Below are 69,169 nucleotides of genomic sequence, written 5' to 3' on the forward strand. Positions count from 1 at the left end.
ATCACCTGAGGTCAGGAGTTTGAGATTGGCCTGACCAACATGGAGAAACCCCATCTCTACTAAAAATATAAAATTAGCTGGGCATGGTGGCACATGCCTATAATCCCAGCTACTCAGGAGGCTGAGGCAGGAGAATTGCTTGAATCTGGGAAGCGGAGGTTGTGGTGAGCTGAGATTGCACCATTGCACTTCAGCCCAGGCAACAGGAGCAAAACTCTGTCTCAAAAAAAAAAAAAAATCGTAGTCAGGGTCTCACTATTTTGCCTCGGCAGACCTTGAACTGTTGGCCCAAGCCATTCTTTCAGCTCAGCCTCCCAAAGTGCTGAGATTACAAGCATGAGCCACCGTGCCTGGCCTCAAAGACTTTCAAATTTATGTTTGAAGAAGAAATTGACAGAGTCATGGTTTTATTATACATTCATATATAGAGAGAAAAGGGAACTGCCATTTTTTTATCCTCTGGGTTTATATATACATACATACATACATATAAATCTATATATGAAATACACAGATTTTTTAAACTTTAAAAATAATTTTATTTATTCATTTTTGGGGGGAATGTAGTCTCACTCTGTCTCCCAGGCTGGAGTGCCATGGCATGATCTGAGCTCAATGCAATCTCCACCTCCTGGGTTCAAGTGATTCTCCTGTCTCGGCTTCCTGAGTAGCTGAGACTATAGGCACGTGCCACCACGCCCAGCTAATTTTTTGTATTTTTAGTAGAGACAGGGTTTTACTGTGATGGTCAGGCTGGTCTCAAACTCCTGACCTTGTAATCCACCTGCGTCTGCTTCCCAAAGTGCTGGGATTATAGGCGTGAGCCACCTCGCCTGGCCCATATATATAAATACAAGTGTTTATATCTGTATCTACAGAGATGTCACTTGCTTTTTTAATTGCTACTTTAATATTTTAATATCAATACCATGACAACAATTATCAAGCACAACAACTAATTAGAATAACAGGCATTTCTGATTCTCCTGCCTCAGCCTCCCTCCTAGGTGGCTTTTGAGGTTAAAGGTTTTTTGCTTTTTGGCAAGACCTAAAAAATCTCTGATTTCTGAGTATCTTCAAAGACTCCCTCTTCTTTGTATAAAGACGTCCATGGACAGTTGTTTTATTATTTTAAAATAAACTTTATTGAGTATAGTTTACATACAGTAAGATGCACTCATTATAAGTGTACAGGTTTTTTTGAGACAGGGTCTCACTTTAACTATACAGTCTGATGAGGCTTAGCAAATGGATATATCTGAGTACCCACTCCCACTATCAAGACAGAACTTTCTGCTGGGTACAGTGGCTCATGCCCAACTTTCAGAGGCTGAACAGGAAAAATTGCTTGAGGCTGAACAGGAAAAATTGCTTGAGGCCAGGAGTTCCAGGAAAACCTGGCAACATAGGAGTTACCTGGCTACAAAATTTTTTAAAAATTAGCCGGACATGATAACATGCACCTGTGGTCCCAGCTTCTCAGCAGGCTGACACAGGAGGATCACTTGAGCCAGGAGTTAGAGGCAGCAGTGAGCTGTAACCGCAATACTGCACTCCAGCCTGGGTGACAGAGCAAGACACTGTCTAAATAAATAAATAAATAAAATCAAAGGCAGGTGGGATGGCTCATACCTGTACTCCCAACACTTTGAGAAGCCAAGGTGGAAGCATTGCTTGACCCCAGGAGTTCCAGACCAGCCTGGGCAATATAGTGATATATCATATCTATAAAGAATATTTAAAATTTAGCCAATCATGTTGGCAAAGGCCTGTAGACCCAGCTACCTGGGAGGCTGAGGTGGAAGGATCACCTAGGCCCAGGTCAGGAAGGCTGTAGTGGGTTGAGGCAGCGTCACTGCACTCCAGCCTGAGCAACACAGTGAGACTCTGTCTTAAAACAAAAACAAAGTCTGGGCACAGTGGCTCACGCCTGTAATCCCAGCACTTTGGGACGTCGAGGCCGGTGGCTAATCTGACGTCAGGAGTTCAAGACTAGCCTGATAAACATGGACAAACCCCATGTCTACTAAAAACACAAAATTAGCTGGACATGGTGGTGCATGCCTGTAATCCCAGTTATTCGGGAGGCTGAGGCAGGAGAATTGCTTGAGCCTGGGAGGTTGAGGTTGCAGTGAGCCAAGATTGCGCCACTGCACCCCAGCCTGGGCAATAAAGCGAGCCCCTGTCTCAAAGGAAAAAAAAAAAAAGGAACTTTTCCATTATTCCAGGGAGCTCCCTCTGACCCCTCCCAGTCAATCTGCCTTCTACCCCTGACCCAAGCAACCACTGATGTGCTTGCTCTGTGTCACTATGGATTGGATTTCGTGTTTCCAGAATTTGACATCAATAGAATTATAGGGGATGCTCTTTCTTTCTTTTTTTTTTTTTTTTTTTTGAGACTGAGTTTCACTCTTGTTACCCAGGTTGGAGTGCAATGGCGCTATCTCGGCTCACCGCAACCTCCGCCTCCTGGGTTCAGGCAATTCTCCTGCCTCAGCCTCCTGAGTAGCTGGGATTACAGGCACGAGCCACCATGCCCAGCTAACGTTTTGTATTTTTAGTAGAGATGGGGTTTCACCATGTTGACCAGGATGGTCTCGATCTCTTGACCTTGTGATCCACCCGCCTCGGCCTCCCAAAGTGCTGGGATTACAGGCTTGAGCCACTACGCCCAGCCCTGGGATGCTCTTTCACACCTGGCTTCTTCCACACAGCATGTTTTTGAAATTCATCCACTTCCCGCATGTTTCAGTATCTCGTTCCCAAGGACATTTTTTAGTAACAGAATACAGAACAAGTTTCATGAGTACTTCAATCACACACTTCATTCAGGTAACAGTCTTTGAACCAATTTTATAACATGGAATGGTGGAATAGTATCTACCACTTTGCAGCTGCTGAAAAGAAGAAACACATCCTCTTTCTTTTCTTTCTTTTGAGACAAAGTTTCACTCTTGTCGCCCAGGCTGGATTGCAGTGGTGCAATCTCCGCTCACTGCAACCTCCACCTCCCGGGTTCAAGCGCTTCTCCTGCCTCGGCCTCCTGAGTAGCTGAGATTATAGGCATGTACCACCGCACCCAGCTAATTTTGTATTTTTAGTACAGATGGGGTTTTACTGTGTTGGCCAGGCTGTTCTAGAACTCCAGATCTCAGGTGATCCACACGCTTTGGCGTCCCAAAGTGCTGAGATTACAGGCGTGAGCCACTGCGCCCGGCCTCTCTTTCTGTCTCCGTGAAATTCCCTTTCTCCCATAACATTCTCAAGCTTAATATCAGTTTTCCATAAGCTGCAAAAAAAAAAAAAAATCAGGCCAAGGAGCTCAAAACCTAACATATGAAAAGGGAAAAGGCAGAGGGAATTTTGAACAGGACGAATGAGGGGCACATATGTGTTTCTTGGTTCCACCTGATGTAAATTCCTATCTGTAGCCTGGGCAGCGTAGCAAGATCCTATCTCTACAAAAAATACAAAAACTAGCCAGGAGTGCTGGTGCACACCTGTGGTCCCAACTACTTAAAAGGCTGAGGCACAAAAATCTTGAGCCCAGATTGAGGCTGCAGTGAGCCGAGGTCACACCACTGTACTCCAGCCTGGGTGACAGAATGAGACCCTATCTCTAAATAAATAAATTAGTATATGTTCTACTCACCTTCTCACATCTCCCTGATTAATCTTTGAAATTTAGCATAATCTGAAATTATCACTGAGCAGGTGTGGTGCCTCACACCTGTAATCCCAGCACTTTGGGAGGACGAGGATGGAGGATCCCTTGAGCCCAGGAGTTTGAGACAAGCCTGGGCAACAGAGTGGGGGCCCCATCTCTACTAAAAATGCTGTTAAAATCAGCCGGGTGGCATGCGCCTGTAATCCCAGCTACCTGGGAGGCTGAGGTGGGAGGACTGTTTGACCCCAGGTGTTTGAGGCTACAAAGAGCTATGATGGCACCACTGCACTCCAACCTGGGCACCAGAGTGAGACTCTGTCTCAAAAATAAAGAAAAAGAAAAAAGAAAGCAAGACATTACTTTCTCTGGATGCCCTCGGTCTGCAATTCTCTTACCTCCGCCTCCCAAGTAGCTGGGACTACAGGCGAGCAGCACCATGCCTGGCTAATTTGTATTTTTAGTGGAGATGGAGTTTCGCCATATTGGCCAGCCTGGTCTTGAACTCCTGGGCTCAAGTGATCCTCCCACCTCAGCCTCCCAAAGTGCTGAGATTACGGGTATGAGCCACCAGCGCCCAGCCGATACCTGAAGTTCTAGTTCATCCATATTAACTGCTGGAATATGTTGCTTGATGTGGATACACCACTCTCCTTTTCCTGTTGAGCATTTAGGCTGCTTTCGTTTTTCACTTGTACAATCAGTGCTGCCATGTACACTCCAGCAGGACACTCTGGTAGTGGCTCATGTGAGAGATTTCTCCAGGTGTATCCTAGGATTGGAGCTGCCAGGTTGCAGGCTCAGTTCATCTCCAAGGAGGTTGTCCAGCTTTTACTTCCAGCTGCCTCACAATAGAGAAGCATCCAGTCACCAGGGCCTCCCTTGGCCCCATGCAGGTCCGGATACTCACCCAATCAACAGTTTCGCTTATTTCTGGCCCATAAAAAGGTTTCAGTTATTCTGATCTTGGCTAGACATTTTGGGGGTCTTTTTTTCCCCCTTGAGAAGGAGTTTTACTCTTGTTGCCCAGGCTGGAGTACAATGGTGCGATCTCAGCTCACTGCAACCTCTGCCTCCTGGGTTCAAGTGATTCTCCTGCCTCAGCCTCCCAAGTAGGTGGGATTACAGGTGCCCGCCACCACGCCCAGGTAACTTCTGTATTTTTAGTAAAGATGGGGGTTTCACCATGTTGGTCAGGCTGGTTTCAAACTCTTGACCTCAGGTGTTCCTCCCACCTTGGCCTCCCAAAGTGCTGGGATTACAGGCATGAGCCACCCCACCTGGCCACAAGTGTGTCTTAAACTATTTTTCTGTACTTCTCCTCATCCCTCACTACACTTCTACTTAGACACCTGCTGCTGGGTCCCAGAAACACCTTCCCTGGAGAGGGAGAGCAGAAAGAGCCTCTCCCTTCTGCCCACTGTGACAGAAGTTATCACTGCATTTGCATGCAAGGGCAAACTGCAACTATCTGGAAACCAATCCCCCTCGTAGTTCTGTAAGCACAGTGTTGTGGGCCTCGGCCCCAGAACATGTAGAGTAATAATTGGGTAAACGTGACCTGCAGGAGTGGCTGGGCGAGGTGGCTCACACCTGTCATCTCAGCATTCTGGGAGGCCAAGGCAGGCGGATTGCTTGAGCCCAGGAGTTCAAGACCAGCCTCGGCATCATAGTGAGACCCCATCTCTACATAAGAAAAAAAAAAAAAAAATGCTGGGTGTGGACAGGTAGATTACAAGGTTAAGAGTTCAAGACCAGCCTGGCCAAGATGGTGAAACCTCGTCTCTACTAAAAATACAAAAATTAGCTGGGCATGGTGACCAGTACCTGTAATCCCAGCTACACGGGAGGCCGAGGCAGGATAAGTGCTTGAATCTGGGAGGTGGAGGCTGCAGTGAGCCGAGAGATGTCTCCAGCCTGGGCGACAGAGCAAGACTCCATCTCCAAAAAATAAAATAAAATAAAATTGTTTTAATTATTCTGGCATGGTGGTGCATACCTGTAGTCTCAGCTACTTGAGAGGCTGAGGTGGGAGGATTGCCTGAGCCCAGGAGGTTGAGGCTGCAGTGGGAAGTGGTCACCATTATACTCTTGCCTGGGTGTCAGAGTGAGACCCTTGTCTCAAAAAAGAAAAAAAAGTCTTTGGCCGGGCGTGGTGGCTCACGCCTGTAATCCCAGCACTTTGGGAGGCCGAGGCGGGTGGATCACGAGGTCAAGAGATCGAGACTATCCTGGACAATGTGGTGAAACCCCGTCTCTACTAAAAACACAAAAAATTAGCTGGGCATGGTGGCGCGTGCCTGTAATCCCAGCTACTGAGGAGGCTGAGGCAGGAGAATTGCCTCAACCTGGGAGGTGGAGGTTGCGGTGAGCCAAAATCGCGCCATTGCACTCCAGCCTGGGTAACAAGAGCGAAACTCCGTCTCAAAAAAAAAAAAAAACCCTTACAGCTCCAGAGGACTGGAAAGTGGAGTTATTCTCTTTCTGTATCAGGTGAAGAAGTTGAGGCTCAAAGAGGTAAAATTACAAGTTTGGGACTTCTTATTAATGTTTTTTTCCTAAGAGATACATTTTTTTTTATTCTAGTGAACATAATTGTATATGTTTATGGGGCACAGTGTGATGTTTTGATCTATGTATACATTTCGGAATAATAATATCAAGCTAATTAACATATCCATCATCTCACAAATGAATCATTTTTCTGTAATGAGAACATTTAAAATCTACTTTTTGCCGGATGCAGTGGCTTACGCCTGTAATCCCAGCACCTTAGGAGGCTGAGGCAGGCGAATCACCTGAGGTCAGGAGTTCGAGACCAGCCGGGCCAATATGGTGAAACTCCATTTCTACTCAAAATATAAAAATTAGCCAGGTGTGGTGGCACACACCTGTAATCCCAGCTACTCGAGAGGCTGAGGTAGGGAAATTGCTTGAACCTGAGAGGCAGAGGTTTCAGTGAGCCGAGATCGTGCCATTGCACTCCAGCCTGGGAGACAGAGGGAGGTGCTGTTTCAAGAAACAAATAAATAATTAGAAAAGAAGCAAAAAAAGAAAAAATATATTTTAAAAAAGAAAAAAAAACTTTAAAAAATTTTGTTAAAGACAGGGTATCCCAACTGGGTGCAGTGGCTCACGCCTGTAATCCCAGCACTTTGGAAGGCTGAGGCAGGTGGATCACCTAAGGTCAGAAATTTGAGACCAGCCTGGCCAACATGGTGAAACCCTGTCTCCACTAAAAATACAAAAATTAGCTGATCGTGGTGGCACACCTGTAATCCCAACTATTTGGGAGGCTGAGGCAGGAGAATTGCTTGAATCCAGGAGGCAGAGGCTGCAGTGAGCTGAGATTGCACCACTGCACTGCAGCCTGGTCAACGGATCAAGACTCCATCTTAAATAAATAAGTAAATAAACAAATAAAGGGGAAAAGAGTGGGCAGTAGGGGAAGGCAGAAGAAAAAACAAGTGGGGAGGGAGAGCAAATCGAAGAGCCGAGCAATTGTGTTCCTTTGAGTCTTTGATCAGCGTTCACGAAATCCACATTTTACATAGGGAAAGAAAAGGCTAGAGGAATACTCACTTATGCATTCATCTTACACTCAGTGAATCTGCATTTTTACATAAGATAAATAAACACAGAGTACAGGAAGCAATCAGATATGCTTCTGTCTCTGGTGCGCAGAGGGATGACTTTTAGTTTTGTCCATTGTCCTTATCTGTGAAAACAAGTTTTTCATTTATGTTGTCAGGGTGAGATTCAACATAACTGTTTTGGCTGGGCATGGTGGCTCATGCCTATAATCCCAGCACTTTAGGAGGCTGAGGTAGGAGGATTACATACGGTTAGGAGTTGGAGACCAGCCTGGCCAACACGGTAAAACCCCATCTCAACTGCAAATACAAGTTAGCCAGGTGCGTGCTGCACACCTGTAATCCTAGCGACTCAGGAGGCTGAGGCAGGAGAATCCTTGAACCAGGAGTTAGAGGTTGCAAGTGAGCCAGAATCACACCCTGCACTCAACAGAGCAAGATTCTGTCTCAAAAAATAAAATTTAAAAAAGAACCATTTTAGATGAAATTCAAGAAATTCAACATCATTTTTTGTTTACCTTTCACATATCCAATGTCAGTAACTCATCTTTCTGGGTTTGAGATACTGAATGAGGACTTTCTGGCCTCATCCAAACCCTGTGAGGAAGGAGACCCCTTCCTCTTAAGCTTCTGAGATCACTTCCCCTTAGCCTTGCGTTTCAAAAGGAGAAGTAAATGTTGAGACATAGCAGCTGTGAGGTCAGTGGCAAGGTCGGCTAGCACCACTGACCAAGCCTGGAGGTTAAAGATTAAACCCCCTACCTTTAATCGCATTCCTATCTATAATCGCAGCCATAATACGGAGAAATGCCTTCTGGAAAGCATTGTCCTCACTCAGTCTTGCTCAAACCCCCACCTAGTCACGTATCCCACACCTACTTCATCTATCCCTGGCCGAATAAAAAGCCACTTCCTTCCCAGTTTGGTGTTCAAGAGGTTTGTTCGAGCCGCTCCTGCTTCACCTGTAGGTAGATTTCTCACCCAAGAAATTTTGAATATCAAGACCATACCCTCTTCCCTGAATAATGACTGTGAAAGGAAAAGAAATCTCAGAACCACCAACTCACTAAGCCAAAGGCAAAAGTCAAGCTGGAAAGTGGATCATAAAAACGTGCCTCTCCCATTTTGTTCCTAAATAGATGGCTACAGTGATTTTTTTTTTTTTTAAGCTACAAACCTGCGGGGAGCAGTGGCTCACACCTGTAATCCCAGCACTTTGGGTGGCCGAGGTGGCTGGACCACCTGAGGTCAGGAGTTTGAGACCAGCCTTACCAACATGGTGAAACCCCATCTCTACTAAAAATTCAAAAAATGGCCGGGCGCGGTGGCTCAATCCTGTAATCCCAGCACTTTGGGAGGCCGAGGCGGGTGGATCACGAGGTCGAGAGATCGAGACCATCCTGGTCAACATGGTGAAACCCCGTCTCTACTAAAAATATAGCTGGGCATGGTGGCACGTGCCTGTAATTCCAGCTACTCAGGAGGCTGAGGCAGGAGAATTGCCTGAACCCAGGAGGCGGAGGCTGCGGTGAGCCGAGATTGCGCCATTGCACTCCAGCCTGGGTAACAAGAGCGAAACTCCGTCTCAAAAAAAAAAAAAAAAAAAAAAAAAAATTCAAAAAATTAGCTGGCCATGGTGGTCCACGCCTGTAATCCCAGCTACTCAGGAGGCTGAGGCAGGAGAATTGCTTGTACCTAGGAGGTGGAGGTTGCAGTAAGCATACCTCCCTCACAATTTGCCCATGAGGAAACTCCTTATGGGCCTCAAGATTTTGACCTTAGAACAGTTCTGCCAAATTTCACCCTGACAATGTAAATTGATAGCATATCTTTGCAGGACAAAGGATAGAACTCAAGGTCATCCCTCTGCTCACCGGAGACGAATGCATATCTGACTGCTTCCTCCGCCCCATGTTTACTTTACCTTTTTTTTTTTTTTTTTAAATTAAAAACATAGAGATAGGGTCTTGCTATGTTGCCCAGGCTGGTCTTGAACTCCTGACCTCAAGTGATCCGCCTGCCTTAGCCCTCCAAAATGCTAGGATTACAGGCATGAGCCACCATGCCTGGCTGCTGTCCTGAGTTTCATGGAGACTTCATGACATAAGCATGATTTGTTTTTTATTTATTTACTTTTTTTTTTTTTGAGAGAGAGTCTCGCTCTGTCACCCAGGCTGGAGTATAGTGGCGTGATCTGAGCTCACTGCAACCTCTGCCTCCCACGTTCAAGCCATTCTTCTGCATCAGTCTCCCAAGTAGGGGGGATTACAGGTGTGCACCACCATGCCCAGCTAATTTTTTTTATTTTTAGTAGAGAGGGAGTTTCACCATGCTGGCCAGGCTGGTCTTGAACTCCTGACCTTGTGATCCATCCGCCTCAGCCTCCCAGTGTGCTGGAATTGCAGGTTTGGGCCAACTCGCCTGCAATCTAAAAAACTAAAAAACTATGGTTTTTAGTTCTGTTTTGTTTTTGAGACAGGGGTCTAGCTCTGTCACCCAGGCTGGCATGCAGTGGTGCAATCATAGCTTACTGCAGCCTTGATCTCCTGGACTCAAGTGATCCTCCCACCTCTGCTTCCTGAGTAGCTGGATCACAGGCATGCATTACCATGCCTGGCTAACTTTCTTATTTGTAGAGATGAATTCTGACTATATTGTCCAGGCTGGTCTCAAACTCCTGGCCTAAGCAATCTTCCTGCCTTGGCCTCCCAAAGTGTTGGGATTTCAAGCATGAGCCACCGAGATGGCCACATACGCATGATTGATTAAATCATTGGCCACTGGTGATCAACTCAACCTGCAGCTCCTCCCCATCCCTGGAAATCCGGGGGCAGGGGACTGAAAGTTCCAACCCTCTAATCACGAGGTTGGTTCCCCTGGCAACCAGTCCTCATTGTGAGGCTATTCAGGAGTCCCCAGAGATCAGTCGTCTCATCAGCATCCATAAAGACACTTTTATCACCTTGGAGACTCCAAGGGTTTCTGGATCTGTGCACCAAAAACATAGGCAGAAACCATGTATATATGTTTGGGTATATATGTATATACATACGTGCGTGTGTGTGTTTTCATTGTGTGTGTTTTTTTCTTTTACACTGTAGCTCTCACATCTTACAAATATATATATTTTTATTATTTCATGTTTATATTATAAAAGGAAAATAAAATTTTGGGACCTCAGACTCACTATGCTACAGGGAAAAGTCAAGCAGGGAACCGAGTCACACAAACCTGTCTCCCATTTTTTTTTCTTAAATAGATAATTACAAAGATAAAAGGTGGCCAGGTGAGATGGATCATACCTGTAATCCAGAACGGAAGGAAGGGAGGGAGGGAGGGAGACAGAGAGAAAGAAGGAAGAAGGAAGGAAAGACAGAGAGGGAAAGGAAGAGAGGGAGGGAGGGAGGAAGGTAGCCAAGCCCTGTGGCTCATACCTGTAATCCCAGCACTTTGGGAGACCTCCCAGGTTCAAGCGATTCTCCTGCCTCAGCCTCCTGAATAGCTGGGATTACAGGCGCGTGCCACCACGCCTGGCTAATTTTTGTATTTTTAGTAGGGACAGGGTTTCACCATGTTGACTAGGCTGGTCTCAAACTCCTGACCTCGTGATACGCCCACCTCAGCCTCCCAAAGTCCTGGGATCATAGGTGTGAGCCACCCTGGCTGGCCAATGTTCCCTGGTTCACTGTACACATGGTGACTAAGAAAAGGGAAGATGGGAGATGGAGGCTCTATGTTGAACATACCTTTCTTTCTTTTTTGAGACAGAGTATAGCTCTGTCACCCAGACTGGAGTGCAATGGCACGATCTCAGCTCACTGCAACCTCCGCTTACCAGGTTCAAGTGATTCTCAGGAGTTTCACCATATTGGCCAGGCTTGTCTCCAACTTCTGATCTCAAGTGATCCACCCACCTGGGCCTCTCAAAATGCTGGGATTACAGGCTGTGAGCCACTGTGTCCGGCCTCTTTACTGAAACTTTTTTTTTTTTTTTTTTTTTTTTGAGACGGAGTTTCGCTCTTGTTACCCAGGCTGGAGTGCAATGGCACGATCTCGGCTCACCGCAACCTCCGCCTCCTGGGTTCAAGCAATTCTCCTGCCTCAGCCTCCTGAGTAGCTGGGATTACAGGCACGTGCCACCATGCCCAGCTAATGTTTTGTATTTTTAGTAGAGACGGGGTTTCACCATGTTGACCAGGATGGTCTCGATCTCTCGACCTCGTGATCCACCCGCCTCGGCCTCCCAAAGTGCTGGGATTACAGGCTTGAGCCACCGCGCCCGGCTACCGAAACTTTTTATAAGAAATTTGGGGCTTGACTTTTAAAAACCTCTTGAGGAGAGGAGGGCAAGCCAATAACTTGCCACCAGACTTTGCCTCCTGTACCTACAGATTTGGATAAATTCCTGTCATCTTAAGGTGCCCCAAATGTCCCAAGGTCCCTGGGACTTCCAGGAAGTGATCCTCCTCACTCACATGTAAGGCCAGGAAACCTGCAAGCTGGGTACCAGTACGATCATTCCCAGAAGGCTTTGTAAGCAGTGGCTCCATAAAGTCAGCCTTAGTTCCTTAAATCAGATTTTATGAGGCCAGGTGCAGTGGCTCATGCCTGCAACCCCAGCACTTTGGGAGGCCGAGATGGGCAGATCAACTGAGGTCAGGAGTTCCAGACCAGCATGACCAACATGGTGAAACCCTGTCTCTACTACAAAAACAAAAAGTAGCTGGATATGGTGGCTCATGTCTGTCATCTCAGCTACTCTGGAGTTTGAGGCACGAGAATCATCAGGAGGCAGAGGCTGCAGTGGGCCGAGATTGTGCCACTGCACTCCTGCCTGGGCGACAGAGCGAGACTCTGTCTCAAAAAAAAAAAAAAAAAAAAAAAAATGCACAATGTTTTCAAATATGACATTCCAGTAAAAGACTTGGTAATATAAACAATGTTTCCAATTGTGTTCTGTTATAAGGAGAATAAATTCATATGGAACTAATACAAATGTATTAGTTTGTATACAACTGTCTTCCATGAAAGTAAGAACACTCCATTAAGAGTTTCTGAATGGCCGGGCACGGTGGCTCAAGCCTGTAATCCCAGCACTTTGGGAGGCCGAGGCGGGTGGATCACGAGGTCGAGAGATCGAGACCATCCTGGTCAACGAGGTGAAACACCGTCTCTACTAAAAATACAAAAAATTAGCTGGGCATGGTGGCGCGTGCCTGTAATCCCAGCTACTCAGGAGGCTGAGGCAGGAGAATTGCCTGAATCCAGGAGGCGGAGGTTGCGGTGAGCCGAGATCGCGCCATTGCACTCCAGCCTGGGTAACGAGCGAAACTCCACCTCAAAAAAAAAAAAAAAAAAAAAAAAAAGAGTTTCTGAATTAATTCTGGAGGGATCAAGTAGGAAAATAAATATTTCATTTATCTTTTCTTTTCTTTCTTTTTTGAGATGGAGTCTCACTCTTTCACCAGAGTGTAGTGGCACAATCTTGGGTCTCACTGCAACCTCCACCTCCTGGGTTCAAGAGATTCTCCTGCCTCAGCCTCCCAAGTAGCTTCGACTACAGGCCCACACCACCATGCCCAACTAATTTTTTGTATTTTTAGTAGAGATGGGGTTTCACCATGTTGGCTAGGACGGTGAAAAAAACTAGAAGAGAGCTGGGTGTGCCGCTCAGAGTAGGGCTCCACACAGGGGTCTGGCTGGTTCCTGCAAATTGGACCTGGCACTGAGAGTAGGTAGGTCAGCCAGCCTTAGGGAGGAGAAAATCCAGATTGCTGGGCCAGTTTTCTCATGGAGCCATTGAGAAAGCCCTTAAATAGCTGGGAAGACACAGTCTGACAGCCACAGAAGGGGCTATACTGCCCATTGGGCTTTTAAGAGGTTCTTTTGAGGAATGTTCAATTGGGACACAAATAACCTTATGTTCTGAAGCCATTCTGGAAAATCCTTCCACATCCTCTTCCTCAAAACTTCCCGTCACTAAGCCTGGAGTCTTTTTTTTCCCTCAAGTCTCTCAACAGGAGACTAAATCATGATCCAATGGCCAGGAAATTGACGTGTCTTTATTTCAGAGTCTTTGCACGGATTTCCCTTTTCTATGCCCTTAGGCCCTCTCTGAGGAAGACTAGAACATCCTAGCAATTTGCTTCTGGCCGGAACCAGCACACCATGCAGAGCCATCTGCAAACCGGGCTTTGAATTTTTCTTCCTTAGTCAACTCGTCATTACACTGTTCATGAAACCATTGATCCAGGTTGAGGAAGGAACGGAGAGGAGAGTGGCAGGAGAGGAATGTGAGTAATTTGCTCAGGCTACTACTTGTCCTTTAGGACTTGCTTGGACCCAACCCACATATGTCACTTCCTCTTGAAGACAGGGTGTTGCTGAGATCAGATAACACTCAGTTCAGGTCACATAGTCACCTGGTAGGCCAGGATCAGGCATCCAATTTCACTGGACCCCTGAAGCAAGCCAGGAGCTATTCCTAAAATGGAGAATAACTATTTGTTGAAGGAAAGCGTAACTTTGCTCCAAAAGCCAATGCTTGAGTATTAAGGCCAAAGTCAGAACTATTTATTCTGCAGCTTGGTCCAGTAAGAAAAACTTTCTCCTTTTATATGATCCTGCCTTAAAGTTGGCAGCTTTCAAGTGACCCAGTAACTGGTCAAAATAACGTACCTAAATACGTCTATGTTACCTACCAAGTCTAAACAAGCCCAAGCCCAAGTATTATTTCACCTCTTCCTTAGCAGGGAGTGTGGTCTGCAGCAGCTCTTCCTTCTCTTTGTAGGAAATATCTTGACATACCAAAGACTCCTAGGTGGCTTACCGAGTAGAGGGACCCCTATATATTTGTGAGGTTTATTATCCATCCTCTTGCACATACATCATGCCTTACCAAGTCATCCAGGATATCTGTAATTCCCTTTTCTTTCTTTTTTGAGATGGAGTTTTGCTCTTGTTGCCCAGGCTGGAGTGCAATGGCATGATCTCGGCTCACCACAACCTCTGTCTCCTGGGTTCAAGCAATTCTCCTGTCTCAGCCTCCCGAGTAGCTGGGATTACAGGCATGCACCACCATGCCTAACTTTTGTATTCTTAGTAGAGACGTGGTTTCACCATGTTGACCAGGCTAGTCTCGAACTACTGACCTCAGGTGATCCACCTGCCTTGGCCTCCTAAAGTGCTGGGATTACAGGCATGAGCCACTGCATCTGGCCTGTAATCCCTGTAAACTGGCAGGGTGCAGTGGCTCACACTTGTAATCCTAGCACTTTGGGAGGCTGAGGTAGGCGGATCACCTGAGGTCAGGAATTCAAAACCAGCCTGAGCAACGTGGCAAAACCCTGTCTTTACTAAAAATACAAAATATTAGGGGCGTGGCAGCATGCGCCTCTAATCCTAGCTACTGTGGAGGCTGAGGCATGAGAATTCCTTGAACCCAGGAGGTGGAGGTTGCAGTGAGCTGAGACTGTGTCACTGCACTCCAGCCTGGGTAAAAGAGGGAGACTCTGTCTCAAAAAAAAAAAATCCCTGTAAACTAAGTGGCTGTGTCCAGAGAGTGACATACCCTGAAGCAAGACAGTGAAGGCTTACTGCTGCCCCTGCCAGATCAATGCAAATGACTCCTGGTATTTGGTACAGAAGAGTAAGCATTGACCAGCTCTCATTGCCTATTAGAGCCCAACAACTGTGCTGATCTGTCCCAAGAAGTACCACATCTGGAACTGTGCCTGCAGCTGGGGCTCTTACCAGAATAAGTAAGTTTATCATGATGCTCTGTTGTTCTTCAAGGCCATCTCTCTTCTATTCTGGCCAAACTGAAGAGGTAATGGTGCTGTGATGGGACTCACCCTACATCTTTCAAATCTTTGATAGTGGCATTAATCCCTGGGTGAGATAAGGTACTATTTTTTTTTTTTTAGACAGTTTTGTTCTTGTTGCCCAGGCTGGAGTGCAACGGTGCCCTCCCAGCTCACCACAACCTCCGTCTCCTGGGTTCAAGCGATTCTCCTGCCTCAGCCTCCTAAGTAGCTGGGATTACACGCATGTGTCACCACGCCGGAGTAATTTTGTATATTTAGAGAGGGGGTTTCTCCATGTTAGTCAGGCTTGTCTCAAACTCTGGAGCTCAGGCGAACCACCCGCCTCAGCCTCCCAAAGTGCTGGGATTACGGGCGTGAGCCACTGCGCCTTGCAAGGTACTACTTTTGATTTATTTTCTTGGTAGTTAAGGAGTGCTCCAGGGCCTTCCAGAGAGCTCTTCCTTTCCAAATGCCCTGGCCCCATGGGTGAGGAAGCCGATGTCAGGATTCTGCCGCGGCTGATACCAACAGCAACTCTCCACCTAACCACAGTTTCAAAATCCATAGCACAGGAATGAGGCAGACTTCATGCAAAACTTTTACTTTTTTTTTCTAAAAGACTACTCAAGGGCAGTAGTGAGAAGGGAGGAAAGAGTAGAACAGGGAGTTCGATCTGTAACTGACTGTGAACAATCAAGATAACTCACTACCTTCGGACCAGCCGAAACTTTTACTTTTTAAAATCTGTGCCACGTGCATGTATTATGCAGTATATTCACAAAAAGAAAGGAGGGGGGAAATCCCATTTTTAACGCTTAAATACATAATATTAAGTTTTTAAAAATTCTCCTTTGTTTCCCACGCCAAAATCCTCTCCTGCACATACTACTTTTTTGGAAACACCTAGTCATCTCATCTTTATCACACTGGTTGTACTATGTACCTACAAGTCCACCTTCCCCATCAGACTCAGGAACAAGGAGTCGGGTCCGAGTGCCGCTGTCCCAAGCACAGAACGCTGGACTCCCGGTAGACCATATGTTGTGAATAAAGACCTTCGTCCCTTTCAACTCAGGCCGTCCACGAGCCCAGGAGTTCTGACTCGATGACGTACAGCAACCTTTTGCAGGCCTTTATGGTGCCTCAATAGATCTCCCCTGCAAAATGGGAATGATCCGTACCTGCGTCGCGGTGCTGTTGGAAGGAGTCAGACGACGGGTGTGAAAGTACCATGACACTAAATTCACTCATGCGTTAATTCACTCATGCGTTAATTCACTCATGCATTAATTCACTCATCCATTAATTCACTCATCCAGTAATTCACTCATCCAGTAATTCACTCATCCATTTAACAGGCAATTATTAAGTGCTAGGGTGGTGCAGCGCTGTGACCACCGCGTTACACGTGTTCCTCCGGCGGGTTGCATCGTCCCATCCAGCACAGCGGGAAAGGGCGTCTCCCCACCGGGCTTTTCTCCCACAGAACTCCGGGTGGTGACCTTATTCAAAATGGCGCTGGCGGCCTCGGGGCCTAGTGCGGCGGCGCGGACTCCGCGTACCCTCTGACCTGTTGGCAGCAGGCGGAGGGGGAGCTGGGCGCCGCCATATTGGCTGTTGTCCTGCGAGGGGAGCGGCGGCGGCGGCGGCGGCGCGGCGAGTGCAGCGAGGGAGCGGCGCGAGCGGCAGCATGACTCGGAGGCGGAGCAGGCCGAGCGGCGGCGCGGGCAGGCGCGAGCGGGCTCGGGCCGCGGGGCCGCAGAAGCCCCAGGCGCCCGAGCCTCCGCCGCCGCCGAGCCTGGAGGCGGGAGCGGGCGCAGGCCCCCCGGAGGCGCCGGCGGAGCCCGACCGCGACGGCCCCAGAGAGGACGGCGAACCCGGCCTGGTGCCCGGCCCGCAGGTAGGAGCGAGCGAGGCGACTTCGGCGGCTCGGGCGCTTTCACCTCCCCGGAGCGAGAGCGGGAGCGGGGCGGGGTTGGGCATGGGCCATCCTGCCGCGGCTGGGGCAGCAGGCTTCCCCCGGGTCCGGCGCCGAGGCTTGCTCCTCGGGGGCGGGAATGGAGGCTGGACCCCCGTGCAGAGCCGAGGCTCGGTCCGCGCTCCTGCGGCGAGGCTGAAGCTGCTCCCCGTCCCCGCCGCCTCCGGGCCGGAGCGGAGACAACCTTCTGGCCGTGCCCCCGCGCTGGGACCAGGCTGTGGTCCCGAGGCCGCAGCTCCGCTCTCGGCCGCCACCTCCCCCCGGGCCCCCCTGCTCCCTCCGCCGCAGGCACTCGGGGCGCTGGGGCCGGAAGGCTGCACCTCGTCCCTCTCCCCGGAGCGGCCCCGCTCGTCCCCCTGCGCCGCCTGCAGCCGCGGCCCCCTCAGCAGCTGTGTCTCCTGGCGCCTCCTCGCCATGCCCGGCAGAGCAGTGGGAGCAGAAGGCGGGCTGCCCGGAAGATTTCCGGTGGGGCTTCTGCCCTGCGGTGGAAACCCAGCAGAACCTGCCCTTGCTCCCCGCCCCGGCCCCGCATCCCGGGTTTGGAGAATCCTGCCGAGCGTGTGCAGGAGGAGGATTCTCCAAAGCTTCCAGCTTGCCACCTGGAAGAAGGTCACTTTCTTTTGAGCAGAGGCGATCATGGGAGGTACCCTGCCAGTGTTCACTAAGAGGCGGGGGTGACACGGGCTGTGGTTGCTCTGGGAGGGTTGTGGCACTCGGGGCTGGGTGGCTCTCCCTAAGCTTGCTCTGACAAAAGAGTTTTGAGTTGGTCTTTTGGCTGAGCCTGCCCAGGAAGGCAGGCGCCTGCAGGAGTCTTGGAGGGTCGGATGCGGCGCCGGATGAGGATGAGGCGTGGCGGAAGATGCGTTTGGCTCTGCAGACACTGCATCGGGCAGCAGGGGACTCTGGGAGGCTGGTGCAGCCAGAAGGCATGGCTCTTGACAGCCTTCTAGTAGAATCTCTGGAATTGTGCATGTGAGTGGGGTTGCCGTTCGGGGTACCTTCCCACAAAGCCTCCCCTGACCTCCCCCGTTGCGTCAGGTGCCCCCTCTGTGCCCATAGCCCTCTGTGCCTCCCTCTGGTATCGGTCCCTTTTCTGTGATGAAACGTTCTGTTGATATGTCTGTTACTTACCCTGGACTGTGAACTCCATGGGGGCACAGGCTATGCCATCTATCTCTGATCCTCCACGCCTCGTTCAGGACCTTGCTAACACAGAATAGAAATAACTAGGTGAATGAAAGAGAAAACGAATCAGTCCACAGCCTGTACTTATTGTAACCCAGTTTTCATGATGATTTCCTTGGTGTCTCGGATCACAGTAAGGTTTTTAATTAATGAAAATATCACCACTTACTGAGTGTCAGAAGCTCCACCTTCACCCCCAGCCCCATCTCCTATCCTAGGCTGACACTGGTTCCACAGGAGACTCCCCAGTTTGGAACCCGGACCCCTGCTGGGTCTAGCTTCCAACCCTGAGGCCACTTCCCCCACCAGCCTACCCTGGGCCCTTCTGGGAGTGCTGTTGTCCTGAAAGGGAGAGTGGGAGAAGGGAGAGCGGGGAGCTGTTGTCTATGGCTCAGCAAGTCAGTTTTTATTGAGGACACAACTTTGCCAGGAGCTCTAAGCTTCATTAATTTCTTTGACATCTAGGTTCCTACCATTATTCTTACCTACTCCACTGCTTGACCTGCTTCATTCATTTGTGCTGGGCACTTAACATACCTTACTTCTAATCTTCCCACCTCCCCTGTATCTCTCCTCAGCTTTTAGCACAAATATAATGAATTAACTATTAATGTGATATTTGTTCTTATTTGTGCGAGTTCAGGTGCCATATCAGTCACCATTGTACCCCTGTGCCTGGTGGTTAACCAATGTTGATCAACAGACTGGAGGATATAAATATTATGACCCCATTTTTCAGATGAAGAAACAGAAACTCAGAGCAACTAAACATTTGCCCAAATGACTCCCACTCTAGGTGTCAGACAAAAGAAAGGACTCTTATGTACTTTAGGGGATTTTTAACCAAGGCTTTTTTTTTTTTTTTTTTTTTTTTTAAACTACAGCCACAAAGAAGGGAAACAAATTGGTAAATTCGATTCTGATTCTGCCCCACTTTTACTGGGGGTGGGGTCTGGAAGCAAGCTTTTGTGCCGTGATGCAGAGCCCCTAGTGTAAGATTAGCGTTCAGTGGGAGCCACTCAGAATCCTGTCTTACGTATACAGAGTGGCTGAGGAAGGTGAAACTCAGTGTCATATACCAAACTGAATCCAAAGGTGACACACAAGACCACTTCCAGCCCACAGGCTTGTCAGGCTCACACATTGTTTTGTTTCTGTTTTTGTTTTCATTTGAGCCAATATTTTACAGCTCAAAAGGTTTCCTACACATATTTGGGGCTCTTTTTTAAGCTAAAGATATGGTGATGCTGGGCCCACTTTTCCACAAGGCGCTAAACAGTCATCTCTGAGTAGCATTTGTCCCCTTTAGATAGTATATGCTCCTTAGGCCTCTTCTGGTTCGCTCCAGGCCCTTTCACTCATTTGCATAACCTGTATACATTTAAAGCAAGACCTTGAGTTTAATTGGGATCCCAAATGACTTAACTTGCCATTTTTTCAGGCCACTAAACCACATTGATCTGTTCCCTAACAATCCAAATCCTTGTTTACATCACAAGAATACTGAAACAGTTACCACCTTATTAGCAAAGGAAAAACAGCAACAACTACAACAAAAAACAACTGAAAAAGCAACTGAAGGAGGCAGTGGGGAATAGTGTTTAGAGACTTGGATTGAATTCCCAGCTCAGCCTCCTAGCTTTGTGACTCTGGGCACATTGCTTCTCTTGACTCCATCAAGAACTTCACAAGAGACCTTGGTGGCTCACACCTGTAATCTCAGCACTTTGGGAGACTGAGACAGGAGGATCCCTTGAAGCCAGAAGTTTGAGACCAGCCTTGGTGACAGTGAGATCTCTGGCTCTATAAAAAAATAAAATCAAAACTTAACTGGGTATGGGTGCACACCTGTAGTCTCAGCTACTTGGGATGCTGAGGCGGGAGGATTGCTTGAACCCAGGAGTTCAAGTTACCCAGGACTTCAGGGAACATGCCACTGCACCCCAGCCTGGGGGACAGAGTGAAACCCTATCTCCTTCCTTAAAAAAAAAAAAAAAAATAGCCGATCGCGGTGGCTCATGCCTGTAATCCAAGCACTTTGGAGGCCAAGATGGGCGGATCACCTGAGGTTGGGCGTTCAAGACCAGCCTGACCAACGTGGTGAAATCTCATCTTAAAAACAAAAAAGAAAAAATAAATAATAGGCTGGGCGTGTGGCTCATGTCTGTAATCCCAGCACTTTGGGAGGCGGGGCAGGTGGATCACCTGAGGTTGAGAATTAGAGCCGACATGGAAAAACCCTGTCTCTACTAAAAATACAAAATTAGCCAATATGATAATGCAGGCCTGTAATCCCAGCTACTTGGGAGGCTGAGGCAGGAGAATCGCTTGAGCTTGGGAGGCAGAGGTTGTGATGAGACAAGATCTAGCCATTGCATTCCAGCCTGGGCAACAAGAGAGAAGCTTCGTCTCAAAAATAAAAATAAAAATATAATACTTCACAAGAGAAGCAACCTATGTAGCAGCTAGTACATAGATAGGCGCCTCACCTAAGAGTTAGAGGTGGCAGGAGCTGTGCCAGGTGGCCATACAAAGCCCGAGTGTTCTGGCCTACTAGCTCTGCTCCTGTCTTTCTTCTCTCTTGGCCCACTCAGTTTGTAATCCAGGTAAACACTCAGTAAGTCCCCAGGAGACTTGCTACGATGTAAACCAGCAGTTGGTGAGGAGAGGTGAGCTCATCCTACCCTTCCCCACCTTTTGTTCCTCTCCACATCATTCTCTGGAACTTTGCCCAGTCTAGTTTAAAGGGACTCGAGAGATCCAATTCTCCCACTGCTCCCTCAAGAAATTGGAGCAAATGATCAGTCAGTATCTTTAATAAAACGACCTCATTATGTTTAATTCACCCAGCAGTTACTAAAACAGCTTCTGTGTCAGGACCTTTATTTGGGGTGAACAGATGGATAAGATAGTCCCTGTCTTTGGGGACCTCCCCCTTAGAATCACTGCCTGCCCAGTCTGTACCTCTTCCATTGCCAGAGGGAGGAAATGATACTGAGTGGATCCCTGCCACCTCTGGTTCTTTGCAAGCCAGTAGAGATTTGTTATGTAAAAATGTCAAAAGACCTTTGAAAATGAAGAGTTACCTCCTTGGGATTTTATTTTATTTTATTTTTTAAATTTAGAGATAGGGTCTTGCTATGTTGCCCAGGCTGTCCTCAAACTCCTGGACTCAAGTGGTACTTCTCCTTCAGCCTCCCAAATATCTGGGACTACATGTGCATGCCACTGCACCCGGCTGAGTTTTAAATTTTTAATTTTCTGATACCAGACCCTAACACCTTTACTTACCTCATCTGGAATTTTTTAGAGCAGGGTCTGTATTTTAATTCATTTCGGGGGTCATGTATTGTGTGTGGTCCGTATGTACTCAATACATGGCTGTTAAACTAAATTATAATAATAAGTAGGGATTCTACCAGTTTGTTCTTATCTGCCCCGCACAACTGGGCCAGGCTGGCAGTTATTCATTCATTTAGGCCAGCCATTCTTATGCTGTGATGCCCAGTCTTACTCTCACATGGCATTTATTGTGCAAATACTAACCACTCCCAGCTCTGCCAGGCCTGGGCTCGCTGCACTTGCGGAAGTGAATCAGACACAGTCCCTTACCACACGGGGCTCATAGTCTAGAGAATATGTGTGTAGTCATTGCAGTAATGCTAGAAGGAGGTAGAGCGTCGGCTCCCTCTGAATAAAGGTTCAAATCCCGGACCCCGTTTAAGTAGCCTTTGGAAGTGTTTCAGCCTCTTGGTTTGTTTTTTCATGTATAAAATGACAATCCAGTCTTACAAGGTTAACGTTAGGGTCTAACAAGTGCGGTATAGTTAACACAAGTGGTAGCTACGAGTATTGTAGATATTTGGTGTTGGGGTTACCCAAGACATAACCTAGAGGAAGATGGGTCAGAGAACGCTTCTCAGAGCTGAGTCTGCAAGGTTGTATAGAAGTTCTCCAGAGGACAAGGTGGGAGAAAGGAGTCTAAACAAAGGAAGGAACTTATACGAAGACCCAGGGCAAGCACCACTCCTTTGGAAAGCGGGGAGAGATCAGGCTGAAGGGGCTAGCAGCGTTCTTGAAAACCACGCCACAAGAGGTTTGGGCCTTATCCTGTAGGTGGTTAGGAGTCAATGAAAGGTTTTAAGCAGGAAAGAGAACATGATGTGCTTCAGTACATTCTCTGACAGCATGTGAGGAAGTAATTCTCAGTGGGAGAGACAGCTGTGATTGCTTGATTCCACCTCTCCCTTACCCCAGCCTAATAATCATCAGATCTCCTGTGCTTTGCTGGACCCTAGCCCAGACTTACAGAATCAGTCTCCAGGTCTGGATCCCAGGTATCTATTGTTGAATTGCCCCAAGTGACTCTGATATTTGGCTGGATCTGAGAGCTGCTGAATTGAGGGTGTCAGGGGGATCTTTGAGGAGACCTAGGGACAACAGGCTTCCCAGAGAGGAGGTTTCCCGTAAGCAAGAATAGAAACAACCTTAGTTGAAAACAGAACAAAAACCCTCCCCCAGTTCTGATCTATTAATGATATTCACCAACTGCTAATCCAAACGCTAACCTGTGCCTACTTCGTGCTACAGCCTCTGCTGAATGACTGCAATATAGTGACTTGTGGGACACAGGCTCTACCCTTGAAAAGCTCACAGTATTGTGGAGAGGACAGATTTTACCCACTAGGATATATTTGATCAGCTGTATTCTAGAGATACGTTTTTAAACAAAAAAGTGTTAGGATATCCCAGAGCAAAGCCAAGTTCATTCTTCCTATGGACTTAAGAGGATGTAACACCCAAATCAGCCTGAAAAAAAAAAAGAGGAAAAAGGCAGAAGAAAGGATATGTGGAGGTGTGACTACTTTATGTATTTGGTCGTTCTTGGCAGGATGTGCAGAAGCAAAGAAGGACTCAGGAGAGGCATGCTACATCTTGGGAAGGGCCCTGTTTGTGCCTTTGGTTCTGTGCCTATGCACCTGCCTTCATCCTTCAAACTCTGGGCGGCTCCCAGCGCAGTAGCTGCACGGTTGTGCAGCCTGTGGGTCACCATGATGCTGTCCGTCTCCCCTTCATTCTCCAAAGCCCAGTAGCTCTCTTTGTTATTTCCCCCTCCATTCTTAGCATGCTTAGCACAAGTGGGAGCTGTAAGTAGATCTATCTACCCTGAAAAGTGATGTCGGGAATCCAAGGCAGAAAGAAGGGGCTGGTCGAACTGCAAACACGGAAGGTTTTATTAGGAAGTTCTAGTCAGAAAACATGGGAGCTGGGGATTCAAAGAGGCCCTGAAGTCACTTGCCTAGTCCTCTGTCCTTTGCTTCAAGAAATAAATTTGGTTTGGGCAAGTCTCACTTAGTAAGTTTCCCTGTCATTTCTTCCAGGGCAGAAGAGGAAAGAAACTAACGGGTATTGAGCACCTACTTTGTGCCAGGCCCAGGCCAGGTACTTTACATAATTTATTTCCTTCTTTCCTCACAACTCTGTAAAATGTAGTTTTATTCCCATTTCACAAATGAGGAAATTGAGGCTCAAAGAAATGTGATATTCCAGATCATATGGAAATGACAGCTGGGATTTGAACTCAACTGTGTGTCTCGTCCCCAAAGTTCATGCTCTTCTCCTCTTCATGAGTAGCCTGTGCTGGGGTGAGAGTAGCAGAGTGGCAGTTTGACCTGAAGATTCTGGTAAATCAGCGGCTTGGGCCCTCCTTGTGGCTGATTGCACCCAGGAGGAAGTTCAGTGGATGAGCCCGTTCAGTCTCAGTGGATTAAAGCTGAGAAAGTTTTAGGTTTAAGGTCACTAGGGTCAGAGAGACTCACTCCCAACTGAGCTTGTACGACCCGAAAGGATCCTGCACTGACACAGTGTGAAACAGCTGTTCTGCCTCCTGGAAGGGCCTGAGCCTACAGCCTGCGTGGAATTTTGGATAAAAGCTCCTGGGCACTGAGGTGGGGTTGTGTCAGCTCTCTTAGCTCTTGGTAGCGTTAGAATGGTCTGAGATTGTTCTCATTGACTGCCCTCTCATCAGTGGCTCAGAGTGACTCACAGCATGTTGGGAAAGGGACTGATTTGGCACTGTTTTAAATTCTGCCTTTGCGTTGAACAGCTGAGACATGAGCCGTATGGGCTTTAAGCATTCATTTGTTTATTCAGTGAATGCCTGCAATGTGCCAGGCCCAAGCCAAGCCCAGGTTCCTGGGCATATTTAAATGACCAGGGTCCATACCCTGCCCCCAGAAAGCTCACATTCTATCAGGGATTTAGGGACAGATAGAATACATCTATGGCACAATTCAATGATGCTATACTAAATAGAATCAATTCTGCTTAGCTTCATCAGCAAAAGCTTCATTGACTTTTAACCAGAATCTTAGGGAATGAATAGGAATTTACAAGGAGTAGATGTTTCCCAGCACTTAGTGCAATTGGCAGGAGGTAGGGGCTCTGAGAATGTTGAATGAGGGAATTAATGGGTGAATGGAAGAATAAGTGATGATAACTATGCCAGTGAGTTTTTCTAGGCTGGAGATTAATCATTTTCTCTGTTTCTGAAAGGGAATTTTAGCTGCTGGTGTTGTCCTCTGCCTGCCTTGGTGACAGAGAGGCTCTTGGAGTTGGGTGCCTTGAGAGTAGAGTGCTCTAATGGGCCATTTCAGAATAGAATTTGGGACCTGTTGCCGGGTGGCTGGTTAGATACAGCATGTGCCTTGGGGAAATCCTGTATAAACATATACAGACTCTGGAGGTGAAAAGAATCCATGGGGTGAATGAGGGCAGGTTTAGTGCTGGAAATTCAATCCAGCTTCAGAGTAGTCCTTGACAGCTGTTTGGTCTGGCAATGGGTTATTCCAGAATTGCAGACAGAAAGGCCAGGCTAGAAAACAGTCATGCCCCAAATAGCTATCTTTTTTTTCTTTCTTGAGACAGGCTCTCACTGTCACTGAGGTTGGAGTACAGTGGTGCAATCTTGGCTCACTACAACCTCTGCCGCTTGGGCTTGAGCAATCAATCCTCCAACCTCAGGAGACCTTTGTATATTCCTAAAAATTATTGAGGAACCCAAAGAGCTTTTGTTTATGTTGTTTATATCTATTGATATTTACCAAATTAAATATTAAAGCTGAGAAGGTTTAAAAATATTTTATCACTAATTCATTTAAGAGAGACAATATTAAATCTGTTTTGTTAACATAAATAACAATTTTTAATGAAAACTGTATTTTCCAAAACAAAATTAGAAGAATGGCCATGTGTGGTGGCTCATGCCTCTAATGGTAGCACTTTGAGAGGCTGAGGCAGGCGGATCACTTGAGGTCAGGAGTTTGAGACCAGCATGGCCAACATGGTGAAACCCCGTCACTGCACTCTAGCCTGGGTAACAGAGCAAGATTTCATCTAAAAAAAAAAATTAGAAGAATGGTCTTGTTGGCCGGGCGCGGTGGCTCAAGCTTGTAATCCCAGCACTTTGGGAGGCCGAGGCGGGTGGATCACGAGGTCGAGAGATCGAGACCATCCTGGTCAACATGGTGAAACCCCATCTCTACTAAAAATACAAAAAAATTAGCTGGGCATGGTGGCACGTGCCTGTAATCCCAGCTACTCAGGAGGCTGAGGCAGGAGAATTGCCTGAGCCCAGGAGGCGGAGGTTGCGGTGAGCCGAGATCGCGCCATTGCACTCCAGCCTGGGTAACAAGAGCGAAACTCCGTCTCAAAAAAAAAAAAAAAAAGAATGGTCTCGTTTACATTTTTGCAAATGTCTTTTCATCTGGCTTAATAGACTAAGGCTGACTTCTCATACGTGCTTCTGTATTCAGTCTGTTGCAATACATTGTTTTTATTGAAGTATATGAAAAAAATCCAGTCTCACACAAATATATAGGTAAAAAAGGGAGGGGTGTTTCCGTATCCTTTCCAGATAATTTCCAGTGTTGCATTTGAGCCCATTATCAGTGAAGTCTTCATACTCATTTAAAGTCTATTGGTCAATCCAGTGCTTTGAATCCATCATGCTTTGGTCATTTGGAAAATAGGCCCACTGAATTTTGTAGATCTTCCAAATGTTTTCCATACCAAAAGATAACTTTTTTTTTGGAGATGGACTCTCACTCTGTTGCCAGGCTGGAGTACAGTGGCACAATCTCGGCTCACTGCAACCTCCACCTCCCGGGTTCAAGCGATTCTCCTGAGTAGCTGAGACTACAGGCACACGCCACCATGCCCGGCTAATTTTTGTATTCTTAGTAGGGACGGGGTTTCACCATGTTGGTCAGGATGGTCTCGATCTCTTGACCTTGTGATCCGCCCGCCTCAGCCTCCCAAAGTGCAGGGATTACAGGCGTGAGCCACCATGCCTGGCCTTTTATTGATCGATTTTTTTGAGATGGAGTCTAGCTCTGTCACCCAGGCTGGAGTGCAGTGACATGATCTTGGCTCACTGCAACCTCTGCCACCCAGGTTCAAGAGATTCTCCTGCCTCAGCCTCCTGAGTAGCTGGGATTACAGGAGGCTGTCACCACACCCAGCTAATTTTTACATTTTTAGTAGAGACAGGGTTTCACTGTGTTGGCCAGGCTGGTCTTGAACTCCTGACCTCATGATCTGCCCACCTCAGCCTCCCAAAATGCTGGGATTACAAGTGTGAGCCACCGCGCCCAGTCTAAGATAACATTTGTTAATATCACCACCAATGTCATCAGAAAAGTCTTTGGAAGCTGTCAAGCTTGTGACAGATACAAGTTTCAAAATTCTAATGTTTACTTGAAAGCTTGCATTTTATATCACTGACCACAAATGCTATCAGTTGTTTTTCTTGAAGTGACAGGCTCATTTTATTAGTTGTTCATTTTTTTGAGAAAATGTCTGCCAATACCCAAGTCTAAATAATAAGTCATTCTTTCATTTAAAAAATGTTGTCCCATAGTCACTTCCTCTTCCTTTGATTTTGTCTCTTTTATCTAGGAAACATGAGAATGTCCTAACTTAATGCTTCTCACGCTAAGACAGAAAAGTCTTGGGCTTGATTTGGTAAGGGAACAGATAGTGGTTTTAATGGCTACAGATGCTGGTCCCCTAGGCCCTGGAGTGGACCTAGAGCTCACTTGGCCCCTTCATTGCTCTGGGGATGTGCGTGCTACAGCATGGATCCCCTGTGAATAATCTCACACTCTCTAGAGGTTCTGGTTTTGCTTCGAGAGTGAAGAAAAATTATCTTGGAGCTTTTTTGAGGAGATCCAAAATCAGTAGAACTCCAGAACTTTTCTTCCCTCATCTTTTGCCTAAGGCTAGACCTGTATCCTCAGAGGCTCTGAAATTTAAACTGAGGGGAGCAGGAATAAGTACCTGCTGCCCAGGGCTGCTGGATTCAAGAATCAGTTCCATCAGCCTTTGTGATGAAGAAAAATGGTTGGACTTTTCGTTCATTCGATCAACATTTACTGATTATGTTCTTTGTGTATGAATACTGTACCAGGTGTTAAAAATACAGCTTGGGGCCAGGCGCTGTGGCTCACACCTGTGGTCCCAGCACTTTGGGAGTCTGAGGCGGGTGGATCACGAGGTCATCAGGAGTTCCAGAGCATCCGGGCCAACATGGTGAAACCCTATCTCTACTAAAAATACAAAAATTAGTTGGGCGCTGTGGTGCATGTCTGTAATCCCAGCTACTCGGGAGGCTGAAGTAGGAGAATTGCTTGAACCAGGGAGGCAGAGGTTGCAGTGAGCTGAGATCGTACCATTGCACTCCAGTCTGGCGACAGAGCAAGACACTGTTTCAAAAAAAAAAAAAAATACAGGTTGGGCCGGGGACGGTGGCTCAAGCCTGTAATCCCAGCACTTTGGGAGGCCGAGGCGGGTGGATCACAAGGTCGAGAGATCGAGACCATCCTGGTCAACATGGTGAAACCCCGTCTCTACTAAAAAAAATACAAAAAATTAGCTGGGCATGGTGGCACGTGCCTGTAATCCCAGCTACTCAGGAGGCTGAGGCAGGAGAATTGCTTGAACCCAGGAGGCGGAGGTTGCGGTGAGCCGAGATCATGCCATTGCACTCCAGCCTGGGTAAAAAGAGCGAAACTCCATCTCAAAAAAAAACATACAGGTTGGGAGCCCCTGGTTGAAAGTCTGGGTTGACTGACTCTTCAGGGCATAAGGAGTCATGAATGCCAGAATTTGGAAAACGGCAGCAGATCACAGTCAACGGGAACTCTGAACCAAGAGCTGTTCTCGCCAAAGCAAAAACTTGAAGGAACCTGTGATAATACTGACTAAATATAACATCTCTAGGGCTTGTGGTTCTCGTCACCCTTTGGGAATTAAAGTGAAGAGGAAAATGACAGAGAAAAGTTCTCCGTTCCACAAGGCATTGGTACCCGAGGGCAGGCACCAGGGCCTAGAGTTAAGACATCAGCTTTAGTGTGGCCCTCTCAAACTGCCTGGGCCTGAAAGAAGGACTCAAGTGTACCAAACTCAAAGAGGACAGTGGATAAGCTAGTCTTCAGTGTTGACTTAGAACAGAATGGCCAAGGGGCTTAGATAATAAACTGAACGCCTACTGCCTGGATCCCTTGAGCTAAGTGCTTTGTCTCTCTAATGTGACTTAATCCTGTGAGCAGCTTTATGCAACATAGGTGGCATCACCCAATCCTGTGGGCAGCTTCAGTTAGAAGTTAATTAGCGTTTCAGGCCATGTGTGTCTTCCTTTAAGTAGGAAGACAACCTGTCTTGTAAAGTCACTTCCAATGATGGCTGATCTCATTTACTTTGTGTACCACTTTGGCTCTAGGGAGAGCCATGTTCTTTCCATTACCTGGGGGCATCTCATCGTAATCCCTAAAGAATGCAGTCTTTTACGCTAATGCGGTAGAGATTGGAACCATTCTGGAGGTCAGGTGGACAGATGGGCCTTTCTCTGTAGGAAGCAGTCGTTCCAAGCCGTGTCTTATTGAGCTGCCTGCCAACTGCATTGCCATGGGGACACCAAACAAGTCTGAGTTTGCTACCACATGCCCAGCTGAGCCCATGCCCCAAGCCAGGCACTGTGCTGCGCTGTGAGGGATCCAGACAGGAATTAGACCTGGTACCAGCCTCTTGTAGAAACGACAGAAGTAACAGGTGAATAAATTAAACAGAAGGCACAATGACTGTAACCAAGGTACAGTGTACTAGAAGGAGATGGGAAAGGAGAGGTGAATTACAAGAGGGATTCTGCAGGAGAAAGTCTGGAGGAGGCTGGCCTTAAATTGGGCCTTTCGTTTCAGCTACTCAGTGGTAAACAGGACAGGAAAGTGGGTTTTAAGCAAGGGATCCCCATTAGCAAAAGGATGAAATAAAAACAGGCAGAGATTATTTTGGGAATTTAGGGAATGACTTCATAGGGTAGATATTAAGATTTCTGACAAGTCAGCTTAGATTCATCATGTAGACTCACGTTCGTGTAAAATGCAGTGACCATTTATTGTCTCCTATTGTTTCTATTGCGTTAATGATTAATACCATGTGTTAGGCAACATATATGTGCCTAGCACTGGACTAGATGCTTTATCGCATTTATTTCTCACAGCTGACCCTATAGATTAGGACTTAATCCCATTTTACAGATGAGCAAACAGAGAGGGTAAGTAGAACTAGCCCAGCATCATACACCTGGTAAGTGACAGAAACCAGGATTAATGCCAAAGTCAGTGTTGTTTCCACAAGTACTTCGGCACTAAGTGCAGTCACATTTGTTACACATTTAATTTATAAGAATTGTGTATTTGCTTTTAAAAACAGAAAACACACATACATTGTATTATACATATGAATTAATTGGTTATAACTACAAAACCATGTACAGTCATCCCTCCACATCTGTGGATTCAACCAATTGTGAACAGAAAATATTCAAGGAAAAAAAAGGATGGTGGTGTCTATACTGAACATTTATAGACTTTTTGCCTTGTCATTATTTCCTAAAGAATACAGTATAGCAGCTAGTTACATAGCATTTACATTGTATTAAGTATTATAAGTAGGCTGGGTGTGGTGGCTCACTCCTGGCCGGCATGATGAAACCCCATCTCTACTAAAAATACAACAATTAGCAGAGCATGGTGGTGAGTACCCGTAATCCCAGCTATTTAGGAGGCCTGAGGCAGGAGAATCACTTGAACCCAGGAAGCAGAGGTTGCAGTGAGCTGAGCTCATGCTATTGCACTCCAGCCTGGGCAATAAGAGCGAAATTCCATCTCAAAAAAAAAAAGGAAAGAAAGAAAAGAAAAGTATTATATGTAAACTGGAGATTATGGGAGGGTGTGCATTGGTTATACGCAAATACAACACCATTTTATCTCAGAGGTTTGAGCATCTGCAGATTTTGGTATCTGTGGGGTGTCCTGGAACCGATCCCCCATGGGTACTAAGGGATGGCTGTATACTGTGCTTTATATAAGCCACATGAAGAATTTCAAGAATAACTATACAAGATTTTAATCTTATGTCATGACTTTTGAACCTAGCATGCAAATGAAATGAAATGAAACTTGTAATGAAATCACACATCCTGGTGCTTGCCTTGTAGTCCTCACCACGGCAGGAAAAGGAACTCTATCTAGAGCTACTGTGGCACTGCGTAGCTGTGGGACGTTTCCTCTTTGCCTTAATTTCTCTGAATACCATCCTTCTTACCAACCTTCCAGTCCTGCAGTTCCCACTACACAACCGTCTTGCTCATTGAAATTTTCCCTTGGCAGAGGCTTTAGAATGTACCTTTTGTGAGTTCCACATGTAAAATTTCTGTCTCTCTCGTGTTCTTTTGTACTTCCTGAAGTGTTTCATTATGCTCCTGGTACCACTGTTTGGTTCCTTTCTTTTTTGAGAAACTTAAGGACCCAAGTTAGTGTAATGGTAACATTACAGATTTGAGGATAACCTGATGCTAACTCATTATGAGAAAGTAACTTCATGGGAGAAAAATGATGGCATTCTCTTGTTGGTAGGATGAGGGTGATATTATTCCTGTAGGCCTCTACAGACACGTTACCCCGTGTTGGGTAAGTTTGGAAAGGTATGTCAGTTAACTACCATTGTATAACAAACCACCTCTAAAACCTAGTGGTTTAAAACAATACCACCTTCTTTTTCTTTCTTTTTTACTGAGATGGAGTCTCACTCTGTCGTCAGGCTACAGTGCAGTGGCGCATTCTCGGCTTACTGCAGCCTTCACCTCCTGGGTCAAGTGATTCTCTTTCCTCAGCCTCCCAAGTAGCTGGGACTACAGGCATGCACCACCACACCCAGCTTATTTTTGTATTTTTAGTAGAGACGAGGTTTCACTATGTTGGCTAGGATGGTCTCCATCTCCTGACCTTGTGATCCACCTGCCTCGGCCTCCCAAAGTGCTGAGATTACAGGCGTGAGCCACTGTGCCCGGCCAACAGTACCGTTTTCTATCTCTCATGTGTCTGTTTTCGTCTGGGCTCACTCATGTATCTCTGATCAGCCGGCCGATCAGCTGGGAAGACTTCGCTTTCTCCACAAGTCTCTCATATCCCTCCAGCAGCTAGCCTGGTCTTGCTCTCAGGCCATGGCAGAGGGTACAGGAACGAGCAAGCCCAGCCATGCATGGAAACAAGTGGAAATGTATACACACTTTTCAAGTTTATGGCTGGCAGCCTGTTTGCTAACATCCCATTGGCCCAAGAAAGCGACACAGCCAAGCTCAGTGTCAAAGTGGGGGCAGATACAAAGTTGCAGGATAAGGAAGCTGTTAATTGGAGACATTAAATGCAATCAGTGTGCCAGTCAGGACCCCTCAATGTGAAAGCAAACCTATAGACTTATATTTTTAAGTCAAGTTTGTCACAGTAGGAAAAATAAAAGTCCAGATAATGACTGTATTGGGCCTGTGCTATCGGCATACACAGGGTAGACACTTTACCTGCTATGCAGTAATGATCCTCACGACAACTCTGCAAGGTAGGTAGGAATTGGAGCCCAGAGAAGTTAAATAACTTGCTCAAGGTCACACAGCCAATATGTGGTCAGGCAGGGATAAGGATGCATGTCTGTTTGATTGCAAAGCCCAGACTGTTTTCACCATACGCACTACCTTTCCGGAGCACCAACCAGAGCCTTACTTTCCCTCTGACACAATTTCCCATTGAGTTGATGCTTTCTAACTAGCTGTACAAAAACCCTCCTCCAAAATGGTGCTGCGATCCTAAGGGAATTGTGCGATTCTTCAGAAAACTCACACTTTCTCCTAAATTGTCCATTAACTAAAAGCATTCTTTCCTTCCAGATGGGGATTGGTCCCTAAGCTACACAAGGCAGCCCAAGAATTGTGGCCACTCCCAGTCATGCCAGAGAAGGAAGGGCCATCTTCTCTTTATCCTTTAAGATTTGGGGATGTCAGGGAATTAGGACATTTGAGCATGAGCTTTGGAGTCAGGCTCACTAGGGTTGAACCACTCACTAGCTTTATCACCTTGGGCAACTCATTTAACTTCTTGAAATCTGTTTCTTCATCTAAAAAATGGGAATAAGAACACCTCATTTGCAGAGCTGTTACAAGGACTAAATTTAAATTATGTCTATAAAGTGCCTAGCCCAGTGCCCAGCACGTAATAAGTGGCATTACTAATATTGTTACCATTATTTTGAAGGAGAGCCTTTCCCCTCCTGGGAAACCCTGTTTCTGTCTGTTGGACAGGTTCCCCCTGCCTCCAGCCAGCCTGTGCAGACTTGCTGCCTGCTGTGTCACCGGGAACGCAAAGGCTGGGAAGAAGGCCCTTCTCAAAATGGACTGGTGTTGCAGGGTGAGAAGCTGCCCCCTGACTTCATGCCAAAGCTCGTCAAGAATCTCCTAGGCGAGATGCCTCTGTGGGTCTGCCAGAGTTGCCGAAAGAGCATGGAGGAAGATGAAAGGCAGACAGGTCGAGAACATGCAGTGGCGGTAGGTAACCGCTGAGAAGGGGTGCCTGAATGCAGGAGGGCTGCCTCCCCCAGGAAGTCAGGCTGTTCCCTGTCCTCAGGTGGCTCTTCTTGGGCAGTCCCCATGCCCAGGCACTGAGAAACGGCTGAGCTGCACTGACACAGCATTGGCAGCTCAAGTTCAGATTTGGGGGAAGAAGAGAAACTTCTGGCAGCCCGCCGGTCAGTCCCTCAGGGTAGTCGGCGCACAGGATGAGGATCCACCCGTAAATACTGGTAGATCACGAGCCTGCTGCCTTGGGCTCTGCGGCAGCTTGAAAACCAACCAGTACGATATAAAGGACGGAGATCAGTTTGAGGGTCTGAAATGTGCTCTAGTTAGAAGGACAGACGCTTGGGAGCCATCTAAGTCTGCTGTCTCATGACTCGCAATGGCCAGACTTCCCTCGTTTCTCATGTCTCTGCAGATCTTCCCTTTTACCCAGGATCAGTTTAGCTTCAGGACTCCTGGCCAAATTGGCAACTCTCTACTCCCCAAAGGCCTGCAGTTCACAGGCAGTCTCTGCCCCTACCAGAATCTCTCTCCCGAGTCTCCACATACTTCATGTAAGTGGGACCACCACAGCCCTTTCCCAGCGAAGTCCTGGCCCTCGTTTGTTCTCGTAGCTGGAGTTGTGTTCATTGTGTTTTTGCTGTGGCACAGTGGCCTGGAGGAGGAGGGGCTCCCTCAGGAAAAGCCGAGGCAGTAGAGGGTCAGCTCCGATGTCTGCTGTCTGACCATGAGCCTTTTTCCTCCCCCTTCTCCAGATCTCCTTGTCACACACATCCTGCAAATCGCAGTCTTGTGGAGATGACTCTCATTCCTCCTCATCTTCCTCTTCATCATCCTCATCCTCGTCCTCCTCTTCCTGCCATGGGAACTCAGGAGACTGGGATCCTAGCTCGTTCCTATCGGCACATAAGCTCTCAGGCCTCTGGAATTCCCCACACTCCAGTGGGGCCATGCCAGGCAGCTCTCTTGGGAGTCCTCCTACCATCCCCGGTAAGTCTCCAGGCTTGGGAGAGAGCCAGGCCCTATAAATGTGGACAGCTGTGTTTTCCTATCCACTTTGTTCAAACAAATCATAAGACTGGTTACTAAAATAAGCAAAAGTGGAACTGTTCTGGTTGAAGCAGGGGCAGCTTAGACCTTGACTATCTCTGGAACTCTTTTCCCCACAACTCTGAACTTGAAAAATACTGCTAATAGAAAAACTGCCTCTCAGTGTTGTCACTGGCTCTGATCGTTCACATTGGATCAAGAGGGCACCCGTTAAGACTTAGATCACCCGACCCCTGCAGCACCACAGAGGACCTGGGTAACCTTGTCTTCCTAGGCCTCGATTTCCCCACCTAAGGGTTAGATGTAAAAGTGCTGCACTTAAATGCCCAAGAGGTTGGCAGTGTATGCCAAAATGATTGTTAGCCAATGTAGCAGCTGTGTAAGTGTTCTTTAGACTCCGAAATAACTCTTAGAGACCCAGAGACAAAACTCTTGAGTTACTGGTTTATATATAAATATGACTTACTGTCATACTTCTAAATGAAGGGGCTGAGAACTTCAAATTGGTGCCGCCCCCAGAATTATGAGTGTTGAGCAGTACATAATTCCATTTATTTTGGTACATGCTAGAGAGTCATCAGAACCTTTTTCCCACTTCTCTGACATCTAGGGCCCTCAAGGGTCCGGCGTGCTCTGCTGCTTTGGTACACATGGCACAGGGGCAGAGCCTGGGCCTGCTGCTTCCCTGGCTTCTGCAGGCCATCCTCCAGGCCTGAGGAGCACCTGTGTACAAACAGATCCTAGACAGACCCTGAGAGACAGAATACATATACCCTGCTCATGCTGCAGGAAAGGCATGGGGCCTTCTGTGGAATCAGCATTCCTAGTATCTTCTTGCTTGGGCTGGGGCTCCTTGAGCCTGCTTAGCTGTGTTGCTGCCCACACAGAATCCTCTCCAGCTCCAGGGTCACCTGTGCTGGGAGGCTCTGCCCTCTGGTCACAGAAGCAGGATGCTGTGGCAGTGAGCCTGTGGGCTTTCCTTCCCAGGTATGGGCTCTCATTCTGACCCCTTTCTCCTCCCTCTGCCCACAGGTGAGGCTTTCCCCATGTCGGAGCACCACCAGCACTCAGACCTCACTGCTCCCCCTAACAGCCCCACCGGCCACCACCCCCAGCCAGCATCTCTAATCCCGTCTCTCCCCAGCTCCTTTGCCTCCCCACCCCACCCACACCTGCTGCCCACCACCCCGGCAGCACCTTTCCCTGCCCAGGCTTCAGAGTGCCCTGTTGCTGCTGCCTCTACCCCCCACACTCCAGGACCATGTCAGAGCTCCCATCTGCCCTCCACCAGCATGCCGCTCCTGAAGATGCCCCCGCCATTCTCGGGGTGCAGCCACCCCTGCAGTGGGCACTGTGGTGGGCACTGCAGTGGGCCTCTCCTCCCTCCCCCGAGCTCTCAGCCACTCCCTAGCACTCACAGGTAAGTGTGCTGCATGAAGGGCAAACACTCTGCCCACTTGAACTCAGAATTTTGGAAAATTTTTAGGTAACTTTGAAGTGGAAATTAAAGAGTAGACTATATATTTTCTTTCATTATTTTTCCAATTGTAAAGAAGTATGTGTTTTGGCCAGGCACAGTGGCTCACACCTATACTCTCAGCGCTTTGGGAGGCCTAGGCAGGAAGATCACTTGAGCCTAGGGGTTTGAGACCAGCCTAGGCAACGTGGCGACCCCCTCTCTACAAAAAGTTTTGAAAATTAGCTGGGCGTGATGACATGCGGCTGTAGTTCTACCTTCTCAGGATGCTGAGGCAGCAGGATTGCTTGAACCCAGGAGTTTGGGGTTGCAGTGAGCATTGATCATGCCGGTGTACTCCAGCCTGTATGACAGAGCTTTAAAAAAAAAAAAAAAAAAAAACTAGTACGTGGGTTTGTTTGTTTTGTATTTTGTTTTGTTTTGTCTTTAACTTGGAACAATTCAGAAATGTATAAGGAAAAAAATGTCCTCACAACCTAAATTCTACCACTGTAGTATATTTTCACCATGACGTTTCTGTATATAAATAACATAATTAGAAATTTGATATACCTTTTGTGTAGTAGTTATTTTTTAACATTACGTCATGATCATTTCCCCAGTTAAAATTCTTCAAGAAACTTTTCAGTGGCCATATAATGTCTTACCGTACAGCTCAAGCTGTACATTTGTCATTCCCTCTGTTCCTGGACATGTAGGCATTTCCAGTTTTTTAACCATGATGAATGAGACTGTAATAACCATCCCTGCACCTAAATCTGTTTGAATGAGAAATCATGTCCTTTAGGGAGATTCTTAGAAGTAACTCTACTAAGAAAGGTTATATTAACATATATTTGAAAGAGAATTCTTTGGTGAAGATGTGTACTTTTATGTTATAAATCAGATCTTTGTTTATTGTGTATTTATATTTTCCTATTGGAAAGTCTCCTGTGTCTTGCACATGCTGGGTTGACAGTGTCTGCACAGTCTGCTGCCCGCCAGTGTTCCCTTTGCGTTGCCGCCTCAGCATGTTTGTGTTCCTGTGGTGTTCTCAGCCCCTAGCTTCAAAGTCCGGAGAACATCGACTGCAATTCATGTTATTCTTCCCCAGTTGCTGAGCATTTAGGTTATTTCAACATTTTAACATTACCAGCAGGGTCTCTAAATATGTATTTGCAGGGCTGGGCGCGGTGGCTCACGCCTGTAATCCCAGCACTTTGGGAGGCCGAGGCGGGTGGATCACGAGGTCAAGAGATCGAGACCATCCTGGTCAACATGGTGAAACCCCGTCTCTACTAAAAATACAAAAAATTAGCTGGACATGGTGGCGCGTGCCTGTAATCCCAGCTACTCAGGAGGCTGAGGCAGGAGAATTGCCTGAACCCAGGAGGCGGAGGTTGCGGTGAGCCGAGATCGCGCCATTGCACTCCAGCCTGGGTAACAAGAGCGAAACTCCGTCTCAAAAAAATAATAAATAAATAAATAAATAAATATGTATTTGCTTAAAGCATTTTCCTCTTTTGGATTTTTCTCATTGCAATCAAGTTCTCAGAATGAAAAAAGTTATCAGTTAAAGGCTGTTGAGGTGTTTTTTTGTGTGTTTTGTGTTCTTTTTGAGGGTTCTTAATACACATTGAAAAACTGCTATCCAAAGGGCTCTCCAAATTGATGCAATCTCCAGTGAGTGCTGGTTTTCCCATATTCTCAGGCACACTACTTTAATTTTTCTAAAATCATTTTTGCAGCGTGGTGCGCTAGCTCATGCCTATAATCCCAGCACTTTGGGAGGCCAAAGTGGAAAGATTCCTTGAACCCAGGAGCTGGAGACTAGCAGGGGCATCATAATGAGACCCTGTCTCTACAAAAAATTTAAAAATTAGTAGGGCATGCTGTACATGCCTCTAGTTCCAGCTACTCAGGTTGCTGGGAATGAGGTGGGAGGATCACTTTGAGCCTGGGAGGTATAGGCTGCAGTGAGCTGACATCGTGCCACTGAACTCTACCCTGGGCAACAAAGTGAGAGCCTGTCTCAAAAGTAAAATCAATCTTTGCTAATGCAATAGATAACGAATGGTCAGTTTGGAATAAACTTCTGTAAGCAGCACTGATGATGATTTCTCCCACCATCTTTTTTAATCCTTGTCACTTGTTTAGCATCCTTTCCAGCAGCAGAGAGGGCTGCTTTGGACTGCCCTGGAAGCTGGGCACACAGCTCCTTGAGCTCCATCCTTGCTCTCGGTTCCCTTGCCACCTCAGCCTCACCCCAGTGTTGGGTTCAGCCCAATGGGTGCTTCAGCTGCTCATGACCCAGCCTAAGGCTTCAACTCTTACTGGCTCTAATAATGGGGTGTTTCAGGCATATGTCTCATTCTTAACCCTGGGAAAATATTCTATATTACAAGATATCCCAGTGCTTCGTGAAATTCAGAGGCAGAACAGTACAGTGGAGAGAGTATGAGTTTTGCATAGAGAGAAACGGGGGCTTGAGTTCCCTGCATCTCCCCTGCCTGCACCCACCACTCATCCCTTCTCAGGGCACTGTGCATACCTCACTTTATCCTCCTGTTCGTCGCGCATCGTTGTCAGGGTCTGTTTGCATCCTTGAGTCCTGGCCACCTGTTGGGCCAAGCATTCAAGTTTTCGGCTTCACTCTCCACCGCTGCAAAGTGGGGATAATGACACTTATATTGCAGGATTTGGGGGATGGTTAGAAATAATACGCCGAATCCAGAACCTAGCACAAACAGTGGCTCTTGTAGTCTGTGGCCCAGAAGTCACTTGCTTTTCCTCAACTCTGTGCCCTGTGGTTAAGGCAGCTCCACTCACTGCTCCAGAACACCAGACTCGACCGAGAAGCACCTTAGAAAGTGAAAGGAGACTGACCTCGTGGATAGTCTGGTTTTCCAGAGGAGCCATCAGCCCACTACTGGGTTCAGACCTATTTATTGAGCACCTGCTGTGTGCAAGGTTGTTATACTATACACTGGGACCCAAAAACAGAAGTGACACAGCCCCTGCCCTTGAGGCGTGCAGTCTAGTTTAAGAGACAGTGCACACACACACCATGAGAGTGACACACAATAAGCGGAGGATAGAGTGAGGTGTGCTCAGTAGCCTGAGAAGGGGTGCATGGTGGGTGCAGGCAGGGGAGGCATGAGGCCTCTTCTTTCCAGAAGAGCCACATTTGTGTCTGGGATGGGCCCTGAGGGACAGTGCGGGTGTTCACCCTGTTCTGGTGAGAGGTGCAGTGCAGTTGGACTGCCGAGGACCTTTGTGGAGTGGGGCAAGTGAAGGGTGGTCTGGACAGCAGGTGGTGGTTGGGAGGCTTCCCGGGCTCCTGTGTCACTCTCCCTCACCTCTGGCCCTTCCTCCCCATCAGCAGGGATCCTGGGTGCAAGGGGCACAAGTTTGCACACAGTGGCCTGGCTTGCCAGCTGCCCCAGCCCTGTGAGGCAGATGAGGGGCTGGGTGAGGAAGAGGATAGCAGCTCCGAGCGAAGCTCCTGCACCTCGTCCTCTACCCACCAGAGAGATGGGAAGTTCTGTGACTGCTGCTACTGTGAGTTCTTCGGCCACAATGCGGTGAGTGAGCCTGCCCAGGCCAGAGAGGGCTGGGGGCCAGCCAAGGTGAGCAAAAGGAGCACGCTGCTCTCCCCAGAGGCCCCCTTGCTCATGGTGGTACTTGCCAACCACACTGGGGCTGTGTGAGTCCTCGCACCTGCGTCCGCTCGCTTGATTCTCACAGCACATTTGTGAGGTAGGGGTTTTTAAACATTTTGCTACCTTTGCTCTTCTCGTGGTTTCTCTTAAGATTGACTTTTTTTCCTTAGGCGAAAGGAAAGGAAATGGCAGAGAGCTATGATTCTGATGAGTATGTATACGTGTGTAATCCCAGAGAAGTGAACGCTTGGGCGTGATGAAGGCAGAGTGGAAGCAAAAAGGCTCTCAGTCCCCCAAGTGTGACAGCCAGCCGAGGGACAGGCCGTGAGCACAGACGGCGCCAGGAAGGAGGCTCAGATCAGAGGGCATGCTGGCTCTGGCCAGGGGGAGGAAGCAGTGCAGAAGTCTCATAAGGTGAAGAGGAGAGGGCTGCCGGTTAGGGTAGAGCAGCTGAGGATAGAAGAAATGAAAGTAATTACATTGCTAGTCACCTTTGAGCTAGGGGTTCTTATCCTCATTTTAGAAATGACAAAATTGAGGCTCACAAAGACTCAGTGATTCGCCCAAGGTCATACAGATTCCCAGTGATAAAGCCCGGGCTCCAACTTGCTTTCCTGGCTCCCCAGTCAATATTTGCCCAGTTCTGCCCTGTTCCCTCCCAGTCCCTTCACGCACTGCCGCCTGGGTTCAGCCTGGCTGAGAGGGTGAAGCCATGTGGCCTTGGTGGCTAATGGTAGAGAGAACAGTTGTCTTGCTTCTCATCACATACTTGGTGCCAGCGGGTGGGAGTGCTATGGGCCTCCCAGGCCCAGGGTGTAATGTCAGCACCTCCCCCTCCCCCAGCCACCCGCTGCCCCGACGAGTCGGAATTATACTGAGATCCGGGAGAAGCTCCGCTCGAGGCTGACCAGGCGGAAAGAGGAGCTGCCCATGAAGGGGGGCGCCCTGGGCGGGATCCCTGGGGAGCCCGCCGTGGACCACCGAGATGTGGATGAGCTGCTGGAATTCATCAACAGCACGGAGCCCAAAGTCCCCAACAGCGCCAGGGCCGCCAAGCGGGCCCGGCACAAGCTGAAAAAGAAGGTGGGTGTAGGGGGAGCCCAGCTCTGCCACCTCTCGTCCCTGAGGACTCTCACCCCAACCCCCAGGACTTCTGGGGGCATGAATAATGCTGGCTGCCAAAGGCCTCAGCTTGACTTACTTTTCTGGGAAGGTCTGAATGAGTTTGGGAGGCATCAGGGTCAGGGAGCCTTGGGGCAAATAACTGGAGGAAAAACGTGTCCTGGCCTGAAAAGCTGCTTGCTGGATTCCTCCAAGCCAAGGACTTGCTTCAGTCAGTCATTTATTCGTTCAGCAAACACTTCTACAAATACTGGCAGCGAAAGTGTGACACAGTTAAGTTTTCACCCAGGAGAAGCTGAGTCCAGTGGGGAGACTGACACAAAACTGGAAAAGCATGTTAGCATGTGACAAGTACTGGGATGAGGGAAGTCCCCTGTCCCGCCTGGAAATGGCTTTACAAGAGGCTGACTGTGAGTACAGACTCCTCAGGAGGGCTCTCCTGGCAGCCAGCATGGCACATTCCACAGGAGCTTGACAGCCAAAACTGAGCAGAAGAGAGGCGGGATGGACAGTGTTGTTGAGGGAGGGCCTCCGAGGCCCTGCGGAAGAGCTTTGGCTTTATCCTGCGGGTGAGAGAAGTCACTGAGGGTTTTAATCAAAGAACGCACTTGGTCGCCGGGCGCGGTGGCTCAAGCCTGTAATCCCAGCACTTTGGGAGGCCGAGGCGGGTGGATCACAAGGTCAAGAGATCGAGACCATCCTGGTCAACATGGTGAAACCCCGTCTCTACTAAAAATACAAAAAATTAGCTGGGCATGGTGGCACGTGCCTGTAATCCCAGCTACTCAGGAGGCTGAGGCAGGAGAATTGCCTGAACCTGGGAGGCGGAGGTTGCGGTGAGCCGAGATCGCGCCATTGCACTCCAGCCTGGGTAACAGGAGTGAAACTCCGCCTCAAAAAAAAAAAAAAAAAAAAAAAAAAAGAATGCACTTGGTCACACCTGCATCCTAAGATTATAGCGTGGCCAAATGGAAGGTAGCTTGGAGGGTTCTAGGCAGGAAGACCTCAAGTTCGATGCCTCAGGCAGGAAATGCGGGCCCAGGGAGAGATGACTGATGGTGGGGCCAGAGAAGAAGAGAGGGATTTTCAGAGGAAGCCGAAGTGATGGGCCATTGATCTGATGGCAGGAGAGGGAGATGGAGGCAGGGATGTCTCCCAGGTGTTTGCTTGGTGACTATCAAGATGGTGGTGCCTTTCACTGAGCCAGGATGGATTTGCAGAAGACAGTGAATTCAGTTGAGGCGTGTTGACTCGAAGGTTCCCGTGAGATCTCTAAGTGGAGAAGTGCAGGGCTAGCATTTACCAGCACAGAGATGTAATTGAAGCCAGGGGAATGAACCAGTCCTCGGGGCTGAGGATGGAACCCGGTGAGCTATTCCCAGGCAGCCCTCCTGCCAGATGAGCCCTGGAGCTTGATGGCTTATCCCTTGTGGCTTCATTACCTCTTCATCTGCCTACTCCCAACTGCATCTGCACAGTGACACGCTTGGGAGCTCAGCATCCGAAGAGATTTGGGTGTAACAACCAGCTAGTTCCAGTTCCTGGGTGGTCAAACAGCCCTAGTGCTTTGGAAAGCAGAAGTGATTCGCCATCCTTTTTCAGCCCCAAGGACAACCAGGATCCTTCTCCTGCCACCTGAAGTAGTGAGCCAAGCGGTCCCACCACTGCCTTCTGAATGTGGTCAGCACTGTCTTTCCCCCATGCAGAGTCACCCAGCCAGAAAGGTTCAGTGGGCTGCAGTAGTCCCCCTGGCCTTTCCTGGCTTCTTAGGGCAGTGGTTCCCAATTAGGTCCCCAGTTCCCAGGTCTGGTGTGCTTTTCGTAAGTCTTGTGTGCCCAGATGTCTCTTCCCCTTTACTGATAATGTTATCTTCTCTCTCCTTTTCTTCTGACAAACTTTCCTTCCAAGTTCAGTTCAGCTGCTTCCTCCTTCATAGCCGCCCTTGGGTAACTTCCACTGTATTCCTGCCCCACCTCATGTATCTCGAGGTTCTGCTCACTCATCCCGCAGCTCACTGCACAGCTCCTGTCGGGCAGGCCCAGGCAGAACCAGGCAGCCCTGCCTTTCCAGACTTAGGCATGGGGCTGCAGGAATAAATAGGCAGTGGCAGTATCATGTGTACGGAGATTGTGGTCATTATCTCTGTAGACAGCAGCCTCCTCCCTTGTCTCCCTCTACCTCCTGGACTTCACGGTGTGGCTGTCCACTAAAGCCCAGCTGCCCCCAGTGGCTGTTTCATGACAGCTGTTCCTTCTCTCCTGCCTCGGCGGATGGACAAACCCCGGTGTCTGTCTGCTCCCTTTTCCCACTGCCAGCCCGTGGCCCTCTCTCCTTCTGTCTCGGTGTCTTCTGTCTACACAAAGGGGAAAGTCATGGGTTGGCAGTGGGAGAGGGGAGCAGAGAGACAATTAGCCTGCTCCTTTAAAACCGCACCCCTGGCTGTGTCATCTGTGACCTCCGTACCACTCCTCCACATCCACTGAAGACTCTCCTGCCGCTTTCTCTTCTTCCCAGGCCAGTCTGTTCTTCACTCACTTGAATGGAGTAAGCACTGCTAAGTATTGGTAGGAGGGCAGGCAAATTGACCCATCACTCACTCTCTTACCAGTACTCGATTCCTTGCCCCACTGTCTTTCCTTCAGACCCACTCAGAAACACCGCAGCCCTGGGTTCCACCCCAGTCTGGCTCTCCCTTTCTACATCTCAAGAAAAGCACGTGAGTGAATCTGTGGCACCCAGCCATGTGGACTACGCTTCCCGAGCTCCCATGTCACCAGGCAGGCTTCTCACGGTTCCCTGGGCTTCCTGTGCCTTAGCACGTCCATTCCCCACAGTCCCTCTGTCAGGCCTCCATTCTCAAACCGTTAGGCCTTACCAGCCCATGCCTTATTTTTTGGCAAATAACTTCACTTTCTATTTCAATGAGGAAAAAAGCCACTGTACAGGGATTCTCCTGCTGCCTTGCCATTCCCACCTGCAAACCTACTTTCTTCTTTGTCATGAGAATCACCCTTTTCCCACCTAAGGCCCATGTGGTACTTTCTTGACCCCTCAGCCCAGCCACAGGCTCCTGCTATAGCTTAGTCTCTCCGCCTTGCTGTGCCTATCCACGTTTCATGGTGTCCACCACTCTCTGTTGGAAGTAAAGCCTGGTACCTCTCTCTCAGCCCCTCCCCAGCCCCTTTCCTGTCATCACATCCACATTTCTTGAAAAACGATGTCTGCATTCACTGTCTTCACTTCGCCTCCAGTTAGCTCACTGCAGACTGTTTACTACCCACACCCTCTCCAGAGTCACCAGTGACTTTTCTGTTGCCAAATCCATTCTCCTGTCCTGTTGCCGTCATATCAGTCCACGAGAGAACATCTGGCATTTTGTGTTTGTCCTTCTTAAGCATTGCCTTTGGCTCCTCTGTCCTCAGCCAGGCAGGAAAGGGCAGGGGGACTGCCATGTTCTCCAGATTTCTTACCTTCCTCTCTGATGTCCTTTCTGTCTCCTTTGTGAGCTCCTCTTCCTCTACTTGACCCTCCTTCCTAGGGACATCTCCTTGGGAAAGAGAGATGCCATCTAGAAACAGCCAGATAATGTTTCCTCCCTGCCCTGCACATCCAAATCTCCAGCTGCTACTGGGCATCTCCTTGTGCACATCCCACAGGCATCTCAGACTCTGCACATCCAAAGTTCAGCTTGTAGTCTTTCTCCAAAGAGGCCTGCTATCCATTCTCTGTTGTCTGTCTAGTGAGTGGCACTGCCTCCCACCCTGTTGCCTGAGCTGGAGCCCTCGGTGCTGGCCTGACGAGTGCATCATAGCGACCCAGAGCAGCATGCCTCGAACTGGATCACAGTTTGATGCTTGGCTCTGCCACACTTGCTGTATGACCTTGGGCACATCACTTAACTTCTAAGCCTCAGTTTCTTCATCCATAAAATGAGAATAACAGAACCTAAGTCCTAGATTGTTGTGAGGATGAAATGGAATGATGCATGGAAAGGTTGGGCAGAGTGCCTGGCACGTGTGAGTGCGCGGGCAGTGGAGCTGCTATGGCAGCCATAGTGGTTGTCAATGTCTCTGACTTACCTCATTCTCTGTCCCTACCCATCACCAAAAGCCCTATCCATGCCACCTCGCTGATAGCTCAGACCAGTCCACTGCTCTCCACCCTACTACCACTACCTTAAAAGCCATCAGTGGCTGGACATTGCCCTTGGGCACACACCCTGTAGGGCCTGCAGGGGTCTTCACAGTCAGCCCCTGCCCAGCTTGCCAGCTTTATCAGCCTCTCCTTTCTGGCCTTCCTGCCCATCTGCCCCATCCAACCCCTACATCCCCTAAAAAATCTGGGCTACAGCTGTACCTCTGAATGATTTGCATTCCCAGAAGCTTTTCCGTTTCCAGCCTTTCTGCTTGCTGTTCCTTCTCTAGAAAATGCTTGTCTCACTGCCTCCAGGATGATCCCACTCCCGCTTCAGTGCTCAGGTTCCCTGCCGCCTCTGGGAAGCACACCCTGGTGACCCAGTCTGGGTTGGGAGCACCTCCTCTAGTTTCCCAGGTCACCCTGTGCGTGCTTCCAGGCAGCACTTGTCACTGTCACTCTCAATTCAACAGGCTGTTTGCTGTGGTCTCCCCCAGCAGACTAAAGTCAGTGAGGTGGAGACTGTCGCTCGTACACTAAACTCACAGGGCCTGCCCCACTGCCTCATAGCCTCGATGGTTGGTAAATGGTCAGATGGAATTGAGAAACATACGAACTTCTAAAGAAGAGGCCTGGGTGTTTTGTCCCGGCTCTCCTACTTCCTCGCCACTTCCTGTTCTTTCCAAAGTCGAGGTTTCTCTCCTATAAACAGAGGGTCATGATGCAGCGAAGACAGTGGCGAGGATTAAAAGAGATACCTATGGGCAGTGCTCACCATACAGAGCAGAAAGTGTATGTTTCTGTGCTTTCTTCTCTTCCTACCAGAGTGTATATGGTTCCTTGTCACTCCCTCCACACCCGTAGTTGTCAGACTGTTTTTTTTTTTTAGCAGCAAAACTTTTCTGTGAAATCTGTATGGTGCTGGGGGGAAGCGACCTGAAGGGCCCTCAGTCCTCATTGATCCAAACCCAGGGCCTCTGAGCTCTACCCATAGCTACAATGCTGCTGCAGCTGCCACAGGATGAGCTGCTCCCTGAGGGTTATGAGGCCCAGCCTCACCTTCGCACATGGGAAGGGACCCCACACAGACTCTTAGCTGTCCTCATAGTGACCCTGGAATGTAGAGATACCTCTTCTTACTGATTTACACATAGGAAAAGTAAGGTTCGGAGAGAGTAAGTGATTTGTCCCAGGTCCCAGAGAACAGTGAACCATGGTCCGTTGCGGAGCCAGGGTTCACAAAAGATGAGAGTATAAGTGCCTGCCTGCTGGAGCACAGAGTCACCCTCTTTGTGTTGACTCTGAGATGGTAGCAGGCACTCATTTCAGTTCCCTAGATCCAGTGCTATCAAAGCCAACTGGCAGGGCCCAGCCTCTCTGAGCCTTCCAGGCCTCACTTGAGTAAAGGAGCAGCTCTCACATCTTGCTGTGTAGGCCAGTGTGGTTGTCTATGGTATGCCACTGGGCACACTCTAGGTGTGGCCTTGATTGCTTGAGACCAAGTGTGCAGCAAGTGGCCTTTCTACGGGAACACTGCCCTCTTTGGTAATACCCAGACTTAGCATCAGGAAGGTACATGCCCTCTCAACCAGAGCAGTCTCATCTGTCCCAACACCTGCCTCCTGTAAGACCCCATGATGGGGTGTGGCTTTTTTCCCACCACCTGCAGGGGTGGAGAGAATGCCTCTCTAGTAGCAGTCTTCACATGCATCCCCACTTTGGCTTTACTTCGGAATTATTGTCCCCATTGTGCAGATGAGTGCACTGAGACTGGGGCTCTGGGTGAACAAGCTGTAAACACCCTACCCTCTGTGGGTGTGACTGTACCCCTGCCGCCAGGACATGCACCTATGTGGCTGCATTTTGCCTTCATTCCTGCAGGGTAGGTAAGCAGGCTACGATTTTAAGGCTTTGCCTCCAGCAAGTTTATGGCAAAGCTGGGCCCCAGGTTGATAGGTCAGGTATCACATTGTGCCTAGAAGTTGACAGGCCCCTGCTGAAACTGCCTCTTGTCTTGGCAGGAAAAGGAGAAGGCCCAGTTGGCAGCAGAAGCTCTAAAGCAGGCGAATCGTGTTTCTGGAAGCCAGGAGCCAAGGCCTGCCGGGGAGAAGTTCTTGGAGTGGCCCGACCAGGAACTGGATCGGGTCAACAGCTTCCTGAGCAGCCGTCTGCAGGAGATCCAAAACACTGTCAAGGACTCCATCCGTTCCAACTTCAGTGTGTGTGAGCTCAGCATGGACAGCAATGGCTTCTCTAAGGAGGGAGCTGCTGAGCCTGAGCCTCAGAGCCTACCCCCCTCAAACCTCAGTGGCTTGGCAGAGCAGCAGCCTGACATCAACCTTGACCTGTCCCCTTTGACTTTGGCCTCACCCCAGAACCACACGTTACAAGTTCCAGGCGAGCCAGCCTTACCATGGACGGAAATGAGAGGCCCCCACCCACCATGGACAGAGGTGAGGGGCCCCCCTCCCGGTATCGTCCCTGAGAACGGGCTCGTCAGGAGACTCAACACCGTGCCCAACCTGTCCCGGGTGATCTGGGTCAAGACGCCCAAGCCGAGTTACCCCAGCTCTGAGGAGCCAAGCTCAAAGGATGTTCCCAGTTGCAAGCAGGAGCTGCCTGAGCCTGTGGCCTCAGGTGGGAAGCCGCGGAAGGGCAAGAGGCAGGGCAGTCAAACCAAGAAGAGCGAAGCAAGCCCAGGCCCCCAACCCCCAGCCAGCCTAGAGGCTCCCACTGCCAAGGGCCAGGTTGCTGGCCCCAAGCAGCCAGGCAAGGTCCCAGAGCCTCCCAAAGTAGGCAGCTGTGCTGAGGCTGGAGAGGGGAGCCGGGGGAGCCGGCCAGGACCAGGTTGGGCCGGCAGCCCCAAAACTGAGAAGGAAAAGGGCAGCTCTTGGCGAAACTGGTCAGGCGAGGCCAAGGCACGGCCTCCGGAGCAGGAGTCTGTGCAGCCCCCAGGCCCAGCAAGGCCACAGAGCTTGCCCCAGGGCAAGGGCCGCAGCCGCCGGAGCCGCAACAAGCAGGAGAAGCCAGCCTCCTCCTTGGGTGAGTGCACCAGGAACCGAGTGGCTGACCCCCTACCCCAGCCAGGCCACGGGGTGGAGGGGCAGCCTTTGTGTGTAGGCAACGCTGCCCCCAGACCATAACCCCAGAGGCCTGGCCATGGGCACTGAGCCCTCCTGGCTGTGTCTTCCTAGACGATGTGTTCCTGCCCAAGGACATGGACGGGGTGGAGATGGATGAGACTGACCGAGAGGTGGAGTACTTTAAGAGGTAGGTGTGGGCTGCCTGCTCTCCCACTGTGGAGGACTCCAGGTCCTGCCGACACTCAAGCCCCATGGTGTGCCTCAGGCCTCAGAAAGGTCTGCTCCCTTGCCCCTGACCCCTTGGGGAGGCTTGCCGCCCCTGTAGGCCCTCTCCCACCAGCCTGCCTGCTGAAAACTCACAGAGCCACTGAGTGGGATGGCACATCCAGGAACGTACAAGAGACAGAGAGGAGGAGGCATGTCAGGCTCCAAGAACCAGGGCTTTTTCCAGCTGTTTGCTTTGTCTTCACTTGCACATTCTCTGCTTTGCCTGGGCGGAGGTCAATGAAGCAGTCTAGACAAAGAGTCTAGATGGCCATGAACACACAGCCTACTGATAAATGCCATGGGGCTGGGAAGGATGGAAGGGGTGGGGGCTGGCCAGGAGGCCTTCCCAAGAGAGGTGGTAACCAAGCTGAACCTGAAGTGATAATGAGTTGGCCAGATAAAATGAAAAAGTATTTACGCTGGGGGGGCCAGTGAGTACAAAAGATTAGGGGGAAAGACACACAGCATACAGTCACCCTCCACATCTGCAGGTTCTGCATCAGCGGATCAAAAATATTCAAGAAAAAAAGTACAAAAATAGCAATACATTACTAAATAATGTGAATTTTTTTTTTTTTTTCTTTTTTTCTGAGACAGAGTTTCGCTCATTACCCAGGCTGGAGTGCAATGGCGCGATCTCGGCTCACCGCAACCTCTGTCGTCTCCTGGGTTCAAGCAATTCTCCTGCCTCAGCCACCCGAGTAGCTGGGACTACAGGCACGCGCCACCATGCCCAGCTAACTTTTTGTATTTTTAGTAGAGACGGCGTTTCACCATGTTGACCGGGATGGTCTCGATCTCTTGACCTCGTGATCCACCCGTCTCGGCCTCCCAAAGTGCTGGGATTATAGGCGTGAGCCACCGCGCCCGGCCGTGAATTTTTTTTAAATTAGTATTTTGGGCCGGGCACAGTGGCTCACACCTCTAATCCTAGCACTTTGGGAGGCCGAAGCAGGCAGATCACCTGAGGTCAAGAGTTGGAGAACCAGCCGGACCAACATGGTGAATCCCTGTCTCCACTAAAAATACAAAAATTAGCCAGGCCTGGTGGCACGTGCCTGTAATCCCAGCTATACTCGGGAGGCTGAGGCAGGAGAATCACTGAAACCTGGGAGAGAGGCTGCAGTGAGCTGAGATTGTGCCACTGCACTCCAGCTTGGGCCACAGAGTGAGACTCCATCTCAAAAAAAAAAAAAAAAAAGGTATTTTTACAGGCCGTGGCTCACACCTGTAATTTCAGCACTTTGGGAGGCCAGGGCAGGCAGATAACCCAAGGTACTTGAGGTCCAGAGTTCAAGACCAGCCTGGCCAACATGGTGAAACCACATCTTTACTAAAAATACAAAAATTAGCTGGGCATGGTGGCTCATGCCTGTGATCCAAACTACTCAAGAGGCTGGGGTAGGAGAATCACTTGAACCTGGGAGTCAGAGGTTGCAGTGAGCCAAGACTGTGCCATCGCACTCCAGCCTGGGCAACAGAGCAAGACACTGTCTCAAAAATAAATAAATAAATAAATATGTAATAACTATATAGCATTTAATGTCTTTAAGTAATCTAGAGATGACTTAAAGTATATGGGAAGGCCAGGTACGGTGGCTCACACCTGGGATCAGCACTTTGGAAGGCCAAGGTGGGAGGATCACTTGAGCTCGAATTTGAGACCAGCCTGGTCAATATAGTGCAACCCCATCTCTCTCTTTTTTAAAAAATAAATAAATAAATAAATAAAGTATATGGGAAGAGCTGTGTAGGTTATATGCAAATTCTACACCACTTTATATAAAGGACTTGTGCATCTGCAGATTTCCGTATCTGGGGCGGTCCTGGAACTAATCCCCTGCAGATTCAGAGGGACAGCTGTACTTAAGGGAATCATGGAAGCCAGTCCAGCAGAGCTAGAAAGTCAAATACCAGTTGAGGAGGGAACTGGAATCCCAAGGCAGTGTCATTGTCTTCATACGTTGTCCCCTGGGTCCAGTCCAGAAGCCCCCAAGCCAGCAAAGCTCCCATGCCTGCTAAACCCTGACACCTGAAAGCCAAAGAGGTTGTGTAGAGAACCTGGTTTCTTAGTGATGGGGACATGGTACCTCAGGAGTCCGGTGAGGAGGGGACGGAACCTCTGATTGTCCTTCTCTTGTGTCCCTCAAATCCAACAGGTTCTGTTTGGATTCTGCAAAGCAAACTCGTCAGAAAGTTGCTGTGAACTGGACCAACTTCAGCCTCAAGAAAACCACTCCCAGCACAGCTCAGTGAGGTACACAGACCCCAAATGTTACATGCACTGCCTCTGCCTGTGCTTAGCCACCTTCTGTGCCCCTGCCAGACCATTCTGTGCTCTGGGGCAGAGGGAGTTGGACTCTGGGCATGGGAGCCCTGGCTTCTGCACCTCCACAGCAATGGCACAACTGGCTACAGTCTCCAGAGGTCTGGGCCCCATTTCCTCCTACAGCCACTCAGCCGTAGGCCTCTGTTCTTCTATTCCTCCTCCCTGGGCCCTCCTGCCCATGTTCCTGAAGGGCCCCTTCCTGGACTGCCATCCCCTAGGGTGTCATCACTAGGGTCTTACAAGCTGCTTTCCGAAGTGCTCAGGTAGCTGTTGGACCCCTAGGGCTGCCCTCACCCCTAACGTTACCATACCTCGCGTCAAGTCCTACTTCCTGGCCTGGACTCCTCAGTGTAGGCTACCAAGGTGCTTCCCAGCTGAAGCAGTGTAAGAAGGGGCTGGCCCTGAGGGCACATCATAGAGGACAGCCATCTTGTAGGTCCGACACTTTGTAGGTCATTTAGGCATGGAGGAGTTAATAGGGGCTCCCCGAAGCGGGACAAGTTCCATGAGGATATTGGTAGCCACACTGCCTCCCAGAAGAAGAGACCTGGCTGCCACATGGCTTCGGCATCCCCTCCCAGCCACCCACACGGGTCCTTTTGTCTGAAACTGAGGTCTCAGATGATGGATCTGGACTGGGAACAGAAGACTGAAGACAGCATTGAGCCTGGAACCCTGTTGATGAGAGAAGAGAAGGGCAGCTAACAGGCAGGCCTTGGGCAGGGCTGGGGGCCAAGTGGCTCTGCAGTTTCATATCTCAACCCTCAGCTGCACCCCTGGGATGAGGCCTTTTCTGGCTGGCAACCACACAGCTGTTCTGGAGACAGTGGAAAGCCGAGGCAGGCAGCTGAGCTCACAAACAACTCACTTCCCTCTGATGGCCCCACCTGTCTTTTTTCCTCTTTCCGTTGCCAGAGCAGCTCCTCTCTGGGCCTAAGCAGCAGACTTCCTGGACCCTTAGCTCCCCAGGGGCAGCCCAGAGAGCTGCAGCCAGGGCAGGCTTTAGAGCTGGGGCTCCCTGTGATCTTTGTGCTGCTCCAGAGTCCAGATCGTCTTCCTTACACTCACTTTAGTCCTCCTCTGCTCTGAGGGGGCTATGCTCAGTCAGCCCCCTTTGCCAAATTAAGAGGCCCATAAGCCCCAGAAGTGTCTTCCAGAGCCCAGGTGCCCTCCCACCTGTCTTCTCCACCTCCATGGGAACCAGGAGCAGCAGGAACCCCAAGCCCTTCATCTGTTATTCCTACTGAGAGAAAAAGAGATTGAATCTCCTCCCACAAGCCCAGTTCTGTCATCCAGGAAATCAAATGCAACCGTCTCCTTCCTCTTGACCCTTTTTCACCTTGTCTGGTCTCTTTTCCAGGATAGGAGATGCCACTCTCCCCACCCCTCCTAAGTGCTCTCATTTGACCCTCTCCACCCTTCTCCCGGCTGTGCACCTAGAGTCAGAGGCAAGAGCACAGCTGCACAGCTGGCCTCCCAGCACCTGCCGATGGACACCAAGTGCCAGAGGCTGGATCTACTAGATTGTCCCACATCTTGTCAGGATCCCAGGACTGGGGCTGTGTCCCCCAACCCATTAACCTTCATCCTCTGCTGCAGGTGACCCAGGGAATCTGTTCAACATTTTCAGCCCAGGGAACAAAAATAGCCAGCTGTTTCTGCCACCAAAGACCCATGGGGAACCAAATGGCACAGGAAGGCTGGAGCATGAGCTGTTGTTTACTGTGATCCTGCTCTTTTTTTCTTTCTCAGACCCTGCCCAGGCTGAGCTTCTTCGGGGTGTCCTGAGGCTCTGACTGCCAGCTGAAGGCCTACAGTTTTTCCCTCCATGTGCTCCAGCTACCCACCTAAGACCCTCTCTGCTCCCCACCATCCTGGACCAACCAAAAGCTGAATGGATGCCACACTGTGCTGGGGCCCCTTGACCTCAGCAGAGCCGCTTCCTGGTGCTACGCAGCCTCCACACTCAGAGCCTGCGGACTGGGCTGGCCTAAGGGCCGGGGCTGATGGTACTGCTGGCCCAACACTGCTCTCTTTGTGTTTGGTTTTTTGGTTTTTTTGGTTTATTTTATTTTTTTCCAATTCTTTACTTTTGATACTGTGAAGATCTTTCATGCTGAAAGATAAAGCAACATTTGGACACAGAGTTGGCATGTTGGTGATTTGCTGGTCTGGGTCGGGAGGGAGTTGAGGGTGTGCTCAAAGCGTGGGCTCTGCCTTAGTCACTAACCTTAGCATGTGCCATCCATCAGCAGTTTAGTACTATTGTCCCATTTTACAGATGAGGAAACTGAAGCCAATAGGAAAGGGACTCAGCTGAACTTAGGGTTGAACACAGACTGGTATGACTCTGGCATCTGTGCCCTTTTCTCCTGTTGGGAGAACTCTGGTATGTTAGCCTAGGGCAGCCCCTTCCCCACTCTTTCTTGTTTCCCTCTTTGCAAGTTGGGTGAGTTGGGGAGGTTGAAGTTGGTCTCTGTGTATATGGATGTGAGAAAAGGTGTAGGAAAGACCCTAAGGCCTTCATAGACCTGTAGCCTGGGCCATCAAGGCCCCTCATACTGACTTCACACACAGTCAGAGGAAATTGGGGGTAAATTGAGTTTTTTCGTTTGTTTTGTTGTTTTGTTAATTTTAATTAGAATAAGGCTTTTTTTTTTTTTTTTTTTTGGAGACGGAGTTTCGCTCGTTACCCAGGCTAGAGTGCAATGGCGCAATCTCGGCTCACCGCAACCTCCGCCTCTTGGGTTCAGGCAATTCTCCTGCCTCAGCCTCCTGAGTAGCTGGAATTACAGGCACGCGCCACCATGCCCAGCTAATTTTTTTGTATTTTTAGTAGAGACGGGGTTTCACCATGTTGACCAGGACGGTCTTGATCTCTTGACCTTGTGATCCACCCGCCTCGGCCTCCCAAAGTTCTGGGATTACAGGCGTGAGCCACCGAGCCCAGCCAGAATAAGGCTTTTTAAAAGTTCAAATTAGGCCGGGCGCGGTGGCTCACGCCTGTAATCCCAGCACTTTGGGAGGTCAAGGCAGGTGGATCACAAGGTCAAGAGATCGAGACCATTCTGGTCAACATGGTGAAACCCCGTCTCTACTAAAAATACAAAAATTAGCTGGGCATGGTGGCGCACGCCTGTAGTCCCAGCTACTTGGGACGCTGAGGCAGGAGAATTGCTTGAACCCAGGAGGCGGAGGTTGCGGTGAGCCGAGATCGCGCCATTGCACTCCAGCCTGGGTAACGAGCGAAACTCCATCTCAAAAAAAAAAAAAAGTTCAAATTGAGTTTTTTAATAAATTAGATCTGATTTTCCAGTGGGGGTGGGACATACAGCTGAGGACTTGAGAGTTAAGAGGATAATGAATCCTTCTGTAAAGTCAAGCAAACTGTCTCATTCCCTGAAATTGATGTGGTTTGTGAATTTAAGTTTTAATATAATGAGTTTGCCCAAAATACCCTTCACACACTTGTGTCCAAACCCCATGCCCCAAATTTAGTTTTTGCTCCTAAAACCAACTCGAGCTTACGTGGGGAGCTCACAGGGTCACGAAGAGCCATGTATTTGAGTGTTATGAGCAGGACCAGAAACCACGTCCTCCATCTTTTCCAGGTTGAGACCCACCATGAGACTAGCAGTAAGCACCAGCTTTTTATTTGTTTGTTTTTTTTTTTAGAGATGGGGTCTTGCTATGTTGTCCAGGCTGGTCTCAAACTCCTGGCCTCAAGCCATCCTCCTGCCTTGGCCTCCCAGAGAGCTGGGATTACAGGAATGAGTCACTGTGCCCACCATAAGCTTTTTTTTTTTTTTTTTTTTAACTAAAGAAAAGAACAGCAGTGCCCACAGACTCACAGTTCCTGGTCGCCGGCCTTTCCCAATCCCCAAGGGAAAAGTGGACACTTCCCTGTGAAACCTTTCTCTGTATTTATTGGCTGTGTTCCTCTCTCCTGTGGGCTGTTGTACATTCCTGCCCTACTGCAGTTGAATTGGCAGTGCTACCTAAAATTCTGCTTCATCCAAAATTTGCAGGTCTGACCAAGCAGCCCATCTATCTACAGAAAAAGACTTACGTGAGTGGCATTTGGGACCTTTGTGCCTGGGCCCGTGACTCCAGTACTTGTTCCAGCCATGCTGGACGACCTTCCTCTCCAGTTAGGTCCCATGCTGTCAGGTCTCCCAACTTTCACATATTTTCCTCCTCATAGTTTACCCTTTTTTCATGAATTCCTATGTATCCCTCACATCCTAGCCGAGAGGCTTTGGGGCAAGGGTCCTGTGCCCGAGGCGCAGAGCTGCCCTACCCCTCAGATCAGGCCGTTGGTTATACTATGTTATACATAGTTACACTATGTATATACACATAGTTACACTGTGTATATACTATAGTATATATATATATATATATATATATATATATATATACTATACATATACTGTGTATATAAACATATACTATGTATACTATACATAGTTATACTGTGTATATAAAGTTATACTATGTATACTATACATAGTTATACTGTGTATATAAACATCGTTATACTATGTATACTATACATAGTTATACTGTGTATATAAACATCGTTATACTATGTATACTATACATAGTTATATGAAAACTGTGACCCTTCCGAAAGCGGTTCCTTATCTTAGGATCTTTCTCTTTAACTTCACCAGTTATCTGTGTATATTTCTAGTCTCAACTAAATCATAAGCTCCTCCCACACGGGGTTTCACCATGTTGGTCAGGCTGGTCTTCAACTCCCGACCTCAGGTGATCCACCCGCCTTAGCCTCCAAAGTGCTTGGATTACAGGCGTGAGCCACCACGCCCGGCCTTTGTGTGTGTGTGTGTGTGTGTGTGTGTGTGTGTGTGTGTGTGTGTGTGTGTGTGTGTGTGTGTGTCTTGATTATCATCCGCTTCAGCGCTTTGCCCAGCATTCAGGAATAAAGCCCGGAGCTGACCAAGTCATTCCTCCTCAGAAGTCTAATAAAAGTTGAAACCACTTACTCTGACAGTCACCCGCACGCGTGCTCTGCGCGCAGTCTCCTCCGGCCTTAGCGCTGGCTGCCCATCCTACCCTAGACGCAGTGCTGTCTCCGGGTGAATCTGTGTACTTGCACATCGCCAGACCTGTATTCCTGCTAGGCCCTGGCCCAGGACGCCTCTCCTGGCCTGAGATTCCCACGCTTCCCAGGAAGCGCCCCCCCAGGCAGCTCCGTTAGAGCATTTACAGTAATAATCGTTTGCATTTATACGGGGCCTCCCAGTTCAAAACCACTGCCTTCCGTATCCGATGCGTCCCCCAGGCAGGAGCAGGCAGAGCGGCGGGTTGCGTCGAGCAACGGTTTACCCAGCAACCCCGGCTGCCCCGGCAGTGATGGAGGCGCAGGCGGCCCACGCGAACTCGGCCCGGAACACCCGGCCCTAGAGGGCGCACTGTCCGCCGGCAGGGGAGTGCCCAAGACGCCATGCCCTGGGAGAGGCTGGGCACCTGGCAGGCCGCCCCGACTCGAGATCAGCGGTCTCCACCGCGAGCGTCTTCCTCTTCCCTTGGACTTGGTTGAGCCTTTCAGCGCATGCTCCAAGTCTTCCAGTGTCCCACAATGCCTTGCTACCGCTTTCGCCCTCGGTCCTGGCAGCCACCGCGTAACCACCCAGGAGGGCGATAGCGGCTCCGGAGCAAATTTGTCCCTCTGCGCGATCCGGAACTCCGAGGTCGTTGCTAGGCGCCGACGTTCGCTTCTTCACATCGGATTGGGTCCCACGCAAAGATGAGGCGGGGTTTGGCTGCGGCGCACATGCGTGCAGCAAAGAATGGAGGAGTCGGAACCCGAGCGGAAGGTAGGGGCCAGGGGAGGCTCCGCGCGGGTGGGAGCGTGCGTGAAGAAGGGGGCCGGCTGTGTCTGACTCCCGTGTGCTTGCAGCGGGCTCGCACCGACGAGGCGACTGCCGGAGGAAGCCGCTCCGAGGCGGAGGATGAGGACGACGAGGACTACGTGCCCTATGTGCCGTTACGGCAGCGCCGCCAGCTACTGGTGAGGGGCCAGCGTCCGGGGAGGGATGGGGTAGTGATCGCCAAGTCGCAGGGGACGGGCGTGGCCTCGGCCTCGATGGAGAGGAGGGCTGTCCGAGGAGTGAGCTTCAGTGCACCGGGGCGCGGCCCCCAGGCAGACGAGGGACCAACGGCCTGATCTGAGGGGTAGGGCAGCTCTGCGCCTCGGGCACAGGACCCTCGCCCCAAAGCCAGGATCCTGATGTGGGCCCTATGGACCCCGTGCCCATTCTATCTGTGGGACCCGGGTGGAACCTTAGCTCCAGAAGCTGCTGCAGCGAAGACGCAAGGGAGCTGCGGAGGAAGAGCAGCAGGACAGTGGCAGCGAACCCCGGGGTGATGAGGATGACATCCCACTGGGCCCTCAGTCCAACGTCAGCCTCCTGGATCAGCACCAGCACCTTAAAGAGAAGGCTGAAGGTGGGCTGAACAGCACCGCCTGGGTGGGAAGGGAGAAGCTGAGCCTGGCGCATCCTGTTGGTGTCTGTCTGACATCTTCCACTTTTCTCAGCCCGCAAAGAGTCTGCCAAGGAGAAGCAGCTGAAGGAAGAAGAGAAGATTCTGGAGAGTGTGGCTGAGGGCCGAGGTATGGCTGTAGCCAGGATAATGAGGAGGTGGACTGAGTCTCCTCCTACCAGCTTCAGGCATGTTATATCTCAAGGGATCTGGCCTCTCAGAAGCAGAAGCCAGCCTTGAGCCTTATCTTTCTCCTCAGCATTGATGTCAGTGAAGGAGATGGCTAAGGGCATCACATATGATGACCCCATCAAAACCAGGTATGTCTATACAGTCTGCAGTTGCCCTTGCTTAGGATGGTATGTGCAGGAATGCTCCCAGGCCAGCTGTGCCCAGGGCTACTTGATCCCTGTTACCCATCCACAGTTGGACTCCGCCCCGTTATGTCCTGAGCATGTCTGAAGAGCGACATGAGCGCGTGCGGAAGAAATACCACATCCTTGTGGAGGGAGACGGTATCCCACCACCCATCAAGAGCTTCAAGGAAATGAAGTTTCCTGCAGGTACTCGGGCTGGAGAGAGATTACACTTTTTTTTTTTTTTTTTTTTTTTTTTTTTTTTTTTTTTTGAGACGGAGTTTTGCTCTTGTTACCCAGGCTGGAGTGCAATGGCGCCATCTCGGCTCACCGCAACCTCCGCCTCCTGGATTCAGGCGATTCTCCTGCCTCAGCCTCCTGAGTAGCTGGGATTACAGGCACAGGCCACCATGCCCAGCTAATTTTTGTATTTTTTAGTAGAGACAGGGTTTCACCATGTTGACCAGGATGGTCTCGATCTCTTGACCTCGTGATCCACCCACCTCGGCCTCCCAAAGTGCTGGGATTACAGGCTTGAGCCACCGCGCCCGGCGAGATTACACTTTTTTTTTTTTTTTTTTTTTTTGAGACGGAGTTTCGCTCTTGTTACCCAGGCTGGAGTGCAATGGCGCGATCTCGGCTCACCGCAACCTCCGCCTCCTGGGTTCAGGCAATTCTCCTGCCTCAGCCTCCCGAGTAGCTGGGATTACAGGCACGCACCACCGTGCCCAGCTAATTTTTTGTATTTTTAGTAGAGACGGGGTTTCACCATGTTGACCAGGATGGTCTCGATCTCTCGACCTTGTGATCCACCCGCCTCGGCCTCCCAAAGTGCTGGGATTACAGGCTTGAGCCACCGCGCCCGGCGAGATTACACTTTTATAATCAAATACTTGTGCGGTTATGTCCTAGCCTCCGCTGAGCTCAGCCACATCTGCGTTGGGTCCAGTCACTAGGGCTGGAGGGATATGAGGAGAAGTTTCTTTAGGTTCCCTGTTGCCGCAGCTGTATGTGTTCACTGTTCTGTGCTGTTACGAAGCTTCAGAAGGAAAGTGACATTGGGCGTAGACACTGGATAGAAATCTTGGCTGCACCTAGCCTGTGGGCCTTGGACAAGTCTCTTTTTTTTCTTTTTTTTCCCTCTCTCTGAGCCTCAATTTCATCATCTGCAACTTGAAGTGGTAGTACCAATTTTACACGCTTTAGGGCTCTGAGAAAGTACCTGTGAGTCACAAGGACGGTGTCGGTTGTTTTTCATAGCCATCCTGAGAGGCCTGAAGAAGAAAGGCATCCACCACCCAACACCCATTCAGATCCAGGGCATCCCTACCATGTGAGTGTGGACTGTGGACCTGGGGTCCTCGAGGAGGGCAGTAACAGGGAGAAGCAGTGGGTAGGTGTCCTTCATCTTCTGTTGAAATTGACCCTTGAGTCATCCTCTCCCAACAGTCTATCTGGCCGTGACATGATAGGCATCGCCTTCACGGGTTCTGGCAAGACACTGGTGTTCACGTTGCCTGTCATCATGTTCTGCCTGGAACAAGAGAAGAGGTTACCTTTCTCAAAGCGCGAGGGGCCCTATGGACTCATCATCTGCCCCTCAGTAAGATAGGCTACCCTGGAGGGCAGGGCAGAGACTGGGGCTGCCATCTGGTGCCAGCCCTTGTCCCTCTGCCTGCAGCGGGAGCTGGCCCGGCAGACCCATGGCATCCTGGAGTACTACTGCCGCCTGCTGCAGGAGGACAGCTCGCCACTCCTGCGCTGCGCTCTCTGCATTGGGGGCATGTCCGTGAAAGAGCAGATGGAGACCATCCGACAGTGAGTGCTGATGCTCCCTGCCCCCACCCTCCGCCATCTTAGAGTCCACGGAAAAACCTAAAGGACCTCTTACCTTAGCTACTCCACAGATCTTCACAGAGGTCTGCTTCGAGTCCACCCCTCAAGGAGCTCCCAGTCTAATGGGGAGGTCAGTTGGGAGAGAACAGAGGGATATGGCCAGGTACTGTAGGAGCACAGCAGATGGAAAGGCCCACCATGCTGGGACGTCTGGGAGGTGGGAGCTGAGAGAAGGCTTTGCAGGGAAGGTAATATTTGAATTTGGAAGAGGGGCAGTCCAGGCTGAAAGTGCAGAGGTGGACAGCCCAGGAAGGTCAGGGTCATTCACTGGTCAGTCAGGGAGGCTGAGGCACTGGAGTAGGGCTGGATCCCAGCTGCACCTGTGTCCTTTCTATGCTGTGCAGCCCACTGCAGACCACCAGAGGCCTTGGGCCCTCTGTTCACAAATGGGCCAGTCCCCATCCCGGAGGCATTCCTAGTCTTAGGGAGATGTTGGTACAGAAAAGGTGAAGCCAATGTACCAGGAAACTGTGCCCAGAGTAAAGCCTCTGGAGCTTTAGGGCAGCCCCTTGGTGAGAGGACTGACCCAGGAGAAGTGGGAAGGGTGTGCCAGGCCGAGCGGTGGCGAAGAAGGCTGCAGTGCCTTGGGAAAGAGTTGTGTGTTATATATAGGGTCCTGTAAGTGGTAGGAATGACAAGGAGGGGACAGAGAAAGAAATAGGAAGGAGAACAGAGAGCAGAACAGACGCAGGGTGTCTGTGGGAGGTGACAGGCCAGTGGCCCCAACCTCAGGGTCTCTCCTTGCTCCCCAGCGGTGTGCACATGATGGTGGCCACCCCAGGACGCCTCATGGATTTGCTGCAGAAGAAGATGGTCAGTCTAGACATCTGTCGCTACCTGGCCCTGGATGAGGCCGACCGCATGATTGACATGGGCTTTGAGGGTGACATCCGCACCATCTTTTCATACTTCAAGGTGCCTGCCCCCTGCCCAGCCAGGGCACCCCCGCACCACCCCACCACCACACACCACATTGAACTGTGGAGACCCCATGCCCCCGACCACCCCACCCACTACTCCTGCTTTGTGGGCTGTGTCTCAGTCACTCAGCTTCCCCAGACCCCATCCCCTCAGCCCAGCCCTGCGTGCCCTAGGTCGCAGCCCCCGTTATTCCTCAGGGCCAGCGGCAGACCCTGCTCTTCAGTGCCACCATGCCGAAGAAGATTCAGAACTTTGCTAAGAGTGCCCTTGTAAAGCCTGTTACCATCAACGTGGGGCGCGCTGGGGCTGCCAGCCTGGATGTCATCCAGGTGGGCAGATACTCCTGATGGGCAGTCTCTCACTTGTAGGGGCTGGATCTGACAAGGTGCCCTGAAGCTGATTGTAGCCAGGGGTCCACCTTGTGAGGACTGGGGGTTTCATTCAAAGCCCCTGACCCTTAACCAGGGCAATTTTTAGGGCACCCAGGCCTTGGAGGCCAGAGGCTTCTGGCCACCTCCTTATCCAGATGAGGGGCTGTGTGACAGGGGGCTGTGTGACAGGGCTGTGGCGGGTAAGGCTAATCTAGAGATCACCTGACCTGATCCCTGTGGTGGCAGGAGGTGGAATACGTGAAGGAGGAGGCCAAGATGGTGTACCTGCTTGAGTGCCTGCAGAAGACACCCCCACCTGTGAGTGCAGCTGGGCCAGGCTGGGGCCGGAATCCCCAAGACCAGGAAGGGCTTTGGATGGGACAGAGTGCTAAGGGAGGTGAGGTGGGTACCCAGGCAGTCAGCCCTGACTTGAGTTGGTCTTTCTGGACAGGTGCTCATCTTTGCGGAGAAGAAGGCAGATGTGGACGCCATCCACGAGTACCTGCTGCTCAAGGGGGTTGAGGCCGTAGCCATCCATGGGGGCAAAGGTCAGGGTGGTGCAAGCACTGGCAGGGACCCTGCTGCTATAGCGGCGCTTCACCTAACATCTTCCCCTGCCTGGTCCGCCTGCTACTCCCCTACTCCCACGGTGCCTCTAACAGTGTCTACCTGACCCTCCCCAGACCAAGAGGAACGGACTAAGGCCATCGAGGCATTCCGGGAGGGCAAGAAGGATGTCCTGGTAGCCACAGATGTTGCCTCCAAGGGCCTGGACTTCCCTGCCATCCAGCACGTCATCAATTATGATATGCCAGAGGAGATTGAGAACTATGGTAGGACCTTGGGACCCAGGGGCACAGGCTAGGCAGGGGGAGGGCCAGGCTAGGCCCATAGTGTCCAGCAGTCGGCCGGAGACTCTGTCCCTCTCTCCACAGTCCACCGGATTGGCCGCACCGGGCGCTCAGGAAACACAGGCATCGCTACCACCTTCATCAACAAAGCCTGTGGTGAGTCTCACCAGAGCCACTTCAGCTGTTCCCTGGGCCCCCTGCCTGTGGCCACCCAGGTTCTGGCTGCAGGGCCCAGGGTGGGGCCTGATGCTTCCCCACTCCTCCCCAGATGAGTCAGTGCTGATGGACCTCAAAGCCCTGCTGCTGGAAGCCAAGCAGAAGGTGCCACCCGTGCTGCAGGTGCTGCACTGTGGGGACGAGTCTATGCTGGAAATCGGAGGTGACTGCGGGGCGGGAGCCGTGAGTCCCCAGCCGGTGGGTGGCAGGGAAGGGTACTGGAACTCAGAAACACACAAAACAGGTCCATGCTGGCCATCGGTGGACCGAGGGTGCCTACTGGGGGGCCCAAGGTCCAGGGCGTGGATCCCGGCCTGTGACCTTGCTGACCCCTATTCCTATTCCCCCAGGAGAGCGCGGCTGTGCCTTCTGCGGGGGCCTGGGCCATCGGATCACCGACTGCCCCAAACTTGAGGCTATGCAGACCAAGCAGGTCAGCAACATCGGCCGCAAGGACTACCTGGCCCACAGCTCCATGGACTTCTGAGCCGACAGTCTTCCTTCCTCTCCAGGAGGCCTCAGTCCCCAGGACTGCAGCCACTCTATGCACACACAGCAGCCCCCTGGACAGAACCAGCATCCTCAGCCCAGCTGGCCTGGGCTGGGCCAGGCTAGGCCTGGCTGCCTGTTCCCTGTGCCCCTCAGAATTACTATTTTTGTGCCCTTTCACCCCAGCTGCCATTAAAGCACAAACCTCGATCCCAGCCCTGGCCCTGCGTCTGTGTTTCGCCTTGTCCGCCCCCTGGTTCCTGGGCAGACCTCGCCTCTGACCTCCGGGGCCCCTCTGAGGCAAGGCCCCGGCATCTCCCGCTAGCACTGCCAACATCCAGCCTGCTGGTACTTGGCCGTGGAAGGAGTCAATGAGCAGGTTTCCGCCTCTGGGAACTCAGGGTCCCTCCATTGGGTTGTCTGCATTTATGACTCAAGGAGGGATTTATGACACGTTGGCAGGCCAAGGAGAAATGGTTGGATTCTCTGGTCTCTCTGGCCACCTGTCACAGCCCCCAGCCTCACTCTTCCTGTCAGTGGTGTGATGTTTCAGGTGCTTCTCCTGAAGCCCCTTGGGAGGCTGCTGCTTGCTTCAGGCCCCCCACCCACTGCCTGCCTGCTTCAGCCACCCATAGGAAGCCCTCTGCTCCGTTGACCAAGGAGGCAGCAGATGTCATAGAACTGCTGTTCAGGCCACAAGCTCCCCCTAAGCATGCTCTGTGCCCAGCTCTGAGCTGCGAGGACCTAGATGGGCCAGGGAGATGGCTGCCAGGGAAGCTCTCAGCGAGGAGAAAGAAAGACGCACACGCAGATACGTGGACGGCAGTCACAAGACCGCTGGCAGATGAAGCAGCATCTGGCGAGAGGTAGGCAGGGAATGGCACAGGTGGCTGCAGTTCCTTGTGCCAGGCACTTTGCACATACGGCCACGTGCTCATACCAGTGGGACAGTGGTTGCTCAAGCCATATTTGTCACTTGGTGTGTGGCCTTGGGCAAGTTACTTAATTTTTCTGAGTGCTGATTTCCTCACTGTTGAAATGGCAGTGAGAAAGCAAAGGACGTGGTGTCGGAGGCGGCTGGAGCTCAGGGCGTCCTGGGCCGCAGTGGGCACAGAGCCAGGTGCCAGGAGGCCTTTAGGAAATATTTCCTGGCCAAGTGCATGCCCGAACAGCATTTCTCAGCCTGCTTCCATGTTCTCTCCCAGAGGTGGCACTGAACGACGTGAGGCTGTTCTGGAGTAAAGATACACACAGCCCCGCTACCGGCCTGCTAAGCTAGCCAACAGAAAGAGCCCCCAGCAGGAAGCAAAGCTTTAAATGAACACGTGACCTCTCCGGGCCCCACTGGGACCTGCCACCCACACTCACGTGGTTGGAGCCGTTCAGGGCTGTGGATCCCATGTGGACTGGATGCCCGGTGTGATGTATACTGCGAGGGCCTTTGTGCTCTGTGCTTGGAGTGGTCAGGGAAGGCCTTCAGGAGGAAGAGACAGCCCACTGCCCCGAGCATCACAGCGGTGAGGGTCCCTGGAGGGGCTGGTCTGGGGAAATGAGACTGAGGGAAATGGAGGCCGTAACATACAGGCCCCTGACTGCTGGGCTAAGGAGCCCAGGCTGCACCCCAGGAAGGGGAGACAGGGTTGGTCTTGAGTTGTAGCGAGTGCTGCAGGGGGCAGTGGCCCCTGGGGGAGATGCCGAGGCTGGGGTGGGCAGCAGCTTGTGGGGTGGAGAGTAGCAGGTGAATATGAGAGAGATTTCAGGGAGGAAGAAGAGGTGAGGCCCTCAAGCCAGGACACTGAGTGAGAAATCCAGGAGTTGGCTAGAGAAGGGTCTCGGGGCACAGGACGCAGAGTGGCAAAGCCGGGAGTTGGCTAGAGAAGGCAGAGCCAGGGAGTGTCAGGCCCAGGGTGCGTAGCTGCCCAGGGCGGGATGGGGGAGGGGTGGGAGCCCATGACTCTGGAGCCAGCCTGCGGTCAGACTCTCATGCCCAGCTGCCCCAGGTGCAGGGGCAGGCCATTTGCCTTCAGGTGGCCAGGGGCTCCTTCTGGGCAAGTGTGGGCTCCTTGGGCAGCCAGTACCCCAGGGAAGAAATACGTGCAGCCCTCAGCCTCTGAGCTAAAGACAGGAGTTTTCACTGAAGAGAGGCTCCCCTCCCCCCAGCCTGCAGCTGCCTCTGGACGGAGGGACGGGAAGTGGCCAGAAGGGGAAGTGTGGGGAGTTCCCGTCCAGCCTGTCATCAGTCTCCCCAGGTCTTGCAGCAGCAGCCCTGCCCGTGGCTGTGGCCATGGAGCCCCTGGAGACCCCCATCAAGGACGGCATCCTCTACCAGCAGCACGTCAAGTTCGGCAAGGTGGGGACCCCTGGCTGCCAGGCGGCTGCCAAGTACCAACAGGGGGCAGAGAACCCTCTCCCAGGTCGGACAGCCCAGGCAGACGTGGGAGACTTGGGAAGGGAGTCAGGGTGGAGGATCCCACCCAGGTATGGGGAGTGGAACAGAGCCTGGGTCTCGGCCTGAGATAGCCGAAGCTGAGCACACCCTGCCTTCGAGAGAGACGGGAAATACAGGAGCGGGAGAGGGTAGAAGGCTCAAACCTCCCAGCAGGGAAAAGTCTCACCGTCTCTGACCCAGAGAATACTGGCACCGAGGGCCCTAGGGAGGGCGAGGGGCTGAGCTGCAGGAGGCCCCAAGCATGGAGCCCCTCCCTGCAGCAGCACTGTCCTGGGAGCAAGGAGGCAGGAAGGTCACCTCTCCTCGGCAGCAGCCCCACACCCCCACAGCTCAGCTGCAGCTGCTGCCCAGGCAGATAAACTGTTGGTTTCCTTTGCTTGAAGATATTTGCATGTTTCCTTCCTTACCAGTGTGAGGTGGAGGCCTCCCTCCCACCCCAGCCCTTGGCCTGTGGCCAAGTGCCCCTGTTTTGGAGGTGAGAGGGAACCAACATCATGGCAGTGTCTGGTGGTCGGCCCAGCCACTGGATGCTTCACAGACATGACCCAGTAGCACCCCCAACTCGGGTTCTCACGGCCTTTTGAGAGACAACACTGATGCTCGTGGAGGTCACAGTTAGGAAAGAGCAGGCTGGGATTTGAACCGGGGACTAACCAATCCCAAGCACAGCCAAGGCCTCCTTCCCTCGTGCTCTGAGAAACTGGGGAGCAAGGGGCCACTCCTGGCTGGGAGCGTTTGCTGAGCAGCTTGTGCTGAGCCAAGTGGCACAGAGAATGTACCACCCAAGGGGCTCCTCCCTCCCCCTCCTCTCCCGCAGAAGTGCTGGCGGAAGGTGTGGGCTCTGCTGTATGCAGGAGGTCCATCGGGTGTGGCACGGCTGGAGAGCTGGGAGGTCCGGGATGGTGGCCTGGGAGCAGCGGGTGACAAGTCGGCGGGGCCTGGCCGGCGAGGGGAGCGACGGGTCATCCGCCTGGCTGACTGTGTGTCCGTGCTGCCGGCCGACGGCGAGAGCTGCCCGCGGGACACCGGTGCCTTCCTGCTCACCACCACCGAGCGAAGCCACCTACTAGCTGCGCAGCACCGCCAGGCCTGGATGGGCCCCATCTGCCAGCTGGCCTTCCCGGTGAGTGCAGCGGGCAGGTGGGGTGGTTGGGCTGGGGCCCCCGCCCCCTGCTTCTTCACCTGCATGCTCAGGCACATCCCGACACCCAGCAAGCTCCACCAAGCACCCATAAGCCTGGGAAAGCAAATGGAGAAAATGGACTGCCAGAGAAGCAGGAGGAGGTGAGGGAGTGACAGGCAGGGTGGCCAGGGAAGGCCTCTCAGAGGAGGGCCCTGAATGCCAGGAGCCCTCTGGGCAAAGGTCTGAGGACAGGGACGGCCTGGGAAGCCGCAAACAGAGGGAGAGCGTGGGCAGAGGCCCCGAGGCTGGACGGTGTGGAGCGTTCGAGGGCAGAAAAAAGGTGCCGTGGTTGGAAGGGAAGGGGCTGGAAGAAGAGCAGGAGGAGCCCAAGTTGGGGAGCCTGGGGGAGCGGCTGAAACGCCCTGGGCCATGTGCGTGGTTTTGTTCTGAGTGAGAAGAGAAGCCTTTGGAGGGTTTAAGCCACACTCACGTGTAAAGCCCCACAAGGTCTGTGATGGGTCAGTGGAAGTGAGCCTGGCGGATCCTCAGAGTTAAACAGTTACCATGTGACCCACAGGTCTACTCCTAGGTGTGTGCCCAGGAGAACTGGAACAGCTGTTCACACAAAACACGTACATGGGCGGCAGGAGGATGGCGTGAGCCCCCGAGGCCGAGGCTGCAGTGAGCCATAATGATGGAGACAGAAAAACCCCCATGTACACGAATGTCCATAGCAGCACTATTCACGGCCACCAGATGGTGGAAACAGCCTCGTGGCCAACAGCTGACAAATGGATAAAGAAAATGTGGTCTGTCCACAAGACGGACTATTACTCAGCCATAAAGAACAAATGCCAGGCACAGTGGCTCACGCCTGCAATGCCAGCACTTTGGGAGGCCGAGGTGGGAGGACTGCTTCAGCCTAGGAATTCAAGATCAGCCTGGGCAAGATAGTGAAACGCTGCCTCTTAAAAAAAAAAAAAGAAAGAAAGAAAGGCTGGGCGCGGTGGCTCACACCTGTCATCTCAACACTTTGGGAGGCTGAGGTGGGCAGATCACAAGGTCAGGAGTTGAGACCAGCCTGGCCAACATAGTAAAACCCCGTCTCTACTAAAATACAAAAATTAGCACATGGCCCAGGGCATTTCAGCCGCCCCCAACCCAAGCTCCCCAACTTGGGCTCCTCCTGCACCCCTTCCAGCCCCTTCCCTTCCAACCACAGCACCTTTTTTCTGCCCTTGAACACTCTACACTGTCCAGCCTCGGGGCCTCTGCCCCAGGCATCATGGCAGGTACCTCTAATCCCAGCTGCTCAGGAGGCTGAGGCAGGAGAATCATTTGAACCCAGGAGGCGGAGGTTGACTGCACTCCAGCCTGGGCAACAGAGCAAGACTCCGTCTCAAAAAAGAAAGCAAGCAAGCAATGTGCAGACTAGGTAACTCCATAGGGATAGAAATCAGAGGAGTGGGCTGGGCGCGGTGGCTCACGCCTGCAATCCCAGCACTTTTGGAGGCCGAGGCGGGTGGATCACGAGGTCAAGAGATCGAGACCATCCTGGTCAACATGGTGAAACCCCGTCTCTACTAAAAATACAAAAAATCAGCTGGGCATGGTGGTTGCGTGCCTGTAATCCCAGCTACTCAGGAGGCTGAGGCAGGAGAATTGCCTGAACCCAGGAGGCGGAGGTTGCGGCGAGCCGAGATGGCGCCATTGCACTCCAGCCTGGATAACAAGAGCGAAACTCCGTCTCAAAAAAAAAAAAAAAAAAAAAAAAAGAAATCAGAGGAGTGTTGCCAGGGCCTGGGGGAAAGGAGAGGTGGGACATGAGTGCTCATGGGTACAGGGTTTCCATGTGGGGTGATGTGCTAAGATCTGGAACTAGACAGTGGCAATAGCTGCACAACCTTGTGAATACACTAAAAAGCACTGGGGATACACTTTAAGATGTAAGATGGTTAAAACAGTAAATGTTATGTTCTCTGTATTTTATCATATTTTAAAAATCAAAAAAAGGCAGTTGAGGCTGGGCACAGTGGCTCACACCTGTAATTCCAGCACTTTAGGAGGCCGAGGCAGGTGGATCACCTGAGGCCAGGAGTTCGAGACCAGCCTGGCCAACATGGGAAGACGGGAAGACCCTGTCTGTACTAAAAATACAAAAAAGTAGCCAGGTATGGTGGCAGGCACCTGTAAGCCCAGCTACTTGGGAGACTGAGGCAGGAGAATCATTTAAACCTGGGAGGCAGAGGTTGCAGTGAGCCAAGATCGTGCCACTGTACTCAAGTATGGGCAACAGACTGAGACTCAAAAAAAAACAAACGAACAAAAAACAAAGGTAGTTGACAGGAGCAAGGAGCCAGGTGAGGAAGCTGTGGCATTTGACCTGGCCATGCTGCTCTGGGCCAGGGTGGTCCTGGTAGAGGAGCTGAGTGGGAAAGAGCCCCAAGGACGTGCTGAAGGCCTGGTATGGGGATGAGGCTTAGGCAGAGGTTGGGAGCACCTCGAAGGATCGCAGCAGGTGGTTGTGGTGAGATGAAGGAAGACGCCTGGGGCACTGCTCCCTGCCCAGCTCACAAGTGTGTCTCAGCCTGAAGGCTCCTGTCCCTGCACTGCTGTAGGCTGTCAGAGATGTACAGGAGCTGGCCTAGGCCCCAGCCAAGCCCAGGGGCTGTAGGGGACATCCCCTCGTGTGCACTCTCAGACACCCTCAAGCACAGCACCTCTTTCCCAGCCCAGCACTCTCAGTGGGGAGCCAGGTGGGGGAACAGGCTCAGAAGGGGATCTTAGCTTTTGCAGCGAGCCAGGCAGAGCTGGAACTGGAACCCAGGCCCCTGGATGCCCTGGCTTGTGGTGGAGTCCTGGGGTACTGACCCCAAGGGAGGGGACAGGGCATGGGAGTGGGGTGCTCTCACCTCTGACTTGAACTCATTCCCCAGAGCACAGGGGAGGCCTCCTCGGGATCCACAGATGCCTTGTCTCCCAAGAGGGGCCTGGTCCCCATGGAGGAAAACTCCATTTACTCTTCCTGGCAGGAAGGTAAGTCAGGGGAGGCACAAAGGCAGCTTCAGCCCCCGTACACCCAGGGCTGGGTCTTTGGGGGACTGACGGGGCTGTCCTGGCCACTTGCTGCAGTGGGCGAGTTTCCCGTGGTGGTGCAGAGGACTGAGGCTGCTGCCCGCTGCCAGCTGAAGGGGCCAGCCCTGCTGGTGCTGGGCCCAGATGCCATCCAGCTGAGGGAGGCCAAGGGCGCCCAGGCCCTCTATAGCTGGCCCTACCACTTCCTGCGCAAGTTCGGCTGTGACAAGGTGAGGTGCAAGGGTGAGAAGGGTAGGGGGCTGACACCCTGGACCCTCCATGCTAATCCCCACCCATGTTGCCTGTGCCCAGGGCGTGTTCTCCTTTGAGGCCGGCCGTCGCTGCGACTCGGGCGAGGGTCTCTTCGCCTTCAGCAGCCCCTGTGCCCCTGACCTGTGCGGGGCCGTGGCCGGGGCCATCGCCCGCCAGCGGGAGCGGCTGCCAGAGCTGGCCAAGTCCCGGCCCTGCCCCCTGCCACGGGCCACCTCTCTGCCCTCCCTGGATGCCCCTGGAGAGCTGCAGGAGATGCCACCAGGGCCCGAGCCACCCACCTCCAGGAGGGTGCGCCTGGCCGAGCCTGGGCCGCAGAGCCTGCCGCTACTGCTAGGCCCGGAGCCCAACG

At 50.8% G+C, this 69,169-nt stretch overlaps 3 protein-coding genes across 17 annotated transcripts in view; all 3 read left to right on the top strand.

The window, feature by feature from the left end:
* Window positions 1–16,640: 16,640 nt before the first annotated feature.
* FAM193B (family with sequence similarity 193 member B) lies at window positions 16,641–52,436 on the top strand. Of its 15 annotated transcripts, none has more exons than XM_039460462.2 (11): window positions 16,641–17,683; window positions 17,830–18,012; window positions 32,915–33,020; window positions 33,943–34,177; window positions 35,270–35,657; window positions 39,076–39,277; window positions 40,199–40,438; window positions 46,633–47,653; window positions 47,806–47,881; window positions 50,121–50,218; window positions 52,043–52,436. In XM_039460462.2, exons 2-10 carry the CDS (start codon window positions 17,900–17,902, stop codon window positions 50,215–50,217), a joined length of 2,478 nt encoding a protein of 825 aa, XP_039316396.2. In that variant the 5' UTR covers window positions 16,641–17,683; window positions 17,830–17,899; the 3' UTR covers window position 50,218; window positions 52,043–52,436. The 15 variants fall into 15 exon arrangements, with proteins under 15 accessions (XP_039316396.2, XP_039316397.2, XP_039316398.2 ...); XM_039460463.2 differs by having other exon boundaries at window positions 39,079–39,277; XM_039460464.2 differs by having other exon boundaries at window positions 35,495–35,657.
* A 3,524-nt stretch (window positions 52,437–55,960) lies between these two features.
* Window positions 55,961–62,115, top strand: DDX41 (DEAD-box helicase 41). The gene is made up of 17 exons (XM_003936094.4): window positions 55,961–56,133; window positions 56,217–56,327; window positions 56,605–56,764; window positions 56,856–56,930; window positions 57,060–57,120; window positions 57,227–57,363; window positions 58,417–58,489; window positions 58,606–58,759; window positions 58,838–58,974; window positions 59,805–59,967; window positions 60,171–60,302; window positions 60,591–60,662; window positions 60,796–60,892; window positions 61,028–61,177; window positions 61,280–61,351; window positions 61,464–61,574; window positions 61,762–62,115. Exons 1-17 carry the CDS (start codon window positions 56,107–56,109, stop codon window positions 61,896–61,898), a joined length of 1,869 nt encoding a protein of 622 aa, XP_003936143.2. The 5' UTR covers window positions 55,961–56,106; the 3' UTR covers window positions 61,899–62,115.
* Window positions 62,116–62,206: 91 nt separating this feature from the next.
* The window catches only part of DOK3 (docking protein 3), an 8,302-nt gene continuing 1,339 nt past the window's right edge, over window positions 62,207–69,169 (top strand). The window contains exons 1-7 of the mRNA XM_010346596.3: window positions 62,207–62,766; window positions 63,106–63,417; window positions 64,061–64,250; window positions 65,167–65,472; window positions 68,409–68,508; window positions 68,605–68,777; window positions 68,860–69,169. The exon at window positions 68,860–69,169 is cut by the window's right edge and continues 1,339 nt beyond it. Coding sequence (XP_010344898.2) covers window positions 63,311–63,417; window positions 64,061–64,250; window positions 65,167–65,472; window positions 68,409–68,508; window positions 68,605–68,777; window positions 68,860–69,169 — 1,186 coding nt within the window. The 5' untranslated portion in view covers window positions 62,207–62,766; window positions 63,106–63,310. The remainder of the gene's footprint in view (window positions 62,767–63,105; window positions 63,418–64,060; window positions 64,251–65,166; window positions 65,473–68,408; window positions 68,509–68,604; window positions 68,778–68,859) is intronic.

This window comes from Saimiri boliviensis, chromosome 20, assembly GCF_048565385.1.
Source record: "Saimiri boliviensis isolate mSaiBol1 chromosome 20, mSaiBol1.pri, whole genome shotgun sequence".
Taxonomy (NCBI): Eukaryota; Metazoa; Chordata; class Mammalia; order Primates; family Cebidae; genus Saimiri; species Saimiri boliviensis.

Bases quoted from the DNA above. Each gene is read 5' to 3' on its own strand.
- FAM193B (XM_039460465.2), top strand. From the start codon at position 16,753: ATGACTCGGAGGCGGAGCAGGCCGAGCGGCGGCGCGGGCAGGCGCGAG. The intron at 39,278-40,198 runs GTGAGTGAGCCT...CCCCTCCCCCAG, and splicing joins AGTTCTTCGGCCACAATGCG to CCACCCGCTGCCCCGACGAG. The intron at 40,439-46,632 runs GTGGGTGTAGGG...TTGTCTTGGCAG, and splicing joins GGCACAAGCTGAAAAAGAAG to GAAAAGGAGAAGGCCCAGTT.
- DDX41 (XM_003936094.4), top strand. From the start codon at position 56,107: ATGGAGGAGTCGGAACCCGAGCGGAAG. The intron at 56,328-56,604 runs GTGAGGGGCCAG...GTGGAACCTTAG, and splicing joins GGCAGCGCCGCCAGCTACTG to CTCCAGAAGCTGCTGCAGCG. The intron at 58,490-58,605 runs GTGAGTGTGGAC...CTCTCCCAACAG, and splicing joins ATCCAGGGCATCCCTACCAT to TCTATCTGGCCGTGACATGA.